At 43.2% G+C, this 60948-nt stretch overlaps 1 protein-coding gene across 1 annotated transcript; it reads left to right on the top strand.

The window, feature by feature from the left end:
• The first annotated feature begins 239 nt into the window (after positions 1-239).
• Positions 240-46665, top strand: otog (otogelin). The gene is made up of 55 exons (XM_036544243.1): positions 240-363; positions 901-1058; positions 2018-2139; positions 2364-2572; positions 3068-3198; positions 3364-3470; positions 3867-3976; positions 4360-4485; positions 4759-4867; positions 5131-5177; positions 5284-5429; positions 6611-6743; positions 7199-7376; positions 7790-7914; positions 8812-9024; positions 9335-9500; positions 12104-12178; positions 12333-12376; positions 12863-13028; positions 21222-21329; positions 22167-22305; positions 22597-22731; positions 22847-22993; positions 23242-23361; positions 23746-23862; positions 24808-24964; positions 25374-25400; positions 25904-26071; positions 26386-26664; positions 28867-28984; positions 29178-29257; positions 29857-30813; positions 31309-31574; positions 32069-32471; positions 32767-33029; positions 33115-33292; positions 33723-33868; positions 34268-34357; positions 35111-35297; positions 35465-35685; positions 35967-36105; positions 36225-36413; positions 36673-36882; positions 37071-37175; positions 37499-37603; positions 38196-38297; positions 38665-38763; positions 38857-38897; positions 39031-39106; positions 39631-39809; positions 40080-40184; positions 40760-40879; positions 41412-41457; positions 46068-46147; positions 46465-46665. Exons 1-55 carry the CDS (start codon positions 240-242, stop codon positions 46663-46665), a joined length of 8592 nt encoding a protein of 2863 aa, XP_036400136.1.
• The last annotated feature ends 14283 nt before the right edge of the window (positions 46666-60948 follow it).

Here is a 60948-nt window from a genome sequence, read left to right as displayed (position 1 = left end):
AGAACAAGGTTTGGAGTTATACGTTTAAGCTAGTGTTATTTTTTTGGTATTTTCTTTACTCATTAGTACTTTGCAGATGAATCAGGCAATTCCTTAATAAGAATATTGCGATGATGGTGAGGATTTTAGGAAATGCTATTTAATAAATGTATATTTATTATATGTATAGTATGTAAAACACCTATTTATTTTAAACTGTGCTGCAAACCTGTAGTGTACACTTGGTGCTGTGTTCTCACATGAAGTCTCACTACATTCTTGCAGGCCCCTGCACACTTCCTTGTCTAAATGGAGGCCAGTGTGTCCATCCAGACTCTTGCAACTGCAGTTTATATCAAGCGACAGGAGTTCGGTGTCAAACAGGTTACAGCAAGCAATGCTATTAATCTTTGTGTGTGTGTTTGAGGTTTGGCCTGAACTTTGATATTAACTTTTAGTGTTGACCTTAAGATGATTTTAACATTTTGTCTTGTATTTTATTGGGCTCTTTGCTTATGTCTGCAATACTGGTCTTGTGGACATCAGAATGCACTTGATTGGTCACAAAGAAATGTTCAATCTGCATACTGCATGTGGTGTTTATTACAAGAGGTGGCATTCAATATAAATATATACAATATAAACAACAAAACAAAATGGTACTTTTTAAGGAAGTTTTCAGTTTTCATCCTCTGTTTTTTAGCTAATCTCAGTCATTGTTGAAACTGTTGAATTGTTGAACTGATTCAGAAAAAGAACTGATTCAATTGTTGAACTGATTCAGAGTCAGAAAAAAAGTAATATTTACACATGAACATTTACATACCAATTTAAGGGAAGCGTGGTTAGATTGTATGGATTGCTAAAAAACCTTTCATATTGGGGGCATAATTTTCAGACTATATGTTTGCATGGTTTCAGTTGTGAACACAGGATTTGAGAGAGAAATGACGTGTCGGACATGGGGGCAGTACAACTATGAGACTTTCGATGGCCTGTACTATCACTTCCCGGGCAAATGTTCTTACACTCTGGTGCGAGACTGTGAGGACAACAGTCAGTCCAGTGTCATGATACAGGTAAACCAGTCACTGCCGTGCACATTATAGCTTTCAGATATTTTAAAGTCAACCTATGAACATCATACATAAAAGGAAGGATCATCTCTTATCCTATGGAAATATAGTAAGTGCCCAACAGAGCCAGCAGGAGCCATTTCCTAAAACATTTGGTGTTTATCGCTCTGCTACAGATTAAACCCATGGTCCTCTGGCATCCAATTTATCAATGAAGGCTCCCAGAATTACAGTTGATTATATGTACTACATGAAATAGTAGTGATTAGATTTAAATAATGGTGGTATGATTGCAGCATGTATATATATAAATGAATTGTATGTAAATTGTTATTCTTTTAATGTATTTTATAGATGCATTAGCCACTACAATGTTTTTTTTTTTCAGAAGCTATAAACCAGGTGAATAAATCTTTGTATGCATATGCTGAATTATAATGTTATTGGATGTATCTGTATTTTGTTTAATTTTATTATTGTTTAGAGCTTTTAATTCTCTTGAAGTGTTTACTTCATAGGATCTCTTTTCCCAAGCCCTTTTCTCTGGCAGCTCCTGTAATGATGGTTGTATAGTCTCTGCCCAAGGAAAATATCTACTCTGTGGACCACTGAAAGTGATCTCATTATTAAAGTCATTTATGTCAATTACAGTTTAATGCTGTAATTACCTGCATGGTTTTGTGCTCCCACATCCGAAAACAAAATTGACTTTGTTCAGAGACCCTCTAAAATGACTTTTTCCTTGGGAAAAAAGGAAGAAATACTTCTTAAGCAAACAGTTTATTGGTGGTTATATGCTTAAGCGCTAATATCATTTGTCCACTGATAGAGGTGTGCAAAAACAGATGCTATTTCATTCTGGCCAGCTTCATTCTAGGATTGCGTCGCTCTGAGATCGCTGTTTGATGAGGGTAGGAGTGTGTCTGTTGGTATCGGTGTCTCTGATTTCCGTGTCTGCCTAGGTTCACAATGACCCAGATTGCCGCTCATCTCCTTACACCTGCGATCGGTCGGTCAGCCTCTTCCTTCCGTGGGAGGGGGAAGTTAGATTGCAGAAGCACAACGTTACATTCAAAGGACAAAGGTAATCAATGTCGGGTTCACAAACTGTGCTGTCTCTCTCTCCCCTCAGATCATTGTTTTGTTTCCGCAGAATACATCAGGAGACTTTTTAGAATCGTGCATGTTGTTCAGGTTGCGTTTCTGTGTCCTGTACACAAAAGATTGCCAGTTACTGGATGGGTGCATCTCCCTGCAGTGCAGGACCCTGAGCTGATGGTATTGTTTCTGACCCCCCTCTGTGTCCAGCATTCAGCTCCCTCACAATATCCACGATGTGGAGATGGAGCAGATATCCCAGTACGTGCTGGTGACCCAGCAGCACGGGTTCACGCTGGCCTGGGACGGCCACACCGGCTCGGTCTACATCAAGATGAGCCCAGAATATGTGGGCAGGACCTGTGGCCTGTGTGGCAACTTCAACGCAGACGTTCAGGACGACCTCAGAACCAGTTACGGTAGGCGGGATCTCCGCCAAAGTGCAGGGAGAAGAGACTAAGCTGTAGAAGGAAACTCAGGAAGGATCCTCCAAGAGAACTCTGATGAAAGCTGTAGGAGCCGATTCAATTCAGGCCTCATACGATTACGTTGCGTAAATTGTTGAGCTCCATTTACTTTTCTCTGGTTTGTGTTAGAAAAGAGGGGTGTATCAATGTACATCTCTGCTAAATTAGATACAAAAAAAGGACAAAGGTGGCCATTCAATGATTCAACTGTATTTTCATTCATACTAGACCAGCAGACTGAGGCAAGTATTTAAAGAATTATTTTTGTCAATCTCTGCAAAATAAATGAAGTATTGCTGTTGTGTACAGTAAGCGATGGTTAAACATGAACTCTTGCTTAAACTCTTGTTTTATTAGTCAAAGCTGGGGACAAGTTGCAGGATCCTTGACTCCAGCATTAAATATCAGTGAGTTATGGTTTAACATGCAGCTCACGGTTCTCCACAGGGCTGTTCACTCAGGACCTGGCCATGTTTGGGAACAGCTGGACAGAGGTGGAGCCTCAGCAGGCTAGGTGTCCCATGGTGCCATCACAGTACCCCTCCCCCTGCTCCACACAGGACCCCCACACAATGCTGGTACTGCACATCGGCTGCTGCGTTTCCCAGTCCTATATAGGGTTTTCGTATCCGAAATGAATGGCTGTTCTTGCTTTTTTTTACCTGTGTGCAGTCATATTAATTGCATTTGTTGTAACTTAATTTGCAAATGAGTTATGGCATTTGATATACTGGTTGTTTTAGAAAGTGAGAGAGGTGTGTGCAACACTGCTGGAGGAACCCTTTAAAGAGTGCCATGAGTTTGTCAGTCCCCAGTCCTACATGGCCAGCTGTTCCAATGATCTCTGCCTGTAAGTACTTTGTAACGCAATGCACAAACAACTTTAAAATACAGTATCTTCGTATTTATTCATACATCTGATTACCTAGGAGCAAAAATATTATATAAGTTTTTTTTTTTCCTTTCATCTTAATACCTTTGCTTAGAGCAATTTCACATTGTCTATCCAGAAATACAATATTCCAGATAAATATGACACGCACACTTTCTTGCAATGCATAAATGCTGGATGCTACAGAACGACTGAAAGGAGTCGGAATTGATGACATCACTATCATTCATGCTCCTTCTATGCGATCATCGTTTGCGAGCTGCAGTGCAGTTCTCTGTCTGGAATTTAAGCAGTATGGCTGACCACATTTTTTTTAAAAGGAAAAGCTCTCTCCTTTTGGGGTGTCTCCGTCAGGTCTGGTCCGAACGGTGACGTGGTGTGCCAGGTGCTGACGCAGTACGCCAGAGCGTGCGCCCATGCTGAACACCCCCTGCATGACTGGAGGGCACACATACCACAGTGTGGTGAGAACCCTGCTTCTTACACAGTGCTGCGTGCTGCACTCACAGCTGTGTGGGGGTGATCTCAGTCAAAGAGTGAAGCCCAGCTTCTGTTCCTGACAAAGGGCTGTGGGCATTGAAATTGGGCCCTGAGGGCTATAATCTTGGAAGCTGGGCTTTAAGCACTTAAGTGGTCAACAAAAATGGTTTTTGATTTGATTTTGCTTGGAGTGCAGCCCCTTTTCCACGCGGACATTTTTTATACGTGCATAGTACACAGAGGTGGATCCTATCATTCGTTTTGACTGACTAGAGAGTCCTGTGTCTCACTCTTTTGCTCTCCTCTCTCTCTCTCTCTGGCTCTCTCGCTCTCTTTTTCTCTCTTTGATGGTCTCGCTTTTCTGCAGCTATGGAGTGTCCCACTGACCTGCTGTTCAGGGAGTGCATCACATGTTGCCCCGCCTCCTGCAACGTGGACAGGATGTGCATCGACAGCAAGCTGCAGTGTCTGGATGGCTGTTACTGCCCTGAAGGTGAGAGGGTGAGAGGGACAGCTGGAAATACACAGGGATGAGCTCATGCTTCACAGCTGAATCCCCCCGTGTCATGACCCTCTGACTCCATCCACTGCCCTGATATGAAACGTCCCACACTCTGACTCTGAAACTGTGTTTGCTCTGACTCTGAATTCTGCAGATCTGACCCCCCCCCCCCCCCCCATGTATTATCCCCACAAGTGCCCTGACTCCCGCTTTTCCCCACAATATGTGAGAACTGTGACTCTATGCGCCATGTCCATTCTGCAGATCTAATCTATGAGAGTGGGAGCTGTGTGAAGGCCTCTGACTGCCCCTGTGAATACCACGGGATGGTTTACCCTTCAGGACAGATGGTGCAAGAGGAATGCAACAACTGGTGAGTCTTGCTCACTCATCATTCACCTACACAATCATTTGATGCAGTATCATATGCCCTGCGCTAGTTTGCGTAAATACCCAGTCTGCACTGACTCCCTTGGACTCTGAAATGGTCAGTCACAGGTAGTGTGCGTACTGGCAGCTGCTAACAGTCTTTCTCATCCCAGTTATCAGTGAGCCCATTGCTCCACCAGGAATAAAAGCAGGGAGCATCTTTCCTCTGTTCCCTTGTGACGTGTCTGTCATTTCTCCCTCTTTCAGCACTTGCATGGGTGGAGTGTGGAACTGCACCGAACACAGCTGCCCTGGTAAAGTCTCTCTAAACTCTCACCTGTGCAATTCAGAAATACAACAAAATGCAAGGCTGGCGGCCTTAAATAAACACACCTTTGCCCTGTACTTTCTCTCTTCCAGGAGAGTGTTCTGTCACGGGAGATATTAACTTTCAGACGTTTGATGGGCGCGTTTACACCTTTCCAGCCACGTGCCAGTATGTTTTGGCGAAAAGCCGCAGTTCGGGGAGGTTTACTGTCACCATACAAAACGCCCCATGTGGACCGGTACGTTTGTTAACTACTACACAAATACTTGATGATTTAGTTCAGAATCATGTACAAGTCTGGCTTCTGTTTCTTGTTTTGTTACACAGAACACGTTGAAGGATGCATTTGGGGTTACTTTCATGGTCCACGATTATAGTCCCCATCCCATTTTAAGTATCACATTTCAAACTGTTGCATTGTGCATTGCTCTGCATTAGGGCATGGAACGATTATCATACAAAAAGGGAATTACGGCTTTATAGGAAACGTTTTGTAGCTTTGCGGTCGACATAATTACACGGAAAAGGGTTGCATTCAGACATTTTGGCTCTAAAACCAACAGCTGGGAACAGATAAAAGCACCTCTGAAATGTGTTTGTGTCATGATCAAACCCTCTAATGCTGGGACAGATAAAACATGAAAAGGTACAAAAGACTGAGATCCTCTCTTCTACAAAGACGCCAATTTCCCAGTGCCCCGGAGCCGCTGATATTAAAACTCAACATGCGGCAAGTGGACCCGGTATAAAATGTCAGACACATTCTGGACAAGGACTTAGACAAGCAATTGCCTTGGATTACCTTATCTGGGTCTTGAGTGACAGACTGAATGTCTTTGTAGTTGGTAGATGAAGAGAGTGGCGTTGGATAAAGTCAAGATCCCGTAAATCGGCCGCTGAAAGGGGATGCAGTCCATGTGAGAGCACCTGCTGATCATGGGCCGTGCCAGTTATGAAAGAAACAATTCATACGGGCAGATAATTCATTGTCAGCTTAGATTTCTCTCCAGCTTATAAGAACCCGTCTTGGAGAGAGTTTGAAAACTTGACTTGCGGCATTTTCTCACAGAGGTTAGCTTGAGTTGTGTGATTCTCCAAAATGTAACTGAAGACCCAAAACAACAAATTGTATATGTAGCACCTAACAGCGGCACAGTGCCTCCTGCTACTTACACAATGTTTTTATTGAACTCATGTATTTGGAGTAATACAAAAACCTGCTTCAATTTTGCACACAAAATTAAGTACAAAACACAATCAATTTAGACTGAATCTGGGCCTCAGTAATTCAAGGAAAAAAAATTTCATAAACGTTGGTTCACTGTCCACTCATAATTGCCTGTGAATCTGCTCTGCTGCTGTTATGAAAAACTGGCAATGTTACAGGTTCTCAATCAAAACACCCTGTCTCGATTGCAGAACCTGGACGGGGCTTGCATCCAATCAGTTAACCTGATTGTTGACGAGGATCCAAAGACGGAGATCACAATGAGCCACAGCGGCGAAGTCTTCATATCCAGCCAGTACAGAATCTCCCTGCCATATTCAGACGGTAACCTCATATTGCATAAGCATTGTGTTATTAGTTCCCATATTCATCCACAACCCCAGTAATGGCTCGTCGGTATTGGGTGACAACCACTCTACAGGCAGAGTGAATGGAACAAAAGAGTCGAAAAGAGATGATCCATTATTCCGCAGCACAAAACTGAATGTTTTGTTCCCCTTGTAGCAAAAGTTGTTCTCGTCCTTCATTTGGTTCATTCCTGGCTCACTTTTCTGTATAGATAAATGGTCATACGGTACATGGGGTTTTTGAAATCAGGGGTGTGGACACTCTGACCTAGAGGAGAAATCTAGACAAAGATATTGAGATATTCGCAGAGCGTGTTCGCAAATCATGGGGGTTTGAATTTTTGCGGGGAAGCTTTCAGGTTCTCTTCTTGAGCACCGTGTTATTTTCTCCTTTGTGCCACAGCACTAACCAGTCCCTCTGTTTGTCTCTAGAGGTGTTTCACATCCAGGAGCTGTCCTCCATGTTCCTGCAGGTGAGGACAGTGCAGGGACTGCGGCTGCAGTACAACTGGAGGGAGTTTCGCCTCTACCTGCAGGTGGAGGCGTCCTGGAAGGAGGACACCGTGGGACTGTGTGGGACCTTCAATGGGAACATTCAGGATGACTTCCTGTAAGCCCGTCTCGGTGACCCCCCCGCCTCACTCTCCTGTAACGGCAGTCCGCCGCTGGCACGTCACCCCGCCACTTTCAAATCGCATCGGGTAGCAGTGAAAGAGTACCCCGGCTCGCACCACCTGCCTTTACACTGGAGGAAACCGAACTGCTGTCTGCCGACTTTGTAGTACACACTGACAAGATTGTGCTGACATGAGTATTTTTAAGCAAGGCTATTTCTCCAATGCCCAGTTTGATATACACAGAAAATGTATTTCATATTGTTTCTGTAAACTCGCCTTCTACCCCTTTGTCCACCTATCCCTCATGCTTGAAATCTCACGCTTAGATATTCCTCTCCAGTGCTGTTTTTAATAAGCATTTAGCACTGACACGTCCTGTACCCTTCTCCCCAACTCTTCGTTTCAGCTCCCCCTCTGGGATGATAGAGAGCACCCCACAGCTTTTCGGGAACTCCTGGAAGCTGTCGTCGGCCTGCGTCCCCGGTCCCAGCGTGCCCCAGCTCGACCCATGTGACACGCACCAGCAGGCGGGTGAGCCGGACCCCTCCGCGCCGCCCTCCCGCGGTGTCCCATCCCGTTCCGGGCCGAGCGGGGATAGGGTTACCGCGGGGCAGCCAAGCCCAAGCAGTGGCTACCCCCTCCAAGCACCTCTTCGTCCTGCCAAAATAAGACCAGGCAGAACAAGAGGCTGCCTGTTTGTTCCGAGGCTCTGTTGGAGCCCGCCAGGTTTTTGCTCAGGTTGGGTTTATGAGCACTCTTGCAATACACTGCCTTCAATCTGCAGCGCATGTAAACAAACAAACGACATTACTGCTGCTCCATATGTTTATTTTTTGATGGCATTCATCTATATTATTGGTCAACTCATCCCTCATTTCGATTGTTTTTGATCCCCTTCGCTGGTGGTTGTTCTGAGCACCATTATCTCTTTGCTCTATATTGTTGGCCAACTCATCTCAGGTTATTTTTGATTCTCTGTACTGGCGCCTTTTCTGACTGTGTTCATATCTCCGTGCTTAAAACAATTGCCTGGATGGCTCATATGCCACTCTCTGGCTCGTTTTGCACAAAATATTTTGACATTTAAATGTGGGTCAGATTAAATCACAACTCGACAAACATGAATCAGACTTGAATAACAGCAGTGGGTGCGACCTCCACCTCTCTGCCAAGGCAAGATCCTGCCAAAGAGAAACAGGTATTCAGTTTGGGAGCTGCAGCAGATGCAGACACAAACACAAAAATCGCTACTTTCCACAGGGCAACTTGCACCATCTGTGACGCCAGACAAATACGTGACATTATTGAAGGCCAGGCACTGTTAATGTCATATGCACAAAAATCGCAGGCTGACCGATCTTTTCCCTCTGTGAATCAGCGACAGCAGCCTACGCTAGTGCGTAACGCAGTAACCTCTGTTCCCGGCAGCCTCCTACGCGGCCGAGATGTGCGACATCCTAAACCAGGAGCTCTTCGCCCCGTGCCACGAGTACCTGAGCCCCGCCCCCTTTCACCGACAGTGCCGGGCGGACACCTGCAAGTGCGGCCAGCCCTGCTTGTGCTCGGCCCTGGCGCACTACGCCAGGCAGTGCAGGAAGTACGCCATCATAGTGGAGTTCCGGGCCCGGGTCATAGAGTGCGGTGAGTCAGGCAGCATCCTCTGACTCGGTCTGTTCCCTTAGGAATATGGCAGTACAATTGGCAGTACACTGGCAATCAGCTGACAAAACATGCACTTTATAATGACACAATTACCTTGGACTGTGAAATGCGCTTTGTGGGCGGTGCACACAGGAACAGTTCCTCTCTTTCATCTCGCGGCTAACATCTTTGCTCATAGGCCACGCTGCCTAATCTTCTGACGTGGCACACAGTGCATGAGTTATGAGCCTGCAGTACTACGTCTCAGTTCACTGCCGGCCGTGTTCAATGCCCCTGTTGCTGTATGCAGCTGCCCAGTGCCCGGAGACGATGGAGTACGGGACATGCGTGTCGTCCTGCCAGCGCCGCTGCCCCTTGCTGGCCATCCCTCAGCACTGCGGAGAGGAGTGTGAAGAGGGCTGCGTCTGTCCCCCCGGCACCTTCTACAGCAGCCGCACTCAGACCTGTGTGCACAGGTAGACTGCAGGCACACTGAGCAATGTTGCCATGTTGTGTGAAAAGTACCCATTCATGGGGAAGTTCAAACTGATGGAGAGGAAAAAGTTGCCAAGTCATGGGGAAATTGATGGTGGCACATGCTTTCTGCTACATCCTCTTGCCAAGGAGAACTGCAAAAGGTGTCTGTGGATACATGATGATGAGATCCAGAAACATAGCCCAAAATTACTAGCCATTATGTGGCACACGTCATCCTCCCACTTTCCCAGTCACATTCCCTTAATTAGTACAGGGTGTGACTTCTACAAATTATATTGCAGAAGCATTCCTTCCCGCAAGGACTCATATTTGTACTTACCAATTAGTTTGCTACCTAAATTAAGGGACCAAGTTTAATGATGTAACAGAATGAAGGAAAGACATGAAGTGAAAGGTCCTGGACATGTTACTTGGGCTGTGCACTTGTTTGCCTGGCTGATGGTGGGAACACAGACAGCGAACTTCAGTAATCAAGAGATAATGGGAGATAAATCATTCAAATGCAATACATATGCTACACTATCTCAATTGTGCTAGTTGATATGGGGAAAATCCACGAGGGAAAAAATTTGTGAAAACAGCTTAACATTTTTGACTCACAAACAGGGGATTACAAGAGCCTTGGCAGCCCTCATTATGAGGTAGTTTGAGCCTGTTCTCTGTATTTGAATGTGAAATGCATTATGAAGAAGCTGGCTAATGCTTCCTAAATAAAACCAAAAAGAATTTCAAGAAGGACTAAAATTTACAAAAAGCAAATAATCTATATCTATAATTTAAAGCACACACGGCAGAACAGAACCAATCTGCAGCCAAACTGCTGAAAAAGTGTGACTTTTTTGACATCTGAAAATAATATGCCTCTAATCAGGGAAGCGTGGCTTATTAGCCAGTTGCTAGTTCACATTGGATAATTACAAAGACAATGATAACAAACCACACTGGAGTTGATTGAATTTGATCAGTTATTTGGTTTGATGGAAATAGAATCGAGAGAAGAGGCTCCTCATTGACACACAAGCAAATAATTTAACAATTAGCAATAAACACATACTGTACATGAACAGATATCAAGTAAAGAAATAGAGGCCCTCCCACACTTGCATTTTGGGGCTTGTTTGGAACTTTGATTACCATAAATGCTGGTCATGAAACCACAAAATAATTTTAAATTAGCTTGTTTTATTGCTGAATAAAGATAAACATCTTTGGTAGGCGTTCCTCCTGTTGTAAGGGTGAGAAGAAATACATACTGTAAATTCATAAAACTGTGGTTGAATTGTATACAACAGTAATAGGATGTACTGTAGTGTAGCATTAAGTAACTTAAGACTGCCATTTTTTTAAATCTGTTCTGAAAGTTGTAAAATGTAAGCGTAAAGCACTTAAAAGCAGAATTCTGTTTAAACAGAGTTGTTTAGACCTCAGTCATTCAACCATGAAATTCCCCTAAAACACAGGCACACACACATTTAGATGGTGTGGCTGCATAATCCCTTTTGAAAACACTCTGAGAAACTCATTTGCCCCGAAAGACATGCTGTTTTATTTCTTTTTTTTTTTTTTTACATCTTACAGTAGCTAGGTGCCTTACTTAACATGCGCTAGAATTACATCAAGGAATTCTCTGTGAAAACATCCATTCATTCTCCCTGGAAGCTGTGGACGACACAGATATCTGATAACCAGTGAGAAAGAATTTGTTACACAGAGCCTGATGTGTTGCAATGGCCTATATGTTACAGGGACTTTCTAATGTCTGTAAAGTGGCCTCTGCATTTTTGGGCACGGGAAGGCAGTGTTTTTTTAAGATTCGCTTCCACAAAATATTCAGTGGACACAAAGGTTAACACCATTTGACCCTCTGATTTCCCCTCAGGGACACTTGGTTGTATGTGCATACATATATTTTGTGTGTATGTGTGTTGTTCATCAGGAATGATACTGAATTTTTTACTAAACTGATACAAAATTCCTCTGGAATTTAAAGAGCTATAATCAGTATATTTTGAAAAAAATATCCATAAATTGAAAAGAAAGAGCTGGAAAAAAAGTTTTTTTGCAAGTTTGTCTTAAAAATGATATTGCTGGTGTTATTTCACTTGCTCACAACACATACAGTATATTAACTCCATGACTACTTTTTATTTTATATGATATTGCACATTGAGGCCTAGAAGTTAAAATGGCTGTACTTTTGTTCCCCGAGTAAGTTAATTTTTTCTTTTTTTTGGAGTGATGGCACTCATTATGCATAAATAAAAATACTTCACATCTTGTCTTTTTTATATCACATTGCATTGGTATTACAAGAGGCTTCCCCATGCTATGAATTTTGTTCATCTTAAATAAGCAAAGCTGAGCTTTGAGTACACAGCCCTTTGTCAAAAGATTAGTTCACGTTTTATTTCCATTATTTTATGCCCCTGCGCCAGGGCTTCTTGTCGGGTGGGTGGATGTCTCATTTTCATTTGACATTACAGTGAAACACACAATGCCATTTCTGCTAATCAGTGCTGACTTTTAGGGACACCTACTCCATTACTGATCCACTGATATTCTCTGTGTGTGATCTCTCCAGAGGTGAATGTCCCTGCAGCTTCCTGGGAGCAGAGTACGCACCTGGAGACGTTATCATGAGCTCATCAGGTGTACAGTAAGATCCTCCCGCTCATTCTGTTACGCTGTCCACCATGTTCTTAAACAGGAAATCCAACCCTGAGATAGCTGAAACAGTAATCATTTCAGTCATTTTAGTCAAAGTCATTGTCCATGACATTGCTCCACTAATACCCCTCTCCTCAATGCAGGGTCTGCCAAGATGGCAAAATCGTGCCTCAGAGCTCCATCATTGGTAAGTTTAATTCACTGTAGTTCACAGGGCCACTCATGTGAAAGTCTAGTTCCTTCGCACATTTATAGGCCAAGTTACAGAACATCACTTGCGGCAGGTTGATGTAAATGTAATACCCAGTGATGCAATCCAAATAACTCTGTCAGGTATCAGATTGTAGAGATTTTCATCATGAACCAGTATTTCTTAAGTAAATTACATTACATTGTTACATTATTGTTAGATGGTTACATAGGTTACAATTTTACCCATTTACACAGCTGGATATTTACTGAGGCAATTCTGGGTTAAGTACTTTTCCTAAGGGTACAACAGCAGTACCCCAGCGAGGAATCGAACACGCAACCTTTTGGTTACAAGCCCTGCTCCAAAGCACTACGCTACACTGCTGTCAAATGTTAAATAAATATTAAATTGTATCATCAGTTCATTGTGCTGTCCTGTCCTGTCCCAAAGAGAAATCCAATAAGTTGTTCATTCCCCTAGATAAGATGTGCCCTCCTGGTCAGTACTACGTGGACTGCGGTGACCCGGATGACGGACTGTCACTGGGGAGAGGCCTTGCGTGTGAGCAGACCTGCGAGTCGTACCTGCTCAACCTCACCTGCTCAGCTCACGAGCCCTGCGTACCTGGCTGCGCCTGCCCCCCTGGGTGAGTGAGCGTTTTACCTGCTGGCTCTGCTGTGAGATTATCATGGGTATTAGTGGAGTTGTGGAATGTGCAGATTGAGATCTGGACTATGCTGCAGTGTTGGGGAACCACCCCCTCATTTTCATGGCTTTATCACAGAGGCAAATACAGGTGTGGCTGTCAGTTGGTCAGTAAGGCTATGAGAATAAGGTTGTGCATTGCCTTTAAGATTCAAGATGTAAGTGAGTTGTATCCCTATAAACTCACATTCCTTTGAATTGGTACTCATCTAAGAAACTTTATCTGAATAATGTAGCAATATTTTTGCAGTATTCTCACTGATTACTCATAGTTTGACTCATAGTTTCATTTCTTTCTCAGAATGCTTGTATGACAGGTTTGGTTGATTTCGTATAAAGTAAATCAGATTATGATGATGCTCTTTAGGATGAGGCAGTTTTGCATGATGGCACATTAATGTGAGAGTTCAGGAGTATGGCTTTAGGGTGAGAAATTTGTTACAGATGGTGGCTCATAAAGTAACGTCTTTTAGCCTACAGTGCTGAAGGTAGTTTTTATTTGGGTAATGTCACTTGCTATCTGAAAATGTGTTCTGTCAACCTGAAGGAGGTAATTTTTCAGTTTCACTGTCAAAGGCCCTACACATTTTATGTAAAAATTTCCTTTATTGTGCTCTTGACGTGAGGGTAAAGGGATGGAATGGCTTTTTTACCAAACATACAGCATATTGCTGTAGTTCCACTAGTCTTATGCTTCTGGTGAGATGACAGACATGACCTGACCCCTCCTTGCTCAAGAGTGCCATCATGCTTGTGCATGCTGTAATAGCAGACTACATATTTCACAGGTAGTTAGTCCATTAATCCTGTTGGTTGGATGGTTTTCCTTTTCCTTAACACTTACCCATATAAAATTAAATGGCCATTTTTGTAGCATTACCAATGCAAACCATTGGACCATTTATGACTCCCTTCTTTAAAAAATATGCTGTGTCAAATATTCAGGGATTACTGGCACAATTGCACTGAATAGTAGGCCACCTTTTCCCAGGCAAGTTCCTTGATGCAAAAATACCTGTTGCAGCAGGTTCCAGATATGGCATGGATACTCACAACCATGTCCATTTACCGATTGTTCTTTTTCATCATCATCCCTCAGACCTTGTTTTCTCATGCCTCAGCAAACTTCTATTCTGAATGCACAATTAGCAGCAATTTATGTTACACAGCTAAGCAGCCAATTGCAAAAATAGCATTCCCTTTTTCGCAGTTTTATTTGTCAGCTAAAGTGAAAGTGGTGGAAAATAATTTTTAATCCACTGACAGTGTGTCTTTGGAATTTTTATATAAATATGCTCTCTTCAAGGTCTGAACCAAAATAGTGGCCTTGTCACAATATTTAATTTTCACTTTACATAGAGAAAATTATATATTTTACACATTATGTAATATTTTTATTATAGTAAGTAATTAAAATATTTATAAAGTATAACTATGTATATTTATATGAATTTTAATATATAATACATTAAAAATATCATATGTAGAGTTTCATTATGTGCTGTTTACAAGTTACAATATTTTCTGTGGGAAACAGCAAGCCTTAATTAAATCTATCATTATATCTTACATATCTTGAACAGGAAGATTGATATTTCCTGACACCTGGGTGTGATTGATACGCTACAAAACTTAAAACAAACTTAAACCACAACTCTTGTTCTACCATCAAAAAGGAATTGAGCTGAATGACATTATTCAGAGCCCATAGTCCCACGTTTGCACATTCAAGCCGATACCTCACACCACATACCAAGCGCTGATCTCAGGTCTGCTGTTGTGGGCGAGCAGGTGTTCTTCTCACTAGGGAATAAGGTGTAGTGGGGCAGGGCGGGGGGGGGGGGGGATCAGAGCTGGTTCGGGTCCAGACTGAGGGTGGAGCTGAGCAGCATAGTGAGAACATTGATGTGTGGGCTCAATGAAAGGACAGGCTGTCAGTTCAAGTACCACTGATCCATGAATGTAATTCGCCCAGGAAGGTCAGCAGTTACGTTGGCTAATCCTGTGTGGAAACGTCAAGGCGGCTTGGATAAACCTTTCAAGTCATTTCAAGAGGGTGGGCCTATTTTTCATGAGCAAAACTTTTGTTTGTTGTGTATTCTGCCTTTGAATCTGGAAATACTGTATCTCCTTCAATCAAAGCAATCAGTGGTAATATGATTTTGTCCCTAACTTGAAATTTCCTGTTTAAGTACTCATTACATTTTCCCAGGATTGGTTTTATAATTGGGTTTCCCATTTCCCTAATTTATGATCTTGATCTGATGAGAGCTTATTGTCCTTAGTCAACTGTGTAAAATAGGAAGGCTTATTACATAAAGCAGGGCTCTAGCCTAGGATGTATAGCTCAGATTAAGGCTACCTGATCCGCTTAATGCCAAGTGTCTGAGAGCCGGTGTTAGGGTTAAGTGGGCTTTTTATGAATTGAAACTTAAGTGCCACCAACCCTCTGTAGTTAAACTAATATGACTGTAGAATGTGTTAACTTTGTTCATGCCTTACTAGGTGAAGAATTTAAACAAATTATCATATAAAAAAACAAACATAATTCCACATGGTGTAATGATCAGCATTCTGCTGCAGCCACATGTGACAATGTGTTCATATCTTCTAACCCTTATTCTTTTGTAATATAAATTATTAATCCTTAGTCAGAATAGACAACCAGATTGTTATTTTGTTTGATCTAAAATGTCATTAATATGCCACTAAAATTAACACTTTTGTGTTATTTACTTTATTAGCTTTGGCAAACAAAGTCGTAAAATGTGTGCATTATTACCTGAAATCACTGCAGTTTTTCTGACCGCACTGAAGTGTTCGAAAAATAGGTATGAGTAAGTCAAAGCCTTAAATCACTTGCCTGGTTTAAACAGAGAAGAATTACTTGACAATCAGTGTTAAGCTAGATAAAATATTTTCCTTCCCACTAATACAGTATATTAGTGGGTGTGTATACATAGCTGTCACTATACGTCATCTAAGTTTGTCCAAAAAGCACAACAGTGTTAGTCGGGTTAAATGATATTGATACCTTTTGAACAAGAAAACAGTCTAGACATCATGGAGGAAACTGATATTTAAGATAACGGAGAGAATCTGATTGGCTGTGACTCACAGACTCCCACGACACTGACTCCCTGACCTTTGTAAAAGGTGAGCCTGTCGTACAGACCACGCTTAGTCACCTTGAGCATCATGGGAAAAAATCTCGCAGCATGAAAATCCTGTCATGAGTGTTTAATAAATGCCTGCAACTCGATAGTTTGGCATCTAGTTTGTGGTAAATATGGATACAATGGCCCCTTATACTGCAGGAGAGACACAGCGATGAGAGTATTGATAAGCCCAGTGGCATGGCCGTGATTAAAAGAATCATTAAATGCAGACCAGTTGCGTAGTACCACTCCTCAAACTCTTCAAAGAAGAATACTGTGGGTTCCCCAGCAAAACACATCACAAGCCACACGGATCATACAAAGCTTGCATTTATGTAACCTGTTTCTTCGAAACATGCATTGTGTATGCTACATATAATCATGTAACATAATAGTGTGTGGGCTCAGACGGTCATTGCTCACTCGATTCTTCAGTTCATCAAGTGGTTTCGTATGATATCCCTTCTGCCATGATAATGACAAATTGAATAGTCTGTTGATTAAAAGTTCACACTGTAAACCAGCAGAGAAAATGGGGTCAGGTGACTCGCATAGTATATGAGCTCTGAACCTATACAAAATTTTGAGTGGTGGTGGAGAAAAATGACTCGGTTCACTGCATTTGAAAGCTCATGGGAGTGAAATCCAAGCACTGTAGCCTATTCTGCATATCTTCGTTTCTGAACAGAGAACCCAAGTAATTAACTCCCCCCCGCCCCCCTCACAAATCACAAGGCAAAAGAACTGGTTCATTTGAAGACAGGTCTTAAGGGACCATTATAGGAAATCATTATTGGCGGTGTTGACAGGAGAATTCGTTTTATTTTTCCCATTTTACAAAGGCAGACTTTGTATTATGTTTTTTTCTTCGATAAAAAAGTCAATATTCACTCTGTGACAATTACTTATTTCAAAGGACTCTTCCGAGGCTCGGTGTGCAGGTGCACACATCAAGAGCGATCGGCTCCACACGGGAATGGTATAGTCAATGACTCTATATTCTTACCATATTTGATCGGGTACCAATAAGCTGGGGCAGCAGTCTTGGAGATGAATGTTTGGAATGGAGTAATAAAGGACCGATCCCTGGAGGCCGACCCCTGAAGGGCCCACACTGTACATTCTGAGCTTCATTCCCTCACAAACACCTCTCTCATCATACTCTCATATTGGAGTCTGTGAATTCCTCACCAAGGTGGAAAATTCCACTCAGGCCTCACCATTGAGCCCTTCGGAGCATGTGTCCTTTCGAGAAGCGTCATGCATCTTTCACACAGGATCCACATGGATCAAATCACTTCGTCTAAAATGTGCACGATCCGATGGGTCAATAAGTGCCACTGTACCAGCAATAAGTTGATATTTAATATGACTATAAATAAACAAGCTGGAACAAGGGGTCATGACCACAGCTTGAAATATTTGAACGGAGGTTCGTGCCAGGCCGCGTGAAATGCTATGTGAATGACATTGGTTGTGCTTTCACAGGGCTTCATTACTGGTGGCCTTGTCTACCATTTGCTCTAAATGCTACCTCACTCTGCTTGTGCTTTTTGCTTGACCCATGACCCAAGTACACATGGTTGTTAACAGAGCCTGACACAAGTAATGTCCCTACTGGTTTCTGGAACCCTGTTGGTATCTTGGTAAAAGGAGACTGGTATGTTTTTTTTTTTTGTCTGTACCGTCTTTTCAGCTAATCATAAAACTTTTAATAAAACTTTACTTTAACAAAACAAATTTTCTTACTTTGGCTCCATCTAGTATGTTGCTGCTCCAAAGACCACCAGAGAGGCTTTACCATCCATGGTTTCCTATTAGTAAACCATTTTGGCACCTACAGTAGTTGTTTTGTGTGTCGTGTTGTTTTGTGTGTCAGTAGTGTTTGTATGTAAATTTTAAAATCACCTACATCTGTGAAGACAAAACTTAAGTGCTTCATAGGCTTGGAAGTGGAGAGAATGTATCATTGGATACCTCATGGGTGTAAAAGAAGCATTGCTGATGCAAAATAACGTTAATTTTATTGTTTCTTGTTAATGTATGTCATTTGGATATGTATTATTGTTGTCTATGCTTGGCAAATGAAGGATGCAAGCATGGCTCCCTTAAGACAAATTTGCCTTTAACCCTCTGGCTGTCTGGCTGCGTTTCTGTGTTTCTTGGGTTTTCAGGAATGGAACCCATGTTGTCGGCTGCATAAACTGCTGTCTAATTTAAATCCTCTGCTACTGGCAGTGATGGTTTTTAATAGATGATGGATCAATGGATTTATGCATTTGTGTCAGTCCAGTCCAGTCTGTGTCATTCCATCTCTGAGCATGGAGCCATGATAACTAGGTTACAGCTGTGTATAGCTGTTCATCAACCTGTAAATTAGTCAGCCAGTGTCTGCATGCTTTGCATTAAAATGCTCTCAAAGTGATGAATGTGGAACTTTCCTAATGGAAATTCCTAATGTTCTGGAAAAAAAAGCACTGAAGAGTTTTGGTTGCAGATCAAAAATGTAATTTCACAAAACAGGCGTAATTTTTGTCCGACTCGCATGGCTACTCTCGAAAATGCATAGTTAAATATAGCAATGACATGAAGGTGGTTGTTGAAATCCAATTAAAAAGAGGTTGCTTATATGTTATTTGTTTAAAAAAATCAATTGGATTGAATCAATTCAAAAATCAGTTTTCAGAAACAGTATAAAATTCCAATGACAGTATATTTTCAAAAACAAAAAAAAAAAAAAGAAAACTGCTTATTTATGAAAATATAATCCTCAGAAGATTAAATGAGATATCTTCCTCTCCAAAAAATAAGTTATATGAATCTTCAAGTACCATGTTTTAGAGGATGAATGCAGCACGTTTGACTAAATTGCCCATGTTGCTCAATTGTTTGGCATAATAATAGCAATTACGTTTAAGGGAAACCTTCAACTGAATCCTTTCAGCTTTTTTAGGCTATTTGAGTGGGGCATTTTTCTTATTGCTCTTCTCTCTTTCGTTTTCTCAGTTAACAGAAATATGGTGGACTTCCTCTCTTTTTTTGAGAGTGTTCGTCATAAAAGGTTTTTGAGAGAGAAACATTCCAGTACTAATGAATATGTGTAATTTATCCCTGGAAATTACCTTAGCTTTTTTCTTGTTTTTTTTTTTAAATTGATACTTTTCTTATTTATTCTGTAAACAGGTGGACTATGAGATCAGGTGACTGGTAAGCTGCTTAAAGGAATTCCTGCAACCTGTTTTAGAATATCAGCACATTTTAATTTCACCCACACAGAAGGTGTGCGGTTTACCCCCGAGACTGCAAATTGCATTTTGATACCCCTGCGTCACACCCTGACAAATCAAGCACAAGTGTGTTTCCCGTTCCCTGGATTTGCCCAGGGAAACAATTCAGGGCTTTTCATCTGTAATTAAGCTTTCTTGAAAAGTGATTCCTGATTGCTGATAGAACTGCAGTTTAGTAGCTGTATTTTCTTATTGACAAGTATGGCAAAACAAAAAGAGAGATGTTTTTATGATACAGAGTGAAGATGAATCATTTTGTAGTTGCAGTGATCATATTGTTACACATTCAGATTTTCCTTGCTTTTTCTGAGGTTTAAGATGTATGATATTCCAAATACGGATGGAAACAGACATGAGACAAAATTTTGCAATAGATTATTTTTCTTCTTGGGGACCTAAATTAAATGGTGTGATTTTCAAATGTCCTGTGTACCTGATGGAAAAACAGACAGGCAGTATTTCCTAATCTCCATCCTGTCAATTTTGTTTTAACACAAGGTTGTTGTTGACACACTGCGAGCTGAAGATTTGGCAGGCCCTTTTAAAAATGCCACAGCTGCACCAACTTTTCTCCACCTCCATATTGTTGCATCCCTGGCAGAAATAAGACCTCGCAAAAACAAAAGATTAACAGAAAATATCAGTGCGGGTCGTATTTGATTCCCTCATCGGAAAACCCCCGGGGCATGAAATTACAGGACTGCCGCCCTTGGGAATTAATTTATTAATGTGGCACAGAGCCCCCTGGACAAGACAAGGTTGTTCCTGTCGGTTTATTACCTTGTTGAGTTATCATTTTTAGCAGTGCTGCCACCATCGGTGTGGTCAAACGGCACAAGACTGACGCCAGATTCTTTTACTCCCCTGTTGGAACTGAGTGCAGTCTGAACGGCAGTGGCTCCCTACTGCTGCATTTTAATTTCCCCCCAGTCCTGTGTGAGGTTCTCAAGATTGGCTGTTTCTGTGTCATGCACATTTGTAGGTTTCTTCAATGTTTTTGCTTTCACAGCTAGTTGGTAATCACTGCATGGGTAGGATTGTATGCACTCAAGCATAGTGTTGCTCATGCTGTCTCAAGGCAGCTTTAAAGGCAGTTTTAATTAAACCAGAGAGTGATGTTAATGGGAAGTTATTTATAAACGGTGCATGGAGGCTAAAGGATAAGATTGTTATGGATTCTTTGATCAGAGTAATTGATAGGGCGCCTTGGCGGGCAGATAAAGAAAGCTGTTAACAGCACTTTATCAGGGGTGTAACATTACGCAGATGAACCTGCGGTTTATCCTGAGCTCATTCAATGTGACGCTTTATTGTCTGCAGGCACGGCAGTGGGAATATTTCACCCCCGAATATTACAAGATTCTTATCTGGTATGTCTCACAGTTTGGGAACCGAACTGAAACTGGAAACAAAGGCTGTTTCTCTTTGGACGTTTTTCCATTTTCTGTTTGACGGTGTTTCCTCCTTCTCTTTAACTCCTGCATGTATCAGCACATCCTGAAATGGGTGGCTAGATGCAAGTCCCTTTGTAAGCCGTACTGGATAAGATTGTCTGCCAAGGGACAAAGGGTAAAAATGTCATGCCTATTGTCTGGCAGTGCTGAAATTGTGTTCCAGTTATCACGTTATCAACGTAAAAATTACCGTTACAAAGACTGATTGAATGCACTGTGCATGTATTCCCTTAAGGCTTTTGAAACATGGAGATGAGTGCTTTGAGCCTGTGGCATGCCCCTGTTTATGGAAAGGAAAGGAGTACTACCCTGGGGACAAAGTCACCTCTCCCTGTCACCGCTGGTAAGTTCGGACAGAGAATTCCAGATATTCTTAAAACAGTGTTCAGAACTTGTCCTTGTTGATTAAAAAGTGTCATTAATTTGACATTGAAGAGGTCATGAGTATGCCATTTTGCTTATAAATGCACTGAGACATTCAAACAAGGCTGCAGCTATATTTTCCCTATGACATTAAAAAGGATTGTCTGCACTGCATGTTGTATGAAGGTTTGTGCATTGTCAGACTGGGTGTAGGAGGACAGTGAGTTTCCTTGCTGTGAAACTACAAGAGTCTTGTCCACCTGTCAGACAAGTAACAGGGCTTCCTCTACAGCAGGCTAACAATGAGAACCTGAATTATGACAAATCTCTTCCAGCCCTGCTAATTTGGAAAATCATCCCTTGCTTGAGTCAGTGGGCCCTCAGGCTGTCTGTGCAGTGAAATAGGTCACCTGATATTCTTGCCTTTCATGGTCTATGGAAGAGAAAGTATCGCTCCGGCCCAGTTGATAGAAGCAGGCCTTGTATGACTGTCTTTCATACTTGGCTTTCCCTCTTAGCTGAATGCTGTCATAATGATCTCAGTCGGAGGCCGTCTTTTTTACCTCTCCATTCTTCTTAGATGGTTCTTCCACCAGTAGCAAAAACGATAAGGATGACAGCTTAATGACGCATGAAGCGGGTGATTCAACCTTTGGCAATCCACTCCACACTTTTTCTTCTGCGGATAATTGCATCCCATCCACAAAGGACTACATTAAAAATGACAGAATTTTACCAGTGTTACTTGGTTTTAAAAAAACCGCTGGGCTTTCTGAGTCAGAGGAGAGGAGTTTGAGACTGATAATGTTCCTTTTAGCGTTTGCCAGCACGGGTCATTTCAGTGCGTCTTCCGCCCCTGCCCGTCCATGTGCACAGCGTACGGGGATCGCCACTACAGGACCTTTGATGGGCTGCTATTCGATTACGTTGGGGTGTGTAAGGTCTACTTAGTGAAGGTAAGAATGTGAAAGATCATTTATGTTACACCTCTAAGGTTTCATTGCGGAATTGTCAAAGCCAACATTGATATCCCTATAAAGTGATTAAACATGTACTGCAATTGCTGTATCAAGTGCTAGAAGAATAGGTTGAGTGATAATTTTACATTGCATTCACTTATCAGGTAAATATAAAGTAAATATCATATATTCCCCTTTCTTTAAAATGTACTTAAAATTTATTTCATATGTAGTTTTTATTGGTTGAAAAATACTCCTGATTAGCTGTGCTTCTCTCATTTCCTACAGAGCAGTGCCGATGTGATGATGAGTGTGACGGCTGAGAACGTGGATTGCTATGACAGTGGGATCATTTGTAGAAAATCCTTGTTAATTACCATAGGAAAGTCTGTCATCGCTTTTGACGATGACAGCGGGAGACCGGTGAGTTTGAAATCCTCCAACTGCGTGAAGTTCTGAAGTTGCTGTATTAACTGTGTCTGTTGAACCGATACCCAGGGCCACTGATCCATTGTCCGTCACTTTGCTCCATGCACAGAACCCCTCCAGTTTGATTGACAGGACGAAGACCACGCTGATATGGCAGGCCGGGTACTTCACCATTCTGCACGTTCCTGAGGAGGACTTCACGGTGCTGTGGGACAGGAAAACCACCGTCCACATCCAGGCGGGGCCCCGCTGGCAGGTGAGGGAGGATGGGTCTGACACAGGACCAGAGCTCAGCAAGGCATTCTTTCCGTATAGCACCACAGGGAGCAGACTTGCCCTCAAAAGGCCAGTGCACAGACATATTGTCCATTGATGTGATGGTCCTGGCCTTAATCAAAACCCCTCCTCAAACCTAAACTGCTGCCCATAATCTTACACAAAACTGCATGTGTCAGCCCCACGCTTTTGATAAATGACATTTATATGGTCTCTTGATGCATTCAGGGCAAACTGACTGGCCTGTGTGGGAACTTTGACATGAAGACAGTGAACGAAATGAGGACCCCAGAGAACATAGACTCTCCAACACCTCAAGAGTTTGGAAACAGCTGGACCGCAGCAGAGGCAAGACAGAAATCCACCAATACAGTTTCCACTTCCCTCACGGCCATCTTTCATGCTAAACCACAGGAAGAATCTTGCCCAAATGAATGATAATTAAATGATGATTAAATAATCTGTTTGGATACAAATGTCTTATCAAAGAACATATAGGCTTACAGTTTCTTGAGTACAGGATCCATAGCAGACAATAACAATAACAGCAGTTGCTATTATACTGTCTATTTATCCAGTCATTGAATTCATAACTACAGGCAGCAGCATTATATGATGATGGGTCAGCACCAGGTGACCTCAAAGCAGAGGAGGCCGTTGACCTGTAAGTGGCAGTGGAGTTCTCGGATAGGCACAGCGTGTGTGTGAACAGCTGTTTGCTTGTGTCGTCAGTGTGTGAACAGCCCTGACATCAGACATCCCTGCAGCCTGAACCCCCTCAGGGAACCCTTCGCCAAGAGGCGGTGCGGGATACTGCTCAGCGAGGTCTTCCAGATCTGCCACCCGGTGGTGAGTGCCTGCCATTGCAGCTGCCGATTACACGGCGCAGCTGGTGCTGCTCGAAGGATTTACAACGAGAGGGACTCAGCCACAGAGCCCACAATCATACATAAATGATGAAAACTACTGACTACATTTAAACAAATTATACATTTAAAATTTGAACAAATGCGGGGATGTGTATGAAGGTTAAATATATTATAATGTCAATATTTACTATAGCCCCTGATGAGTCTTTTCTTAAGCCCATAGACCACCCTGGAGAAGAATAATATCTGTGTATGTTTGTGTGTGTGTGTTTTTCCACTTTATTTGTGTTTGTGTATGTTCTTTGTATGCATGCCTGTATGCATGCATGTGTTCATTTTAGCATCTAAATTCATGTGTATGCGTGTTCACTTGTGAGTGTGCGTCTGAGCACGTGTGTGTGTGTGCGCGTGCACTGTATGTGTGTGCCTTCACCCTGTTCATCCCTGTGTGTGTCTGCGTTCACCCCGTTCACCTCTGTGCGTGTCTGTGTTGAGAAGTGGGGTGGGGGGTTGTATTTGCCCCTGCTAGTTCAGCTGTTGGGAGTGTAGGATTTTGGGGGAAGGGGGGAGGTGGGGGCATATGTGAGCCCAGGTCCTAAAGCAAAAACACAGCACTCCCTCTGGTCTCTGAGCTGACCCAGGGAGCTTAGAAACAGGGATTAGTCCTTGTAATGTCATCCTGTCAACTCTTCTGCTAAAAACACACACTACACACACATACACACATACACACAATCTGCTGAATAAAAACAAAACCCTGATTTGTCAGAAATTTGAGAGATTTGTCAGAACATTGAGAAATAATTCACTCTTTCCCCATTGAACACACACCACCCTAGACACCGTGCTGGCCCATTGCCAACCCTTTGTCCCAGTGACGCTCAGCATAGGTATCCCACGCTGATGTGGCTTCTGCGTCCCGCAGGTGGATGTCACCTGGTTCTACATGAACTGCCTGATGGACACGTGCGGGTGCAGCCGCGGCGGGGACTGCGAGTGCTTCTGCACCGGCGTGTCCGCGTACGCCCACCGCTGCTGCCAGGAGGGCGTCACCGTGGACTGGCGCTCGCCCGCCATGTGCCGTGAGTGAGGCCCCGCCCCCCACGACATGGGAACGCTAATAATACGCAGCGCCTAGTGCATAACACTGCATGATCTGAGTATGAGGCCAGATGTTAAAGTAAAGGGAAGCACAACGTAACCATACACAAAAGCATGACCCTCTCTTTTAGAGGCTATCTGTAGTGGCAGTAAAGCTGTGCCAAACGGCAGCAACGATTACTCTCTATGTAGTAATTTGTTCATGTTCATGTTGGTATTACATAGAATTCTGTGGAAGGAAATGCTTCTATATTTATTGAAAAAATTGTTAACAGTCACAATAATTTTTTCTAAAAGAAACTTAGCAGTAACGTCTTCTGGTCTTCTTGTGTGTTTTATTTGTCTTTGAATAGTATTCTGATGTCTTTTTGTTTTGCATTTTGATTGCAGCTTATGATTGCGAATTCTACAATAAAGGTACAGTGTTCATTAATTGTCATATACATTTTATTCAGTTTCTTGAAATTTTACATAATTGTTACATCTGTTAATTTTCATTTGAGCAGCTGCCCTGTGTGAAAACCTGAGAAATACAGACTGCAGTGCATTGTTAAACCTTTAGAGGGCGTAAGATATGTATAAATCCAGTGGTTCTCAATCTTGGGTCAGCAATAGCAGTGCATGTTCAACGCTCTAAAATGAATGGGCACCCCATACTTGCAGTAATTCTGAAATCAAACATGTTACCGACCGCAAGAATACCACAATGTTGAATTATTTTGAAATGAAGTGGTTTGTGCCATTCAGTTTTGCTTGATTTCATCCATCTCATAGCTAAGCTACATCTATAGTGCCTACCAAAAAAAAGTGTGATGAATATTTTGAGTACAGTAAGGAGTCCACACGCATGCTCAAGTGTACCCACAAGCGTTCAGATTGAACTTGTGTTTGGCACTGAAACAGCGTTTCTTCCTCTGCAGTTCTGGGAAAAGGTCCCTTCAAGCTAGTCACCTACCGGGACAGGGACACTGTGCTGGCCGCCAACACGTCGGGTGGATTTGTGTTCCCACTAAAGGGGGCGCTCTCTGCGATAGGGGTCACAGCACATTTCATGATGACCCCGGGGCTGAGCAGATCGCGACCACATGGTGAGTACTTCCTGTTACCTGTAACCCGGCCCCCTACTTCCCCAGCGCGCCCCCTTTTTTCTTCAAATACTTCCTACTTTAATGTTGCCAGAATAAAGACATGAAAATGAACTGTCATCTCTAGTTAAATAAAATGTGAAATGGTCATTGTGTTACATTATATTACATTTTGCAGATACTCTTATCCAGAGCTTCCTGCACATTGCAATCTGATTATAATTATTCCAAGAATGGTGCTTTGTACCCTTAAAATCTCTTTTGCTTATTGATTAAGAAATCCTTATTCATTTTGTGCTTTCCAATTATCCCTCCAGACACATCTCTGGTGTCCTTTGAGGCTGCTGAACGACCAAACTATTTTGTCCTCGTGGGGCGGAGCGGGCACCTGGAACTGACCAAGTGGCAGGAGGGCGCGCTGTTCCAGGATCAGTCCACGTTCATCCTGCACCGGGACACCTGGATCAGTGGCTTCGACTCGCTGGAGTCCTTTGCCTTGCCGGGCTTCTTCCTGCACTACACACGCTCCAGGCTCCAGCTCATGAAGTACAACCACTCGGACGGCTTCCGCAGGGCCACGCTCTTCAGACTCACAGGTCAGCGGGCCCACAAATCCGGCACTCCCCGGACACGCGGGTCACACCCTTTCAGGTCAAAGGTCGATTACCGCACAGCACACGGTCACAGGTCCCATTGGGAAAATGGTCTGCAGCATGATTCTGCCCTTTGGCTCTTTTTTTTGCGGAGTATGAGTGCAATGGAATTGGTTTTGTAGGACACTATCGATGTGTGTTAAACAATGTCAAAGTAGTCATGAGGAGAGTTGGATCTGCAGTCCTGATCCTGGTTAGAATTGCGGCTTTCAAATTAACCTCTAGATGCACATGAACAGACAGAGAAATGAGACTTGCGATTAACTCAACATGGCTATCAAATGAAAACAGTGAAGGCACTCCCCATTCAAGCTCTTTAAAAATGGAACCATAAACCTACCAGCTTTTCTATACAGCAGCACGTAAGCCAGTGGCCTCAGTAAGTGCATCAGATGGTTGGGACGCAGAACAAGGACTGCATTGAGGGTGAGCTTCCCCTGGTGGATGAGGCCTTGTAGGCCTCTGTTAGCAAAACAATCAATGAGTGCGTTAATGGGCGCATTGTGAGGGCGCCCGTGTTTTGCATTGCACTGTAATGGCAGAGCCGTGCAGCTGTTGACTGGCACACTCCCACCTCGGGGGGGGTGGGAGGGGGCTTTGGTTTTGGGGGGGGGGGGGGGGCAGGCGGGGAATGACAGCTTTTGTCAATGCCAAGTGCCTGATGTGTGCTGGAGAGTGTCTTTAATCATGGGGATGTTGAGATGTGGGGCGGCGGCATGCCACGGCAGCGCCGTCGCTCCGGCTGTTCCAGCGGGCCCCCCTCTCCACCAGACAGGCACCAGGAGGAAGGGGGTGGGGGAGGAGATGGGGCGGGGGGGGGGGGGGGGGGGGGGCGCTGTCCGGGCCGTGCCCAGGGGAGGGAGCTGCGGAGTGGGTGACGCACCAGCACGAGGCAGCTCGCTGCTGGGGGTCTTTTCTCCTTGCCCGGTTCATACGGGAAATTCCCACCCCTGCCCGTGCCGGTGGAAAGCTACAGCTATTTACCAGCCCGGACAATCGGATACGGCGCGGGCCGGCCATCTCATTAAGGGCCTGGGCCAGGGATGGGGTTACGGGGGTTCACAGGCCCAAGTGCTTGAGCCTCTGCTTCAGAGCCAGCCTGCTGAGGCAGGGTAATTACGCCGGCTAAAAATACCTCAGCATTTGTTTTAGTTAATGGAAATTTATACCAGCTTGCACAGGCAAAAGGATTGGATTTCCCGCTGACGGTGGTGAATGCCACGCATATTCCATCAAGAAAAGGTCTAAGAGGGGAGAAAGTGTCCAAAAGGCCGGATGAGGGTTCACCGCGCCATTCTGGAGGACAGCTAGGACCCACCTCCTAGCCACAGTGCCCAATCACTGACAAATCAGTTTATATGTGCTACAGATACAAGACAGAAAAATTCTTCCTATCTTAGCATTGTTTCCTCTGTTAATCAGTACTCCATGACTTGAGAAAGAAAGGCATAAGCATTGTATATTTCATTTCATATGTAAGTATATAAGTATGTGTAAGTATGTTTCTGTGTTTTCGCTTTCCATTCAGGTGGTCTGATAAGAAAATGTTTCTCAGATATAGAACTAAACAAAGATTTTAAAAAGTTATTAGCTTATGTAGGATTTGCATACCAAACTTAAGAGCTAAGAGAGTGACATGGGCTTGAGCAGTCATGCTCCAGCAGGGGGCGCTGGCGATCCCTGCAGATTCGTGGGGTTAGTGCAATGTGAGTGGCTGCAGCTGGATGGAGCGGGACACTGCACTGCAGATATCTTGCAAGGCCTTGGCACTGGAGGAGCGCGGCCTCAAAGAGAACGCATTCTAAACACAGGCACGTGTACACATCCGTGAAAGTAAACACGGACACGCTTGCCGGACACGGCTCATTCATCCATCTGGGATTTCTGCTGCCTTTAGTGAATAAGGCACATCGCATTCTTCCTATTAAACTGTACTACTTATGATGTTAATACTACAAACTGCTGCTGGTGAGACGTTAAAATCCCACCTCACGGGAATGATTTATGAAATGCTGGGAGGCATGGAGAGAGGATACATTGTTCTTTAGCATGTGTTTTGCTGTAGTATGCTCACCACCATTTACTCAAAGTGTGCCAGGCATGTTAAACTGAATGTTTCACAATGAAAACGTGATGGTTTTGCAGGCCCTGAGTCAGGCACCTATATGGGTCCTCGGTGCCAGTGGCGGTATGAGTCCTGTGCCAGTGCTTGCTACAGAACCTGCAGCGACCCTTCCGGACAGTCCTGTACCACCATCCCGAAGTAAGAAGCTCACAGACCGACACTCAGCACTCACAGCACCAGTACTTATCATCAGACTATCAGTTATTTAATGCAGTGTTTCTGTCTTATTATAACCTAGTTATAAGTAGTTGTTGAACTTCAGCTCTGAATCTCACCTCTGTGGAAATGTACATTTCTCTATGTTCTGAGAGCTGTTTGGTTTCCTCTGTAGAGTGGAGGGATGTCTCCCTCAGTGCCCAAGTCACATGATCCTGGATGAAGTCACACAGAGATGTGTGTATGTGGAAGACTGTAAGTTATCCCCAGGCTTTCTCTTATAAAAGGAAAAGTACTTAGGTATAAAGTATAAAGCAAAGATGAATACGACAGCCAGGATTTTCTTATTAAAATATGCAATATCATTAAAATACATCATTCCACCAAAGGTCAGGGTGTAGTGACAATATATATTTTTATACAGTTAAAATAAACTTAAATGTATGCAGCCTGTTGTGAAGTCTTAAATGTAAAGAGTGTGTAAAAATGTTTTTTCCATGCCTGTAATGAATCTATTTTGTAACACCGAAAGGTAAGTTCTAGTCGTTCTAAAAATTCTTCCTTCTCCACAATGGACTTGCAGATAAGCATGTCATTGATACAACAGAAGTGCCCTTTGCTCGTGCTGTAGGGCTCATTTGATGATCCCTGTGCATATTACATCATCACAGTACAGTATCAAGTTTCTTAGAAGTTGAAATATTCATTCCAACATCTGTTTAATTAAGCTTCGAGCCATAATCTCCTATGCCAAACCACGGGTGCCGGGATTTAAAGTCTGTCACAAGTAATGCATTTACCCCTCTCCCTTTTCTTTCTGCTTTTCTAACAGTTGTCTCCTTATTTATCCTCAGGCATTAAGCCACCAGTTGCTGTTCAGCCCACAGCTCCCCTCAGTACTGTACCAGCACCTGCAGCTGTCACTTCTGCGGCCGTCCCTGCTACTGCGGCCATCTCCACGGCACGCTTCACCACCCCCACCGCCTCCCCGCCGGCCCCTTCCCCCGAGACCACCAGCACCACTGCTGCTGCAGCCATGTCCATCTCGACCAGCCGAGCGGTCGTCTCAACCACGATCATCGCTCCAACTGAGGTCACAAGCACAGCCACCCCCAGGCTCCCCACTACCCTGAGGACTACACTTAAATCCACAGTGGCGCCTGAGGTCCCAGAATCTGTGACAACCGGGAGGACATCGGCAGCCTCGCCCACGATCAGCCTCGAGGTGACGGCCACAACGCCACGTTCCCCGTACGTGCCCATCGTGCCTGTCACAGAGAGGACCAGCCCCGCCCCTCCCACAGCTCCCTTCTGGCTCACCACCACCGTTAGGCCTGGGGTGACCTCAGAGCTGACCTCCAGCACGACAGCCATCTTACCCCCATCGCCTACAGTGGGCATCTCCACCACATCGATAGAGGCCCCAGTCAGAACCAGCACACTGCCTGTCGTCCCAGGCTTGCCCACTGAGAGAACTACAAAGGCAACATCGAGCACAGCTAAGGTGTCTCCTGTCTACATAACCGCAACCACACGACCCGCTGTGGTCTCTGAAACATCTCGGCTCTCAACTATATCAGCAGAGACCCTCACCACAGTGTACAAAGAGACCACCACAGAGCCCACCACTGTTGAGACAGTTAAAACGACAAAGCCTCCCATTCCAGATACCAAATCTACACCCCCTGTTGAAACAAGCTCCACAGCCACCACAGCTTACACCCCCTCACCTTCTACGCCCATGCACACACTGATGGTCACCACCCCTGAGGTCTCTCCCACACAGTCAACTGAATCGACGACAACTGTGAGTGCCTTCACCACTTTGAAAACAACACTCTCCACTACACCCGAAAAACTGCCAGCGATTGTCTCTGAGGTAACTTCCGAAAGAATCGTACCCACCTCCCCTGTGTCGCCAACGTCAACAACTCATGTGCCCTTCGTACCCTCAGCCACTCCTGTTCCAACGTTGCCACTTAGAACAACTCTGTCTCCGGTGCCTACTTCACCTACCTCTGAACTTTCTCCCACCGCAACAAAGAAAGTAACAACAACGGCAGTTTTCACTGGGGTTGTGACCTCCACAGCAACCACAGCCCGCACCCTTACGACCCGTGTCACAGCCACCACAGAATCCACAATCCAGCCTGTTGAAGGAACTGCCACAACAACCCCAGAGAGTCAGCCAGTATCAACTGTCTCCACTGTTCGGACTTCATGGTCACCTGGAGTACCCACCACAGAGAGGATTACAGAAACTACATCCTCAGGCATGACAACATCCAGGGCACCAGTGTCCACAGCAACAACTGCTGTTGACTGGAGACGTACCACAGTTGAAACTCGTGCCACCACGTCAGAAACTACCACAACAAGTCCTGTTTCTCCAAAGCTCACCCACACAACATCAAAACCCCCAGAGACTCCATCGCCAACAGTTGAATCTCCTCACACCACAGCCACGACACCAATCCCAGCTTCCACTAAACCAGCCACCGCGACATCCATGTTTGTAACGTCCACACCACCACTGCCACCTGTAAGTCCTACAGAAACCACACCAGAGAAGGTCCGCACAGTGGCTGTAGAGACTTCGCCACAACCCACCACCCTTAGAACAACGGAATCCCCATCATCACCCTTCACCGGCACCCCATCCACCCCATCTTACTGGACTGACAGGGTGACCGTAGCAACAATGACCCCATATCCCATCTCAACAGCTGAGGTCACCAGTGCAACCAGTGAGATCTCCACAACTATGACCACAACTATGACAGCAAGCCCACCAGCTGTTACCATCTCTAGGGTGACGATAGCCACATCTCCTGTGTCGCGTATCACTATGGCTACCTCCGAGGGCACATCTACCATAACGAGCACTGTGAAAACCACAACATCCCCTGAAACCACCGCACGTTTACCTGTTACAACCGAAACAACAACGCCGGTGTCTTCCACAACAAAGGAGCCATTCATCACTCTCTCTACAACAAAGGGTACGCCTGTGTCTCCTCTTTTTACCTCTACCACCAAACTGTTGACCACACCTTTCCTAACAAGAACCACAGGTGTTCCACCAGTGACGGAGAAGGTGGAGGTGTCAGAGGTGACAACCGTGCTGGTGACAACTCCATCGTCCGTGCCCACATCACCACGCACAACCTCAAGCAGTGGGCCAACGCTCACGTCAGTGAGAGTCACTCCAAGAGTCATATCCACCACTCCAGCGGCCCCAATCACCAGGTCAACTGCTGCAACGACACCAAGGAGGACCACAAGGGTCACCGTGTCCACACATGTCCCACTTGTGACTTCCACCAAGCCAACCACGGTCAGGACATCCACTGGGAGGGTCTCTGTCTCTTTACCAACAAGACTCCCAGTGGTGTCAACAGCAACCACATCTCCTCGTTACCCAACAAGCCCCACGAGTCCCGTTTCCGCCACTATCTCTACCACACATGTAGTGACTGCTCGAACATCTGTCAGACCCGTAATCACAACCAGAACCACTGAATCTCAACCCACAACACTTTTTACAGCGACTTCCAAAACGACCTCCACCCCGGTACCTAGCCTGACTTCCATTACAGCTCCTTCTGCAACTCCTACTGGCACCATCAGAGTAACTACCCATCTGCCCACTACATCCTCTGAGGGCACTTCAGAGAGGACCCTCAGCACTGAGGGAACTGAAGCTCCTTCTACAGAGACTGTGAAGACTTCTGCCCCAGATTGGCTGATGACCACATCTGCAGCCACGGACAGAGCAACTCTGACATCATCCCCTGTCCTTCCTCCCCTGCCTATAACGACGGTGGAGACAGCGGCCACTTCAGCACCGGTGACCACACCATCGCCCTACACCACTGCACCAGAGCGCTGGTGGACAACTACAGCAGAGGTGGCCACTCCCTCACTGTCACCTCACGTGACATCAGAGATAGCCACTTCGCCCGAGTCACCGCTCACCACCGAGGTCACGACCACCACCGCAGCTCCGTCGACCAGGATGTGCACGGTCAGTGCGGTTCCCCCATGCGTTCAGGTTAAGCTGTCAGATCTCCCCATTGACCTGAGGGGTAACGCTTTTCCATTTTTTCCAGCCTCCTTATTCAGAGATCATTGACGAATGCACCAAGTACATCTGCGTGGGTGGCCAGCTGGTGCTCTTCAACAAGTCCCAGAACTGCCCTTACAACTCCACCCCTCCTAACTGCGGCCTCCTGGGATTCGCTGTCCTGGTGAATGGAGACAAGTGCTGTCCTCAGTGGGACTGTCCCTGTGAGTCTGCGCCAATGATCATCTAGGGGCATCCCTTGCACTGCTTTCTCACTCCAACACATGTGTCCCGAAAAATGACCTACTCTTTACTCTGTATTGTTTCCATCATAAAAAGAATTTATTACTTATTTAGTAGTAGTAGTAGGTATTCATTTGGTGGATGTTCTTGTCCAGGGTGACTACAAGGCTGTCAGAGAATGATACATACAGTGTGTATCACCACAACAGCAGCAAGAACAGGGGTGTGGATGCAGAATAGCAGGGATACAGCAGTGTTCAGGTTCACAGTTGATAACTGTTTAATCATAGATCAAACACGTATTACAGTGGTAAACATGTTTAAATTCATTTATAGTTAATAAAAGGTCTTGGAAGATGTTTGTTGTCTTGTTGAATCTGAATCATTTATCTGCCTTTGTTGCATCCACAGGCCGCTGCTCTGTATTCCCTGACTTGAACATAATTACATTCGATGGCAACAGTGTGGCAATCTATAAGGCGGCCTCGTACATAGTGACCCAGCTGCCCAACGAGACCGTGAGCATCCAGGTTCAGGAATGCCAGGCCTCAGACACAGTGAGTCTCCCAGTGTTCTGCCGCATGGCACATGCCCCTTAGGCCAACTCATCCACCACAAAGAGTCATCACAAATGATCACACCTTATTAGGGCACTTTTACTCTTAGTGCATTTCACCATTTGATATGAGTAAAAGTGCAGTTTTATTCATTTCAAGGTACATGCCAAACCTCTGACAGTGACGTAATGGATTCAGATTAAACCATTGTCTGGAACTGAACTCGGTGGGTGTATGTGATTCAGTCCACCCAAAAACTGTGTTGTGCAAAAGTTAACACATTCAGTTTCAAATGGAAGTGAACTGCTCCAAAGGTGACTAAACTGTGGGCTTGACCTCTGATGAAGTGAAATATTTGCCTTCAGTTCAGCTTGTTTTCTGTTGTGTTTCCCATTAAAGTTACTGTGGAATTTCACCAACCTGTGTCTGGTAGCTCTCAACATTACATACAAATCCAACCAAGTCCTGATCAACCGCCTCCAGAGGAGGGTAAGAATGCATCTCTCTACAGCTGCCATTTTTGTCAGTAAAGTCAGTTTATTTATTACGGTCCTATATCTTGATTATATATAATCAGTAGACCTCTTTGTTGGGCTCAGAAGCTGTTAATATATTATCACATTATTGGGTTATTACATTAAGTAATTAAAGTATTGAATACATTAAAAGGTGATTACGTTTTGCTAAAGATGAGAGCAAATGCTTGTTTGATGTTTTTAATGTCTGCAGCTTTTTAGATGTCTGGATAGTACCCTCTGGTGAACAAGTTTGAGTAAATGGTTATATTGAACTTATATATTGAACATTATATCAGAAGTCCCTTTAGTATTATATTAGTCCATCTGAGCTATGTTGATAGCAATTATGAACATGTTAAATTCATGAGAAGTAAGTACACAGTTCCAGTGACTTGTGCTTATCCAATACAAGCAGCTATAGTAACATTACTTTACAGTTGTTTTGTAGGATGTTCTGTTAAAGAATACAAATATCACCATCATGCCGCACTATTAATTTTAATATAATTTAGCACATGCCCTATTCTGACATGCAGACTTAAATATGTTGAAAAAATGTTGCCCATATAGTATTGTTAAATTCACATTACAAATGCAGTTAGTTGTGAGTGAGTGAGTTGTGGTTGTAGAGATGTAATGGATAAAACACAATTTTGTCAGAGTAGTACACACAGCACATAATAGTTAGAAACCCTCAAAGATGTTCTGTGATGTTTTCTCCTAGCTGTATGTCAATGCAAGGTATGCAAAGCCACGCTTCAAGAAATACGGATTCGAAGTGCTTGACACTGGCAACATGTATCTGATAAGGACCCCCGCAGGACTGAAGATCCAGTGGTTTCACAGCACGGGAATGATGGTCATTGAGATGGATGGATACAACAATAAGCTATCCACCATGGGACTGTGTGGTACGTAACATATCAGGACACTAATATCCACTCTAAGTATAAAATGCACTCACCATTACTCCAGAAGATACATTTGACTGAAATGCCAGCCAAGCTTACAGCTCTGCTTTTCTCAGTGGCGTATGACATGACAATGAAATGACATCTGCTTCATCATGGCTCCACAGGTTGCTGCGACGGTAACCCTGCCAATGATCTGACACTTTCCAACGGGACAACGGTGAGCGAGGGTGAGGACCCCGCGCTCTTCATTGACAGCTGGCAGGTGCCCAACACCACTGGCTACATCAGCCACAGCCGACGGCGTGAGGTTAACTGCTCCACCAGCGACTGCTCGGAGTGCCTGGACATGCTCAGCAACCACACCTTCAGCGCCTGTCACCTCTTCGTACGTCTCTGCGGCTCACCTCTACACTCTGAAAACTGTGAATACGAGATTTGTGTATTGTTGATGAGTCTCATAGAGTATCTAAGCTCAGTTTTCTTATTTACATTTGTATTTTTCTATTTGGCAGACGCTTTTATCCAAAGCAACTTACAAGCGAGGCAGAGTACAACACAAACAAAAGCCATGCACAGCGTCACAGAGCCATGCACAGAGTCACAGTATTAGAAGTGCTGCACACAGAGTGGCAAACTCTTATCCTGACTGGCCCTCTTCGGTTTTAGGTTCCTCCCACGATGTTCTGTGAGGTGTGGGTTCGTGATGCGGAGTATGTGAAGAACCCCTGTGTGGCGCTGGCTGCCTACGTGGCCTCCTGTCACAAGTTCAACATATGCATCGAGTGGAGGAGCCCGGACTACTGCCGTAAGCTCTGCAGAATGGCATTTAATCAGGCTTGGTTTTTTAATCCTTAATGATGGGTAGATGGAAGGACGGTTCTTGAACAAAGAGTGCACCATGTTCGTCTTTTTTCTCCCCACCAGCGTTCATGTGCCCAGACGAGCTGCGCTACCAGGCCTGCCTTCCCGCCTGCACGGCCCAGACCTGCCCCAACCACGAGTTCGACTCGGACCCTGAGGAATGTTCCGGGCTGACAGAGGGCTGTGTGTGTCCTGAGGGAACGCTGCTCCACCGCCCCTACTCCGCCCTCTGCATCCCATCCAACAAGTGCGGTACGCCTCTCCTGCACCCTCTCATGTCAACGCTATGCATGCAGTTGGAACCGTAGTACTTTCTAGAAAAAAGTACTGATTTTTCATTTGTCCTCAAATGAAAAAGTTATACTACTGAAACCCATGTGTAATGAAAAGAGGGGGAATTTACCTGACTGTGGGTGTGTGTACATCTGTGTGTATGTGCTTGTGTGTGTGTGTACATCTGTGTCTGCGTGTGTGTGCGTGTCTCTGTGTTCACACGTGTGTTGGCCTCCAGCCTGCACGGACAGTTTCGGGAACCCGCGCGCCTCTGGGGAGGTGTGGAAGGCATCTGTGGACGGCTGCTGCATGTACAAGTGCGACAATGACACCATCATCCCAGTCGAATACAACTGCTCTGATGTCCCCCAGCCCATCTGCAAGAGGAGGGGGGAGGTGACAGTCAGCCTGGCCGACGACAAGAGCTGCTGTCCCCAGAAAGCATGTGGTGAGCAGCACTGCAGTCTCAACACTGCGCACAAAGCACAGCACACAGTATCGCTCACGGCGTACTTGTGACCAAAGAGTGAGGTTTCCCCTAGACTCCCAGGGAGGTACAGTCACATCACCTCATACAAAGGGATCAGCAAGGCTCAATAAGAGGTGTATCTTTATGGCAAATTTTTTTCCTTGCAGTGTGCAATCAGACACTGTGTGGCACTTACCCACCTGAATGCAACTATGGAGAGAAGCTGGTCTCCTACTTCAGGGAGGACTCCTGCTGCCCAGATTACATATGTGGTGAGTGTACTTACTGTGTTTATTTGTAAGTTGCTCTGGGTTAGAGCATCTGCTAAATGATGTAATGTAATGTAATGTGTACATAACATGTCTAATCACAATGACTGCTTACAGGAGAATACATATGTTACCATTGGATCTTAAAAATGAAACCACTGGGACTGAATATGAAACCTTCCCCACAATTTACAAACACTGTTTATTCATTCAGCAGGCAAACACCATGCTTTAAATGTAATGTGCTATACTAGCTATGTTAGATGTTATTCGGTAAACTCAAGCATGATGCTAATGCTCTCCCGGTGTTTTTGGTCGCTGCTCAGAATGCGACCCTGACCAGTGTGAGTTGGACGTTCCTACCTGCCGAGACGACCAGACCCTCATTGCAACCCGAGCAGATGGGAGCTGCTGCCTGGCCCATATTTGCAGTGAGTCCTGCCTGTACTTTCTCACACAGGCCTTTAGCTTCTAATGAAAACAGCCTTCAAAAACAAGCCTTAAGTTTCTAATAGAAACAGTCTTCAAACACAAGCCTCTGCCCGTATTACAAACAACCTTTTAACACAGGCTCCAGGCTGTAATACACACAGCTTTCAAACACAGGCCTCAACTTCTAATACACAGTCTTCAGACACAGGCCTCAGCTCTTAAAACCCACAGATTTCAAGTATGGGCCTTTACTCTTTGAGCACACAGCCTCAAAGACAGGTCAGTACAAAAAATACAAATTTCACCTATTTTGAGGATTTGGAATGTATTTTGGATTTGTAGGCCAAGCAGATTTTTTTTGGCACTGATAACACAGCAAAGCAGGGACTTTTATCCTGTGTCCACGTCGAATCACAGTTATGGCACTGACACACACCTTAGCACTGCTGTGAGTCAGTGTGAGTCAGGGCTGTTCTATGTGTTAAGGGGAATATTGCTGTGAGCACTGACTAAGGCATGCACATATGTGTGCATATGTGTGCACGCTTGTATGTGCACGTGTGTGTGGGTGTGTGCGTGTGTGGTGAATAGTGTGTGGCGCCTGCTCGGATGTGGTTCCTGAGTGCCAGGAGGGAGAGGTGCTGACAGTGGACGCCAACAGCACAGACCGCTGCTGCCCAGCTTACCACTGTGGTGAGTGAGGGTTCACTGCTTACAAAACCAAGCAAACCAGCCAAGACATCGCTGGCTGTAGTCACTGTTACGGGTATGCAGTCATATGTACTGCATGCATTCAGCTTTAGCATGATTTGTAGATATATTAGAACGTATCTAACAGAAGGCAAGTTTTGGAGCAGTCACACATACAGTATGTATGTGATTTAATTTAAATGTATTATTCTAGATACTATAGGCCCCATACTTTTAACAGCTGCAAGAAAGAGAAATATCCAGAGAAATATCCAGAGTGTCATTGTGAATTATAAATATTTTACAGAAAGCGAAGTCCGCAGATGCAGTGCTGATTTCTCAGGTTTTGTTTAACCCTGTGTATTTTCAGTGTGTGAGCCATACCGTTGTGCAGACTTCACCTGTCCACTGGGGATGTCTGTGGTGTCCGTCTCTGTCCCTGGACAGTGCTGTCCCTTACGCACATGCGGTAAGCACTCCTCAGCACAATGTTAGTGGCCAGAGTTATTCTGTGTTTAACACTGAAAGTGCAATCAATGATGCCTCTGTGATTGTGTTTCAGAGTGCGCCTGTGAAAAAATCGTAAGGCCACAGTGTGAACTGGTAGGTATATTTCCATATTGTATTTATACAAGAATATGAATACTTGTATAAGAGAAAATCGATCAGTATACATTAGTAACTTTGTCACAATATTGATCCATGCACTTTATGTTTTTCTTTTATTATTTCAAAGGGTGAGACCGTACAGATTGATAGGACTTTCAGTGCAGACCCACAAAACCAATGTGGCTGCAAGAAATACATCTGTGGTAAGTGAAGACATTTTTCAAATTGCCATTCAGTAGTATTTAAGGTCCAAGTCTTTCATTTAATATTCAATGGAAAATATTTATCACAATTTTTATCAAATACTATATGATCTTCTTATAATTTCATATTAATATTGTGACTGTCATACCTGAAGCTCTTTGTGTAGCTCAATGGCAAAATGTTGACAGCTCTACCTTTTCTACTGAAAGTTGTTTCTGTGGACAGACTGGATTTTGAAGTCATTTTTAACAAATGATTTTATTAATGAGAGCAAAGTTCCATCTCAACATGCATTTCACCACTCCATTTGTTAGTTACAGCTCATGGTTAGATGTTATCTACATGATTCATTTCGTTGCTGATTTCAGTCACTTTATTTTTGTCACCATGTTGCTGTGGGCATGCTTGACGGCAGGGATTTTTAAAAAAGGTTGGCTAAATATGGAATAATAAAAGCTGAAGAATGATTGTGTGTATGTGTGTGTGTGCGTGCGCGCGCGCCTGTGCGTGTGTGTGTGCTCAGAGCGGGATCCTGTGTGCGTGGACGGGGAGAGGGGGGTGATGAGGCCGGGCCAGACCCTGGTGGAGCACAGCGTGGAGGGAGTGTGCTACACCACCCAGTGCACCCGCACCCTGGATCCGCTCACTGGATACTTCCGCATCAGGGCCACCAGCACCAACTGCACTGCACAGTGTCAGCCGGTAAGGCAACAGCTCAGCGCTCTCACTGTGCTCACGCACTGCAATGAGCAGGAGCGTACTGGAACGCATTGGACTGGCCTCTTTACCTTTCTGTTGCATGGGCTTACGAGTGCTTGAGTAGTGTTATGCTCATGCTCATTAGTCTGGGAGGGTTGTTAGCCTGGTCCGACACTGTTGCTCATTCAACTTGAATGGATACACTTGTTCTTTTGTGTTGGAATTAACTCTGGATAAATGAATATAATGTGAATATAATATGTGTTTTTCCAGAATCAGATATACATACCGCCCAAAGACCACACCACCTGCTGCGGGGCCTGTAAGAACATTTCCTGCATGTACGAGAATGAGAACGGTTCCATCACGCTGTACAAGGTAGGGCCAATACAGATGAACCGAAGCACTGGATCTAACCAGATGTGCATTGGGAGTCTCCTTTTACATGAGTATGGCAGGGATGCATTATGAACCATTTATACATTTAAACCATGTTGTAAATGTAATATTTCCCTGATGCTTGGTTACTTTACAGTGCTAAAGAAAAGCAACCAAACCAGTGCTGTACACACATTTATGTAGACTATATTGCAAAACGTTTTCCTTCTGATTTACAATTTTCTACAGGCAGTTGTGCTAGTTTGCTACTGTTAACTAATAATATTGTGTAGGTTACAAAGTAATTTCCAAAATCATTGTAAATGATCTTGCTAACTTGTTGATTGCAACAAGCTGTTTCCCTGCTGGAATTCCCCATCTTGCTAAATAATCAAAACTTGTAGTTCACAGTTGTAGTTCATAATAATCCAAACTTGTAATTCAAACAGTAAAAATCACTATCAATGTTTTTCAGTTTTGTATATTTATGGAGTTGTGCATTTTCCCCAGCCCAGGTTGTGAGGTCATGCTCATTAATAGCAGTAACACAGTGTTAAATGTCAATGATCTTGCAGCCTGGGAAGACATGGGTGTCCAACTGCATCAAGTATGAGTGTACAGACACACTGTCAGGACCCACGCTGGTTTCCTACTCATTCAGCTGCCCTCCTTTCAATGAAACAGAATGCATAAAGGTTAGTGTATGGTAAGGTAGTGTACATCAGTTATACCACAGTGTCCTTTCTCTCTTATATTGAGTAACAGATCTCAGCAAGCTTTACTATTAAGCTGATGCAGCATTAGAGCTTAGTGGCTACTGAATTGAACAGAAAATAGATCAATTAGTTTGTCAAACGTAATGACAAAGCACATTGAGACTGAATCTAAATTGTCAACCTTTTCTAGACTGTAGACCTATCTATGTGTCTCTCTCTCTCTGACAGATATAGCATATATAAATAACATTTTACATTAATATTACAACACAGAATATGGTAGTACCCTCTAATGTCTGCTCCCCATGCTATTTGTGTATTGTGTATTTTGCTTTAAACCTTAGATTACAGGTAAAACTCCCTTTTTACTGAAATGATCTCAGGAAAATTTCTTCCGTTTTACACCAATCAAAGTTCTCTGGTTCCTTTGCTTCACTGGAAATGCAGGGCTCTAGACATCATCTCATTGACCCAGTCATATTAAGCAGCTTTGACTGTTGTGTTGTCCTAGATTGGGGGAACAGTAGTCAGTTACATGGACGGATGCTGCAGGACTTGTGAGTACCCAAAACGAAATGCTAATGTTTTTCCGCTTAAGCGCTGCAGTAGAAGTGTAGCTACGCAGACCTGTAGTCTCTCACTGCTTGCTGTATATTAAAGTACAGCACAAAATGTTCTTCCCTTTTTTTCGCTTTTTTAACATGTGTTTCAAAATACATGTTTGAGCTATAAGTTATTGAACGGCATTTCTCACCAATGGAGGATCATTTGGAGAATGCAAAATCTGTTTTTGTTGTTGCACACTGCAATATATTTAAAGTATGTATTCTTCAGACATTTTCATTGGACTTGAAATTGGCTCAAAATACCTAAATTATTTATCTCCATTTAAAAATCATATTTTTTTCACAGAAATATGTTGTCACTATAATTACTTGTTTACCCCCAAATGCTTATGTATTAAGTATATGCATACTTTATATGCTTTTCAGTGTAATACAATGTAAATGCCTCTATCACTTACATATCCGTCTGTTCAATATAAAAAGGTTTGGTAATTTTCTCCTGCCTTACAAAATGCATATTGAAACCCCAAAAGCATATCACTTCCTTTGGAAAATATTATCTAATTTATGATGATGTTAACCACACTCTGAGGTTCATCCAATGTCTGCCAACAAACAGCATCCTACAATCAATAAAAGGCATACAGTTGCAGGCTTAATTTACAGTTACAGTGAATCAATCACTGATAGGCACAGTCGTAACATTTAGGATCACTTAGGCCCTAATTCAATCCTCCCACAAAGCCCTAGTGTTATGACAGTAAATAAATGCACTTTTCTCTGTATATCATCCCAGTTATACTCTGGTGTAAAGTTCTCATGCCTCATATGTATGTACACCTCAGTAGCTCAGATTTACAGTGTAGGACTCCCCAGAAGGATTACACAGTCAGAGACAGGCCATTGTAAAACACTCCATAGTACTGAAGACAGTACCTGTTCGATTAAAACTAAAAGTGATTTTATTTTACTTTTATTTGTTATCTTTATTGACACAGTAAGAGTTTGCTATTACTGTAATTTTCTAGCTCTCCCTCCACACTGCTGAATACGTAAAACATGAAAACAATATTGTGCTGGACTTTATCAATTGCTTCACTTTATTTTTCAAAAGTCTCACTGATTTTAGTAAAGTGTGAGACTTTGGTGTATTTCACCAAGATCTGATATGTCTCAGCAGTATGCCATAAGTTTTATCCTTATAGGAGAAGTGCTTTTCTGGCTGTTCAGTATAGGGTGGAAAAAAAAAAAATTCTTTTGGGAATGAAGTTCTCTGCAGTTCATTCATAAAATGCAATAATATGCTCAAACTGGCATTTCTGTTGTTTCGCTGGCAGGTCGTTATAATAACCTACAGTAGCTAGTGAAGTTTTTCCACTATAAACAAAAGAAGGACAAATGTTTACATAAAGTACTTGCATAGGCAGCCCACAGAGCAGAGCACTCACATTCAGCAATAGTGTAGCTGGGGTGAAAAGCTACTGTAATTTTTTCCCACTGTACAGTCCACATTATTTTCCTTGCCACAAAGCACTGTGTGCCTAAAAGGCCTAGATACACATAGGCAAAACTGGCCCCAGAAGGTAAGTCTTGTACATACAATTTTACAAGTTTTTAATTATGTGTAGACATGAGCAAATTCAATGAACTGTTTGATTTTTTTTTAATTCACTGAGCTGTTCATTGTAATTAGCCTGTTAACCATCTTTTTTTATTTTAAACTGGTCTTATTGAATACCACAGGAATTGAGAATGGTAGTAAATGGGGCTATTTGTCAACTCAGGCTAATACTAAACTCTTATGGAACAGGTAAAGACTTTTCTCAACATAGCAAAAAGAAAATAATTAAAAACCATTGACCACATATGATATCACATGTGATACTACTATAGTGTACACTTAATCTGTTATGGCATTTGGTTATTACCTAGCTACCTTCCCATGTGGAATATCTCTATATGCCTAGATTGGCTAGCTATGATGCTCAAATAGAACACCTGAAATCTACAGAAGTCTGTAGTTTTTACTAGAACAGCCTGGCTGTGTAAATAAAAAATAAACTACATTGCCCCTTACCCTACAGTCTGTCCAGTCTGTCCATGGGAAGAAGTACTTTGCTCTCCTGAACTTTGGATATTTGATAAAGTCTGATAAAGTAAAATTTGATAAAGTTTTATCACAAACACAAACAAAAAGCATCCAGGTTATATCTCTGTCACATGGGACAAATGCTCATCATTTGGAACTGTTCTAATTTTATCAAGTCATCCAGTCAAGCTGTAGATACATGTTGTGACAAATTCAGCCAGTCTGCAGAGCTGATATTCCACAGATTACTACAGTAACTTGGATCAGCCAACCACAACTACCTAACCATATAATATTTAGCTAGGGTGACGTAGTAATGTTAACTGTATGATTAGCCTGCCACGAGCAAAGCAACAAGCAAAGAAAGACAAACTTTTAACCTGCAAGCTACAGGAAGCTAGGATACCTAACAATATTATCAGCAGACACCTGAGTATGCCAATACAGATCATGAGCACTAAACTTGCCACGAAACATGAAACTCGCTACATAAAAGGCAGTATGGCGCAATCTCAGATAATAAAAACAAAAATCTCTTAATGTAGCTCATGTAATGGAGGGTAATCATAATAACGAGCTTCTAACTAGTTGAGCACTGACTTAGTGCTCAAGAACTAAACTCACTCTCACAAGCAGTGTGATATGTATTGATTATTATTCATGAATTACTTGGGAGGATTGAACTCTGTCCTAAATAAGTAACCCACCCACTCCCCAACTACAGTTTTGGCCAAAATAAAATCTTAATGTCAAGAAGTGGAATCAAAATGTCATTGGTTCCACTTCTTTATAATCAATTAGCAAAATGTGCTCCTTGTTTATACTTATACCACTTATACTCTTTTCCATTGAATGAATGGTGAGGCCACAAAGAAGAAAAGCAATGTGCATTGTTTGTGTTTCCCCTTCACTGTTGTTACTTTGGTTACTATTGAAAAGCATAAAAAGTACATGCTTAAACCGTCTGAATTTCTGTGTGTGGACCTGCAAGCTGACCAACATGTACCAATCTCACCAGGTACTGGATTATCCCTGTTTCCATTCCCTGTTAGCCCATTGACTCCCACAGTTAGCACTAACTGTGAAAGAGGTACCAATTACTGGAAAAGAAACATATGTGACAACAAGGCTTTGCCAGCACCATTGTTGATTTCCAACAATGTACTCCCTGGAAAAAAAAGAGGATACACGAGTCCAAAATAAAGTTTTGATGTGCATTTAAAAAAAAATGTTTACAAAACATTAAGAAAACATTTTTTAATACATTTTGTCAATTTTTTTCTTCTTCCAATCTGTGCTGATAATATACATGACACAGCTAAAGCTTTCCCCATTTTGCACTGTCTTGGCAGTGCATTGTTGATCGCCAACAATGTACTGTTGGTAGTGGCCACATAGTAAGCATTTGTGTAGATCTGTGTTGCATGTTTTTGTCTGAGTTTCCTTCCGACTCTTAGACACTAATCATATAGACCGGGTGGAAACTTAGCAGGAGATTTCTAGTAACTCTTTGGGTGATATAGCACAACTTGTAGCACAAAAAGTTTTTCTGATCCAACATACAGTTTTTGTACTTGCTTAATCTGACTTCCAAATGGAATTTTCAAAATCATTACAGTATGATGTTTGCCATATTACCCAAACAAGTACTACACTTGATGCGCATAACCCTTTCTGACACATTGTAGAAGAGCTCTTTCCAGAATGTTGGTCTATCTTTTGTATTGCTCTATGAAATTTCATACAATAATAGTTTTCCATTTAAACATAATGGCAACGGTGCACTCAGATCCTCACTATGAGGATTCACTATTTGCAGCAAAGGTCTAGAAAATGTTCTTGGGGAAAATATATATTTATCTTGATAAAAATGATGAAGGCAGCCAAGTGGGGAAAGAAATGTCATTTATATTGGCCTGAACATGTTTGCATAGTCCCTATGTGGAGTATGGTTATTGTACCGCTGCCTATTGTATTCTCATATTAATATTTTACTCATGACTTAACATTTGTCACTTATTTCACCTGGTTGTTACTTTCAAACACACCCTTAACATTTTAAAAAACCATTTTGTTTGTCTGAGTCCTTCTTGCTAACCCCATGGGTTGGATTAAATCAAAATGTTGAACCTTCTATGCTGATCATAGAAAAATCAGCATTTTGCATTTTAACCTTAGTCTAACACTCACGGTGTCAGGTTTGTAATTTGTGTTTGTCATGTGGTTCAAAGTTTTGATTTTATGCTAGCCATTGTGTATTTAGTATCTATTTTATGGGGTTGTTCATTTAAATGAGTTAGTATTTTAAGGCAATCTTGATTATTAAAGTATTCCAAAATTGATTTATACAGATACTTGGATAACCCCACTACCAATACTTAAGTGACTGATATTAGTTAAAATTTTGTCAGCCAGAGAACACGCTCAGAATTGGCATTATCGTTACCCAATGTTTAAGGGTAATTTTTTGTATGGAATGGCACTAAATTCCCCTTGTTTTTTATGAACTCAGGTAAAGAAGATGGAAAGTCATGCCAGAAGGTGACAGTCAGAATGACCATTAGGAAAAATGATTGCCGGAGTAACAGACCGGTGAGTATGTCCAGTCATTCATGATTTTTGAGGAAATTACTTTCACCCTTCCATAAATTGATGAAAATCAGTGATTACACTCTGTAGGTTTTCTCTGTAGTTCTGTTGGTATGACCTAAGTGCCAGCTAAATATATTGCACCATAATTAAATTGAGGACTGTTTACAAATTATTCCCTTTCCACAAAGACTTTGAAGTGTTCTGTTGCAGTCTAAATGCATAAAAAAAACTGAAGAGATTTTCTTTTAACAGTATACATGATGCAGTGAACAGCTGACATACAAAGCACTGTTGGTTTGCTGTTTTCCCCCCTCCAGGTAAACATAGTGTCTTGCGATGGAAAGTGTCCCTCGGCCAGCATATACAACTACAACATCAACACGTACGCCCGCTTCTGCAAGTGCTGCCGGGAGATGGGCCTGCAGAGGCGCACTGTGCAACTGTACTGCAGTGGGAACTCCACCTGGGTCAACTACTCCATCCAGGAGCCCACTGACTGCTCCTGCCAGTGGTCTTAGGGTCACGGCAGCGTACCCCCCCCCCCCCCCCCCTCACATGGACGCTAGCATCCCACTCCTTCACCTCACCCACGCTACAGTGACCCTGGATGGGGGGTCCGAGTGTGGAACGGGGTTTGGGGTCATTTGGGGCGATTTTTAATTGGATTTTGGGAAAGGTCAATAAGATGCCTCATCTCTGGACAACATACACTCGCAGACGTCACTGCAAACCCTTCTTCACATGAGCTTTTTTCAGCATTCTTACTTTGCTGCCATTTATGGGTATGTGGTTGCACTTCCATGCATAATTTTTTAATTATTACAATTATTATCAATTGGTAATTCAGTCTGATCTACTTTTAAAGGAGAATCCGGAGCAGGCCTATGGGAGAGTAATGCCACACCACTGGTTTGACATGGGTTGGTCTATGGTTTTTTAGATGTAAGGCTACAGTATAAATGCACATATAAAACAGATGCATATTTACATATTCACTAATACTTTAACTACTTTCAGAGAAAGAGCATTAAATAGTTCAGTTTAAATAACTCATCTTGGTCAGTCTGTTCAATGGTTATGTTACTATTCACACACAGTAGGTAGGCTATCAATAGCCACATAGAAGGATGCTTGTGCTAATTCTTTCAATAATTAATTCATACTAGCATGGACAGCCAGGATTGATATATGGTCTACAAATTCACTTCTCATTGCCTCAAACATTTGTAATACTGTATAAACGTACATTCCACCACTGAAAGTACATATAGCTGTAATTATGTAGTGTTGCTCCAAGCTCATTGAACTGTATTTATTTTGATATGAATTTTATAGAATCTGGGCACGAAAACTATATTAGCCAGAATGTCAAATAAATTTTCTTATTTTGTACATAAGTAAATTTTCTATCCTTTGTGGCTGTTAAATATTGAGTATTTTTACATTTTATGATTGTATTTGCAGATATTTTGCTTTTAGAGACAACACCTCTTAATATTCTGTATATCAAGTGATGCTTCAGATGCTCTGTATTACCAATCCCAGTAAAATATTGTTTTACAATTTAAATCAATTTAGCACTTTATTTATTTAATCCCTTGCATTCAATATAGCTAGAATTTTTTGTTGATTTATTCAACATAAAACAATCCATTTGTGCTCTTGGATTCAAATATCGCTTAAAAAAAAAGTGAACTAAGAATTTCTGATTTTGAAATAAAATCTGAGATCTTTTCAGCGGATAACATCATCACAATGTAATGTTAAAAGGGAAGAGGCCACAGTACCCACAAGTTCACAGTATATTCTTGAGTAAAAAAGGTTGACATAAAATGTATTAATAGATTTAATACATAAAAATGTATTAATGTGTCATCTTGAATTGAAATCCCCATTGGATGAAAATTAGCCTAGAATAGCATGTGATTGGCCACGACAAAGTTCTATTGTGCCTTCGATGGTTGGATTAAAAAAAAAAAACAGGAGTCATTCATAATCACTTTGTCCATTGTGGAAATGGAAAATTTGCTCATATACAGTTACTGTTTGGCAATGAATAATTTTACATGTACCATAATGATGTACATTTGCTTTTTCAATAAATATTTCCTTAGAAAAATGCTGTATTCGAGCTGTTTTTTTTTTCTTTTCCATAAGCCATAGCCTCTTAGCCATGAGCCTGCAGAGGGGGTCCTTGCTTTTCATCACAACCGTGCCAGGAACTCTTCAGGGAGACCCGTGGATTAAGGAACGTACATTTTCTCAATTAACCTCGCGCATGCACAGGTACGGCTCTCGTCTCTGGGTCCTCGCAGCTGCCTTTCGGGTTCGAATTCTCCGTTGGGTCGGTTGTTATGAAACATTTGAACCCCCCACCAACCCCCCCCCCCCCCCCCCCCCCCGGGGTACAGTGGACCATCGGCCACCTTTGAAAGGGGTTCATCGCCTGTCCCTAATAGGACAGATGTCAGGGCGGCGGGGGGGAGCGGGGGCTGAGGTCCACTGAGGACTGCGTCTGTAAATCACATCTCAACACTGTAACGTTAGACGGGCCCCCGGCGTGCCCCGCGCAGCAGAACGCGCGGCATGCCCTAATGGAACCGGCCGCACTCGAAAGATCCCCGCGTTTAAAGGGGCCGACCACCTGCACCCTGTCCTTTCATCAGAGCCGTGATTATTGTACACTTCTGCCTGGGGGGAGCGCGTTCATCTTATGTTGAGACATTAACTGTATAGTACTTTGTATTGGGTCAGAAAGTTTGCCTATGTTTTTTTTTTTCAGTATGAATCCATATCACTCTATTTTTTGTATCCCAAGATGTGTAGAATTAAACAAAAAATTATTATAAAAATTGTGAGAAAGCGCTAGCTATATCTGGGAGGTCCTGGGATCAATTACAAGTTTGCATGCAAAATACGATATGAATGTAGTAACTATTAATAAGTATTGACCTAAAATAATATATATCAAGACAATAATATGATCATAGGCATAGATTTTGAAACTGATATCCATTAACCTATTGGTGACATCTAGGAAATTTATTTAGTGCCTCTTTTACAGCTTCATTCTTGTTATACGTGTCTTAAAATGGCAACCTGACCTATTGAATTGACCTTGTACCAGTGTAACCACTTTTGGAATGAGTGTGTAACAGCACTTTGTTACATAACAACCACATAGTAACTATAATTACACAGTTAGTTTGTGAGGTTGAGGTAAATACATAATCTCATACAAGTGTTGAAATATTGTAATTTGCAAATTTTGTAACTTTAGGAACAATTCTATCACAAAACATTGTTAATAATGTAGTAACTAATGGAGAACAGATTAGTGGGGTTTGTGTAATTACATGTGCAAACCACAAAGTTCTGTTCCCCATATGTGGTTGTTACACAAAAGCTGTTGGCTCATTCATAATGTTACTACAATATTGTAACACCATTATAAGATTATTATAAAATTAGGTGTTACCAAGCCTTGTATCAATGTGATGGCAATTGGCAAACTCAATACTGTTGTAGTTCTTGCGTTTCTGTTGTCTGCTCGGTCCCGTTATGTCGACGATGACATGTTCCGTGAATCTGAGCGGGTGACAATAAAGGGGTGGTGCCTCTTCGCAAAAACCCACGCACGAGAGCATCAAATAAACGCCCCAGCGCACCGGCCGCTTGTGTGGCCGCTCGTAAATCCGTCCGCGTGTCGATGGGGGCATGGCAGCCTGCCGCGTAAATAAAACGTACAGTAAAACCTGGCCGTTACCAGCACCGCGGAGTCTGCGGGGAGACAACAACACGCCCAGATGGTTTTTCGATCCCAAGATGCTTTTCATGAAAGCCGGGCCGGAGCGGACGACACTTGTCCCCTGCACCGATATGGCTTTCTTAAAAGGTTTCGTTTCACCTTTAAATGTAACGTGGGCTAGTTTAGGGGCTCCATCTGCTTAAGCTAGGGTCAAGTGTCAGTTTTACTACCTTTTAAAAGGGGTCCGTTAAAAGCTGTTGTTCTCTAAACTCTGAAACAACTTCAGTCTTAATGGAAGCAGGCAAAACACTCTCTTACGGGGAGTAGAAATGTTGTATCTGTTGTGCTGCAGTGCTACAGTAGGCAGGGTAATGTGTTTTGCTGAGCAGGTGTAGACAGGAATGCATTTTACCTCTGATGAGAGGACGTAGAGAAATATGGATCGAACACACCGTCTCCAAGCAGAAAAATAACAAAAATAGGTATTCTACTCCCTCCAGGAGTCCTTGTAAATCTGATGTCATGGTATCTTGGTGGTAGCGAGCGCACAGACCACAGAACACATGGTGTGGATCTGTTAACCTAATAGCCCCCCTCCTGTCCCCCCCTGGACTGACCTTCTCATTTTTACAATGGGTGATGAACTGGATTCTTTCAAACTTACTCAGAGACAGACACATAACTCCAAGGACAAAACAGAAACGATCTCATTTCATTGTGAAAACAGCTTCGGACACACGTTTTAAAATGTTTTCTATGTACACTCAATATTTTAAGCGCCTTTTTTATTTTAAAGAAAGAAATCACCCACAGTATCAATTAAAATGCAGCCTAAGTGTCACAAAACAATGTTTCCATTGACTGATTACATTTTGAGGGGATAATTTATTAATTTGGCTTCATCACAGTGATGATTTTAGGATAGGCCTTTAGATTTTAGGAAATGCTTAGGTATAGAAACTATAGCATTGTTGTGTCAAAAAGTCGTACCTGTTAATACATTTGGATCATGAAAGCAAATTATTTTTTCCTTACTAGTTACATAAGGTTTGTTTTTGAGGTCTGTGTCACAAAGTGACTTCACAGCTGGCTTTGCCACCTAAATATTGCAGGCTCAGTTCCCAGGTGGGTGAACAAGATAAATTCTGACAAAGTAAGGGAGTGGCCTCAGCAACTATCTAGGTTTAATAGGCTGTAAAAGCTGAGTATATGTCAAAATGTGAGTATATGAGTGCACATCAGGACATAAGACTGTTTTTATTGGGAAGACTTTGTTAATTATCGGGAGCAATGTTGGGTGCCAGATTCTACTGTGTGTTTGTATGTGTTTGTGTGTGTGCGCGCGCTGTATGCTTTGGTATCTCATAATCTCGTGTTCTTTTTTCCACAAAATATTCAGGGCAGAAGATTGCCAACAGCGATGGATTTTTTTCTCTTTTCAACAGGAAGCAAAGAATGCACAGTTTAAGTTCAAAGATCACAGAAGGGTTACATTGAATTACTAATGATATGAAGTCACGCTAAACTGAACTAGCCAATGATGTGCAATATCTCATAATGTGACTTACTCTTACTGACTAGCCATAGCAGACTATGCACCCTCATGTAAAAACAGATTACAGGCAAACTACCCTTGAGTCCATTAGCTCTGCATCATCATATTTAAGAAAGCTATTAATAAAAGATTCCAAGTTGGCAAGAATTGCAGATTCTGCAGACTGAGGGGCTATTAAAGCACACAAGAGCTTCTCAGTCTTTCAGAAATCCCTTTGCTGCTGCGCAGTTTCAAGTTGCCTGGACAATTTTCTGGGTTTAACCCTCTTCCTGTGGAAATCAATAAATACATTGTCATGAAATGATTCACATTCGAGGTTTCACCAAAGCAAATCTTAAGTTCCAGTTACTTACATTGCCTATGTTGAAAGATGGCACTTCAAAGCGCACATCCAGGAAAGCGCCCATTAACCATTTCCCTACCTAGAGAGAGTAGAAAGAGGAATATGATATAATATTTGGGAGTCATGTCTGTGATAAATGATTTTTACATTACACTATGTTCATCCAGGTTTAATTGATTGTCCATATATTTCATGCTAGAAAATAACTTAATCATTTCATTATTCAAATGATAAAAATTATCTCGAGGGGGCTCTGTTTTATACGGTACTGTATATACAGCGATGCAATAAAACTTATTTCCATGTGAGATCAAGTCAAACTCAGAGTCTTTGCAAGATCCTGAATCATACTGGGGATGCTTTCAGGGGGCCACTTGTCCTTCTTAAACAAAGCACAACACATTTTTTAGTGCCCATCTCTCTGAAAACCCCTGCGAAGTACGCTAGGCCCTGTGGCTGCAGAGGGTTAACACGAGCCCTGGGGTTTATGGGGGACCATGAACCCCTGCCCACACTTACACACACACTTTACTGTATGGCACTAATCCCCACAGCAATGGCTTTAGTGTAATTTGCTCTGCAGCTGTCTGCCCCTGGAACATTGGGAAATTGTCTTGCACATGTTCAGCTGCAAGAACAAATGTCCTGGAGCAAATGAAAAAACAAGATGTCCGAAAAAACCGCAAGGCCCTCTGCTCCCTGGGGCAGGGGCGGGTCCGGGGGTGCGAGGGGGCCAGAGGGGGGCACGTGAGCGGGGTTGCGTGCGTTGTCTAAGTCCAGCGACACGGCAGTGAAGGATTACTGCCAAGTGGAGGCAGCGTGTCAGTGGTGTGGGGAGACCGCCGGCTCCATATAGATGTGAGGTGCTTCATCACAATAGTGGTCCGTTTGTTCGCGCTGAGGCAGGCCAGATTAAGCGATCTTTAGCCCCTTAGCCTAGAGCAGGCACACAGCTACAGGTGCTCAAAGCGCCTGGAATCCAAACTGCTTATACAATTGGAATGCTTTTTGTGATGTCATGACAGTACCATAATACATCTGGCGCCAGGGTGTGCAAACCAGTAAAAATGTCCTTGCATTAGCTAAAGTATTTAGAACAGTATATATGTATTGTACTCTATATTAAGGAAATCAATATGAATTATCACTGTGTTGTACATGAATTTGCTAATGCTCCTACATGCAAGTTACATCACCATTAATGATTTTATACTTCATCTGACATGAATATTTTTGAAATATATGTTTGTTATATTGAACATTGGCTCGATATACTTTGAACGTTTTTGACTGTACTAATATTGTCATTGCAATGAAGATTTTAGTTTCACCAATGAAAACAACATTATGTGCAGTCGTAACTGAGACCTGGTTGGTGCACTCAATATATGTCTTACTGCCAGTGGTTGGTCACAGGCATTTTATTCTACACGTGTAAATGAGCAAGCATCTCCATGTCTGTTGCATGTTGTCCTCTTCTAAAACAATTTAAAAATTTTAAAGAACAAAAACATAACAGGGAAGTTTTGCAAGCAGCCCCTCTGGTGGCTTTAGTGTCTTGGCGGAGAGGAGTGGTTCCAGCTCTGGCAGGGGTCTGGCTGTATGAACTCTCCTGCAGGTCGGAACGTATCAGGTTCGGCCATCTGGGGCCCCAAGGAGCAGGCAGGATCAGGGCCAGCGCTGGGGGATTAGGAGCCGAGAGGGGCAGTGGTGACCGATTGTGCGTGCGTGTGTGTGTGTGTGTGTGTGTGTGTGTGTATGTGTGTGAGTGTGTGTGTGTGCGCGCGCGTGTGTGTGTGCGTGCACACGCCGGGCCCATGAGTGCCAGCCACCCTGCGCTCTGGCCCTCTCTTGTGCTCTTTACAGTTAAAAACAGCTGCAGAGAATTAACACGAAATGGGAACCGTGAAAGGCCCTTTCAAAGCCACTCTGATACAGACGCGGTGCATGAACACGTAAATGTGTGCACAGAGCACCGAGCAAATGACTGCAAACACAATGCGTCAGTTTGCCCAGTTTGCCCAATTCTAGCCTATACCATCACGCTGCATGCTATCAAAGACTGTGATAACAAGTCAGTTATGACAGCTGTGTTTAAAATTAGAAAGCATTGATACCCGTCAAAAGCATACAGTAATTTACATTTCAAAGAAGCTCAGGGTGAGAAAATTTCCCATCTCCTTTCCAGCACGTTTCACTAGCACAGTGCACTAAAAATACTAAAACGTTAACATGAGCTTAGGCTTCATCGGGCCAAAATATTCACAGATATATATTTAGCGATAAGAGTATTTGGGCACAGAGTGAGAAGCACTCTATCATTGGCAGATGTAATGGCTGTCTTTCCCACCTCTCTGTACATTTCCTTAATGATCATCTCACTGTAAACATTGAAACTGCCACATTTTATCAGGGCTCCAGCCTCAGTGATGCCAATCAAGGATTTACAGTGATTTGAAGGCCCAATCTCAGACAGCACTGCGCATGATCTATTTCATCTTTTGTACCAGTGTTGAGATCGGATTTGTCACTGTGTGAGGAGTCTGAGAAGTGATATTTTCAAATTCTTTTAACACTTTGTTACACAGAATGTATGACAGGTGACACTGTCTTAAATGTATAACTGATTAGGCCATATACTGAACCAACCCCTAATTCAGAACCTACTGACTGATTTCTCACAGAATTTGAGTGGGGAAAAAGGTTTCAGGGATACACACTTGACTGTCTGCAAGCAGTCATGTGGCATTACTTTTGTTTTCTGCTGATACCATTTCCACTGTTTGCACAACTTTGAAGAAAGCTGCACACCGCAATCTTTGATTGTCAGATGTAAAGAAGAAAGAAAACTAGCTTGTGAAGATAAGCGCTGTCTGCATTTTACAATGCCCATCCCAGATGACAAAGTGGCCCTACACAAAACGTCCCCAACACTAAGCCCCCCCACCCCGCACCCCCCACCCCCCCTTGTCGCCTTGAACAATCCCCCCCCCCCCCACCACCACCCCCCCGGCTCGAACGCAGGGCTAATCGCTGGGTTTAGCCGCTTGGCATGAGGAGACAGGAAAAATGACACAAGATTCCTCGCCATGAAGATCTGGGTTCTGAAATTTTATAGCGGACAAAGGCATGGAACACCAGTTATAGCACGCATCCCGTGCCAAATTCGGGGGAAATCGCACAGAGCTCGGGCCTAATCCATTCGCGCTGGGGCTCTGGGGGTTGAGGAGTGGACACGTGGGGCAGCCAGCGTGTGAGGAGAGCCGGCCGCCCGAGACCCCCCCCCCCCCCCCCCCCCCCGGCAGCGAGGCGCCCTTTCTGCGCCCTCGCCCAGACATGAATTAAAAACCAACTAGGCCTATCGTCAGTACGGCCTCCCTGCTGAAAGTCGCACATGAAACACGGTACACCGTAAAATGGCCCTCGCTTGAAACATGACTGATCTTCGTTTTCTCATCTATTGTAAAAACCCTCAAAAGGATGGATTTATAGTTGTTGTACAGGATGTGGGATGAATAGATTTCAATGGTGGAAATTACCAGGAATTGATGGCTGACTGGTACTTATGGACTCTTATGCAAAAGTGCATGTCATTGAAGGTGTTAATATTCCTCTGAGAATTTCTGGAGTTTTTACTTGCGGTCTGTTGATTGTTTCATGGGCAATACTATTGATGTCTAAACAGAGAACAGTGCATGTAGTCTCAGTGTTGAAGATTGCTGCCACATCAAGAGAGCAGAGGTGATATAGTTGGGACGTGGTATTTTGCCATAAATTCTTGACATGACGCTGCCTGAGATAGTGTTATCAGGTTTCTAGGCACTAATTCCAGGAAGACAAAAACTGGTTGCAGTGACGTCTACTGACCTGAGGGGGAGTGGAGGAGTATCAAAGAAACACTGTATGCCCTTTAAACTGATATTTTTATACGCAGTGCACTTGGTAGACACCCAATATTTATATTCACTCACAAGAAACCATTTTATCAAAACTGATAAAATATTTAATATTTAGACCTAAATTGATAATCTTGTTGCAACCAGTAATATGAGGCCTGGCTTGCTACACAAAAATGTACAACAGGAATTTAATGTTATGGAGATTCACTAATGCAAACTGTAAATTGCTTGTTTAAATATATGAAGATACTTTATTTTGAGCAATGATGTACTGAGTCTTAAATGGCAGCCTGCAGCAGAACTGGTGAAATATCTAAGGAACATTCAGAACAGTAGAGACACAGCCTGCCAGCCTGAGTGACTAAAAAATGACATTGAGACTGCCAGCCTGTGCGTGAGTACCAAGCAGCGCCATCTGGTGGTCAATGATCAAGCAGCTCACAGGCGCCTTAGACAAGGCTGTCCTGCAGCAGCCCTTTAAATTCAGAGAAGAATCAACTACAACCTTCAATCCACCTACTCTGCTTCCAGCAGAGTGCTTCCAGTGCTAAACAGTACAAGAAGGATTCATAGTACTGTATTTGAAAGACTTGTGAGCTGATGAATAAAAAAACAGAGCAATGTTTTATTTAGAGCATTCACAACTGATCAGTATTGATGATTTTAACTTTTGTGGAAGTTTAACTTTTGAGACGTGTGGAAGAACAGGCTTCCTGTTAAGCGGAAGCCTTCCATCGCCATTGTTGGGCTAGTGTTTTCAAAGCTAAAGATCTGAGATGTACCATCACGTATTTACTGGAGTTGAATTTCGAACACTTGCTAATCAAAGGTCACAAATTCACAATCCAGGCATCCACATTACAGCATAAACCACAGATGTTTCAAACATGCATGTGCACCAGTACATTTGGTTGTATTCACCCTTGATTCAGTCAAGATTTGTCCTTAACTGTAAATAAGAGTGTTACCTTTTTACTTCATAAATGCACAAACACACACACGTACCTATTTGTACTTCAGACTTTGAGGTCAAATGTTAGTTGAAACCAGCAGTTAGCCTGAAGTAAAAGAAGCAGTAATTCTATTTGTAATGATCAGCAGGTTCTGTGTTCATTTAAACACGTTTGTGTAACAAACTATCTTTATTTAAAATGCTTGCTGACTGTCTTAGTGTTTCAGTCATTGACTGAGGCGACCCAGCGTAGTATTCTTCCAAAGTCCCTGCGATGCGTGTTTGACGTGATCTCGGCGTTCATTAAATGTTTGTCCTTTGCCATCCTATCTGCGCGACACGCAGAGGGAGAGAAAGGTCACATACCTCTCTGAGCACGGATCCGCTTGTGACAGACCGGGCGGTGACGCTGGGGGACAGATATAGTGTCACAGAGTCGTGCATCATGCGAAGTGGGCAAGAGGTTAGCTCCGGGTGACGTCACCAACGGGCAGCCGCAGACCGTGACAGACCCATCATGCCATGGTGAAACAAATGACTGCATGCTGGTGTCATTGCCGAAAGTGGGGAGCGTTTAGTGACGCGTTTCCACCTTGGGGTCCTCGTCACAGTTTTAGTGCCAGCCTGCTGTCTCCCAATTAGAGATCCATTTACATTTAGTTGCTTAGCAGATTATCTTATCCAGAGTGGCTTTTCAATTTTCACATGTTTTCTATTTATACAGCCAGATGCAGTATTTACTAGAACAGTTCTGGGATCAGTACAGTGCAGTTCCCCACTTCAAAATCACAGTGTAAAACTTTGGATTACCAGCCCTGCTCCACACTGCTAGCCCAAAAAGCATCTGTCATCTATCTGAGAAATGTAGAGAAAAGTTAGGAAAAGCTTTTAACTGGGTAAGATTAGGTTTAGTCATCAATGCATCTTAAGGTACCCTATCATATCAAATTAGTTGATCCTTCAGTTGTTTTCATGAGGCTGCAATAGCATTTATTGCATATGAAACTATATAAAAACTGACAGACAACTGTTTTGTGTCCAGCTGAATTTTTATTGCTCAAAAAGCGATCTCACAGGAAGAGCTGGAGATGTTTTGAGGGGAACTCAGTATCATTGCAAAACTCTCAAGACTATTATTTCAGCACCAGACAGGGAGGAGGGGGGACGTCCCACACAACTGGCAAATCCTTCGCCCCTGAGAACCTGAGACGAGGAGAACATCACCGATGCTTTCCTTTGAGCTTAAACAATCACTCGGCGGGTCCCCTGGCAGCTCCCCGACATTTCCTGTAGGTGCGGGAGAAAAGAGTCGGAGCTGCTCCCCTGAAACTGATAGCGGAGCCCTGGTGGAGCGGCCAAATGAAAACAAAACAAATCGAACTCCGTTCATATTCCGCTCATAAGGAATAACAAACCAATTAGAGCTGATGATCAACTATAAATATCAAACAATCGCCGGCCCCAGATGGAGGGGCTTATCTGCCTTAAAGTCATTATGGCCACATCCTTTCCCTAATCTTTCAATTCCCTCTCCTCGCCACATCATAAATCCGAGTGGGGATCGCTTTCAGTATTAAACTCACTGTTTGCCAATAGGTTTATTGCCGTTTTTGTTTCGGGGTGCCAAAATAAATGCCTCCGCTTAAAGATAAAAGAAGGAGCCCGGTTCAGCCGATTACGGCCGTATTTTCCCAAATCAGTCGTAACTAGGAAGGATAATAAGTTGGAATAACACGAATGGCGATCATCTTAGGTGGCACAGAATCCGTCGCCGATGCCCACCTCCTTTGAAGTCGGGACAGTGAGTTCTGCGCTGGATTGGGTGTCAGAAATGCCCCACTTTTATAAAGGGCAGTAACCAGAGACTTCAGGAAGGCTTAAGGTTCCCCAGCCAGAGTTTTGATATCAATTAGATTTGAGGCCACCTAATACGGAGGCCCGCAGTGAACATCTGCTCAGGATAACAAGCAGAGCCACCTTACAGTGGCGTTCCCCCGCTGACTGCTGGCAAGGCGAGGTGGGCCAGGCTGTCAGAGGGTCAGCCTAGCTAATTCACCCCCTCAGCGATACAGATGTGACAGTTAGCCTGTACTCAGCAACCACATTCAGGTGTAATTAGCCTGTTCGCATGAATCTGGGGCAAATGGTAAAAAGTCAAAACGATCATACCACATTGGAGGAACGGACAGGGGATCCAGTTCATAAACCCAAGGGCCTGAGCTCTCAGCTTTTTAACCAAAATGAATAGGAAGCTGCACAACTCAAAATCACACCTTCCATGTCATTGGGGGAATTTGTTACAGACATCCATAGTAGTTAGTGTTTATTTTTCACACCGTCTAAATTGTCACTTCTGAACAGATGCCAAGCTGTGACTTCTGGCATGATGCTTCCTGATTTATACCCCACCCTCCCCAAACTGTGTGCATGTCATGATTACGGCACAGAAACACAATGCAGGAACAGTGGCTGTTGTAAATGACTTGTCGTATGTCACTGTTAGTTTGGGAGAAGTGTCACACTCCACATCCACAAGCTTTTCTAATGCAGCCCAAATGGAGCTTGTGTGTGTGTGAACGGCTCACAGCTGGGTCCTAATGAGGCTTGTTAATGGACGGTAATTAAAGAGGCACTTCTGCATTTGAGGAGTCTGCAAGCCTTCAACCCAACGTCACCCTTTTCCACGCTGCACAAAAGAACACCGCTCATGCAATTAAGACTGCTTCGTAACAATTGCAACGGTGGCTCAATGGATCTCTACTGTTTCAAAGGACTCTTTGCACTGGGTGTAATGCCAAGACGAAAACAGCCAAACAGCCAGTCGAAATGAACAGAATGGAAGTTTTGTAATTGTGACTTTCACTCCAGGGACAAAATGTTGCAACAGAAATATCATCGCAGTGCCTCCTCTTTTTAAGTGTGAAAAGTTTATAATCCTCCAGGCCTCATTTCTCACTCCTTCTTTAAATGTTCTCCTCTTTTGTTACATAATGAACCTGAAGGTTCACCTGAAGGTGGTTTCAAATACCACCTTCAGCGACTCATGAAAACTCTTAGCGTTGCACAATGAAGCTCACCTTTCCCAGGGAAAGACTGTTAGCCGTGCACTGCGCCCCCCATTCATCTTTGTGCGGCAATACCGGTGAATGCTTCGCATGGCAGAAGCACGTCATTAGGACTCAGAGAGACATAAACAATGGCTGTCGAGACGACGCAAGCATTCATCAAACTCGGAGCACGCTGTCTGTCTAAGGGTACGTTTACATCTGGCATTTGATTGCCATCCTGCCAATGTATCAACCAGGCAAGACATGAGGTGTCATGCTGTCAGCTCTTCATAATGAAGAACTGCATTAAAACGTGTGATTTGTCATGCGTTTGATATGATCCTCTTAAGGTAATCAAGAGGATTAAAGCAAACTATTGTCCTATTGTTTCTATTGTTCACTGATTATTATTTTACGTGGATTAATTCCTGCCCAGGCTGTGGGCACAACAGACTTAAAAATAATAAAATAAATTTGTTGTTTGAGCTGGAAAACTGGGCAATATATTTAGTATTGCTCTCTGTGATGTTCGTGATGAAAGTTGAGTCTAACTCACTCACTGCAAGAGCAAGAACAGGATCTACTAAAGGGGAAGCTAAAGAAATACCCTGCAAGTAAAACAAGAAAAATATGTCTCTCTGCTGAAGATTGGAGATGACCACACTGAGGTTTAAATCCTTTTATTTACTGATCTTTGCCTTGGAAGTTGTGGGTATCCTGACAGACAGGACAGCGCTTGCAAGGAATAATGCCATCAGCTGACAAAATGCGTATTTACTGTGGAAGCATAGAGGCTGACTAGCACGTGTGTTATGCACCAAGATTAAGAACCCGACAGCCAGTTATTTGTCACTTTAAAAGGTCCTTTAAAACATTTGGAAAATTGCAGGGGAGGGGGGGGGGGGATGTGTTACCGGGTGCACGGGCACCGGCATGGGTCCATTCATTAATTAACACTGTCCCGATCCACAGGCCGCTTGCAAAAGGCATGCAAACAGCTCTGTTCCCAGCTCTGATTTCAAAGTCACGTCCTTAGGACCAGCTGTATACGAAGAGACCTGGTGCATTTTTGAACATCTAATGCTTCGGCCTTTTGAAATTAAATGAAAGCTCTTCTGGCCAAGAAGTGAAGATCAGTCTCAAGCAGAACAAGAAAAAAAAGGCCCATGAAAAAAAATAGCCTTGTTTGATAAGCAACAGATGTTCTACTGGATTCGCTGTGGTGGCTGACAGTTTTTGATATGTGACAGCTTGCAA

The sequence above is a fragment of the Megalops cyprinoides genome, chromosome 13 (genome assembly GCF_013368585.1).
Source record: "Megalops cyprinoides isolate fMegCyp1 chromosome 13, fMegCyp1.pri, whole genome shotgun sequence".
In the NCBI taxonomy this organism is placed as follows: Eukaryota; Metazoa; Chordata; class Actinopteri; order Elopiformes; family Megalopidae; genus Megalops; species Megalops cyprinoides.
Note: the sequence above shows the minus strand (reverse complement) of the source record. Positions and strands in the feature narration are given on the sequence as shown.

Coding starts and splice junctions, on each gene's coding strand:
- otog (XM_036544243.1), top strand. CDS start 240: ATGAAGTCTCACTACATTCTTGCAGGCCCCTGCACACTTCCTTGTCTA. Junction 26,665..28,866: donor CACGCTCTTCAGACTCACAG/GTCAGCGGGCCC, acceptor ATGGTTTTGCAG/GCCCTGAGTCAGGCACCTAT. Junction 38,898..39,030: donor TAAGGCCACAGTGTGAACTG/GTAGGTATATTT, acceptor ATTATTTCAAAG/GGTGAGACCGTACAGATTGA.